This window comes from Choloepus didactylus (assembly GCF_015220235.1).
Source record: "Choloepus didactylus isolate mChoDid1 chromosome Y unlocalized genomic scaffold, mChoDid1.pri SUPER_Y_unloc1, whole genome shotgun sequence".
In the NCBI taxonomy this organism is placed as follows: domain Eukaryota; kingdom Metazoa; phylum Chordata; class Mammalia; order Pilosa; family Megalonychidae; genus Choloepus; species Choloepus didactylus.
The window spans coordinates 143,270-215,358 of NW_023637624.1; the positions used below are offsets into that span (position 1 = coordinate 143,270).

The window sequence follows — 72,089 nt, forward strand, 5'->3', positions numbered from 1 at the left end:
ATTTTTTATTTTTATTGATTCTTTCTGATGTAAGGAAAATGTTCAGAGATAGATTGTGGTGATGAACGCATAACTATATGATCATACTGTGAACAGTTGACTGTATACCATGGATGATCGTATGGTATGTGAATGTATTTCAATAAAACTGAACTTAAAAAAAAACCCTTTGCTAAGAATGGCAGTGTCTGCTGAGGATTTACTTGCTTGCCATAAAGGGCAGTGACTGCAAATAAAAGGATATTGTTAATTCTTGTATAATATTGACTCCATGAGCCTTAAGAAGGCTTTAAAGACTTAGTTTAATTTGATGCTGTATGGACTTTAAGATATTTTAATTATTTGAGTTCACAAGCATAAAACACATCCACACAGCAACACCCTCTACTGTGAGCAGACTTGAAGTCACATCAGCCTCCCGATGCAGCCCAAGTACTGAAGTGAAAGCTCCTGGAACAATGTAAAATGGGTATCAGAGAGCCTTGCCTCTGTGTTTCATAGAAGAGATGCAGACACCCTAGTCATTTTCCTTTGAAATGTGATATTTAGAAATATCTGATTTAGCAAGAATATTCATCTTCCCCAGGGATACTTGGCTCTTAGTTTTGGCAGTGAGGAAAGGTAGGTAGCGACTGGAACATCAGAGAAGACACCTGTAACATCAACTAAAAAGTTATCTGAGGACATTTAGGGGAAGGGTAAAAATGAAACAAGCACCAGAAACCTCAGCTGCCCGGAAAAATTAGTATTTTAGACCAGTGCTTTGCAAACCATGAAGTCCATTCCAAATCACCTAGAAGTCTTTTGCAGACAGGCAGATTCTGATCTTGCATGTCTGGGGCACAGCCTGAAGCTCTGCATTTCTAAAAATCTCCCAGGGGATGCTGATGATGCTGGTTCTCAGGCCACATTCTGCATAGCAAGATACAATATCTATGGTGTGATGAAATATGTTCCTATTTGAGCTTTTTATGAAGCTTACATGTTTTTATGCATCATTTATCTTGTTGGCTAACCCCTAGGCATGCAATACTTAGAAATTTTCCAGTAAACATAGTTACAAATATTTTGACATTTAAAGGAATAAGACTTCAGTTACTGTATAATTTACCAAAGCAAAACATTTTGCTCCTTGATGATTCCATGAAAATAAGGTATTACTATATTCTTATAGTCTGTATAAGATCTTACACATTTAGGTTGTTTTTAAATGCAGTAAGATTATCCTGTAAAATTGTTAATAGCAACCCTACTGGACTTCTATTGCCATTTTAGGCTTTTTACTTTATCTGAAACCTTTGTTTTTGTTGTGTTTATTCAGCCTTCATCAATAAGAATTTATTGCATATAGTAATAGCTAGGTCCTGATATGTTTACATCTAGGATTTTTAAGCTACTTAGAAACATTTAACAAGTTTCTCTTCCTCCAGCAAACCTTATGAAAAAAGTTTTTCCCTCTAGGAGTATCTCAGCAGTTGCCAGTCATCATCGTCTCTGAACCCAAACTAAGTTGTGAATGACAGTGGCCCAATTGGAAGTGTCGCAGCAACGGGGTCAGTTGTTCCACAGAATAAATTCTGGCTTTAAGAAAATTTGAGTTTATTGCTATAACCCAAGTAATTAGATCTGAGATAGTTTGGCTTATTCACCCTTGTGAATCCCAAACTATGAACAGAAGAGTAATGCTTGAACTTGTAACCCCAATCTCTTGTTGACTATACCTTTGTTGGAGGACCACAGGCTAATCAATCAGTAAGGGGCCAAGAGTATGAATATGTACATTTTTCTTATTTTAAGTGTCTTAATTCTATGACCCTTTGAAATAAAGTCTCCTTGAAAAACAGGAAAGTTTCAAATGGAAGCAAATGTCAAAGTTTTCTGACATTAAGCCACCTTGCTTTTTTAAGATAATCAGATTCCACGAGTATGTGCCTGCTGGTGCAGCCGAGTACAAGTAGGATTAATCCATAAAGTTCTATTAGCTGTATTCAGAAAAATAAAGACTGACAGTTTAATTAAGACAAAGCTAAAACATTTATACATGGTGACAATTTAAACAAGAACAAGAGACTTTAAAGAGACTTCAGGCTTCTGAAGGTCACTAATACAAAAAGGATGAACGACCCCACTTTGTACAAATACCATGATGTGAAGTTTAGGAAAACAACATTAAATATGGTATAGTAAAAAAAGAGAAAAGAAAGAAAAGGAAAGGAAAACGAAAGCCATAAAGAAAAGCAAATATTTTTGCACAGTATTTTGGAAAGTCAAATGTGTGCCGTTTATATCATTATGATCAACAAATATTATTTTATCTTTTGGCTTCCAGATGGAATTTTAGAAAATACTTAGCAACAAAATCATCCTGAAAGTGCTTTCTTTCAAATTCTTTGGTATAATTTGGTCAGTTTGAGAGTCATTGATTCATTTAAGGACTTCAATATACACATATTAAAGAAAATGCAATGAGGGATACAAATGGTTAGAAAACCACGATTGAAGAATAAATTATGTTTTGACCCCAAAGAAAACAAAACCCTAAAATTTTATATGAGTATCTGTAACAGAAAGATATCTATACCAACTACAAGAACAAGTCTAACTAGATTTATATTAAATAAATACTACATAAAACTTTCCTTCTTGATTATTAGAATAGCTGTTCTGTATACTTTTTTTAAAAAGGTAGAAGCAAGTTTCAGCTTGATGAAAGCATAATGAAGCAATTTTGAGTTTCAATAAAGTTATACTCTTCTGTGCCTTCTAATTCATTGAGTCTGAACATCTAGAGTTTACTGTCAGTTTGCAGAGTGTTAAGGATTATTCTTTTATTTCAGGAAACAGCAAATTTTCCTCTTTGAGCATTTTCTCTATTTCCTTATCCCAGTTTTCATCTCGTTTCTCTGATTCTGTCACCACTTCATATTCTTGAAGTTCCTGCTGTAGTTCTTCTTCCCAATCTGCAGAATCCTCTGAAAAAAAGAAATGAGAAGGAAAAGATTCTCTCTGAACTCATAGTGTTGGTTTTGGTTTCAACAATTCAGTCAACTTTAAGTACCTATGTAAGTCCTGGCCACGATCATTTTTTAAATGTTATCAGGTTTCACCACTATGCGTGCTCAGAAAAACTGAAGAAATCTTAACAGCGACCAAAGAGAAATATAATTAGCAAGATAAATTTGTTAATGTAGAAGAAAGGCATCATATGTCGTCATAAACTTGGGGTGTTATTTTGCTTTATCCAGGTCTCAGAGTTAATTGATAATATTTGGTTTCAAATTAATTCTTACCACTACTAATGATGATGACGATGATGGTAGCAAAAGCAGCTAATGTGTGTCAAGAACTTACTGAGACAGGCACTGGGCTAAGTGTTTTCTATATCACTCTTTTCATCCTTAGAATAACCCAAGACAACATTTCACTACTACACACACTTTACAGAGGGGGAAATGAAGGTTTAGAGGTAAAGGGACTTGTCCAAGATCATGCAGCTTGACAGTGACAAATGTGGATGGAATCAGACCTAGTGGTTCCACATCCCATGCTTCTCCACTACACTGCCAAGATCCTGTCTCCCTATAGTGGCAGAGAACCCAGGATCTGAAGTCCCAGTCTCTTGCCGAAGCCTGGCTTCTTATGTGTTCCTCCATTTTAGGTTCTCAAACTAGCCTTCCACGTTGAGATTTAAAACAACAACTTTCAGCTTGGACGTATATCATAATATACCTTTCTACATACATAACTATATACAGGATAAGGCATCTGTTATGTAGTATTATAAAACAATCAGAAAACACGCACACAAGGGCTATTTAGAAAGTAAATATAAACTTCATTTTTATCTTTTAAAAACTTAGTAGCTAAAGAAAACAAAAACCAAATGCTTGTAATTTTTCTGTAGCAGTGACCTCTAGGAAAAAAATGCTGCGTGTTGTGTAGGAAACCACCAATTTTACACAAGTTTATTAGGTGCTTACTGAGTGCTAAGCTCTATCTATCTTAGGTACGTTAGGGAGATTAAAAAGAAAAGATGAGATGTAACTGCCCTTGAGGAACTTATAATTTAGCTGGGGAGCCAAGACATATAGTATATATAAAAAATATTAAGTGGCTCAAATTAGAAATACAGTAGGAATTTAGAGACAAAACAGCTTGCCTAGAGCAGAAAGGTGAGCTGGCCCAGGCTCTTTAGAGTCTCCTGTGGGGCCACTGCTACCAGCTTCATCGCTAGAAAAAAAAGGGGAGAAGTCTGCTGCAGCTATGGCCTACAGTCAATGGGGCGAGTCCTCTTCCTTCTTCAGGAGCAGGCAGCCATCTTTCATTGGAAAACAGAGGGAAGTAGGAGGGATCTGAGCCAGGGACAAAGGCCTAGAAAGCCCAAGTTTTCACTTTCCCACTGGCTTTCCTTTTCCCTGCCAGCTCTTCCCCATCTTCCTTCCCAATTCTCTCCTCCAGAGTCCCTTCAAAGCATGAACACGGTTTTCAGGCTCAACTCTGGGAGGCTAACTTCCTCATTTGGAATATTCAGCTTATGGAATCATAGAATGAGCCATTGCTCTTTACACAACCTGAAAGCACCATATGTCTGGGAAGGCTTCATGAAACACACGGCATTTGACGATTAACTCAATTCTTTGCTTTCCATCCAGTAGAAAGCCAGTAATTTGTCCTGGCATGTCAAAGAAAGCAGCCCCACCTCTTGCTCTAGTTCTTATTGTTGTTGTTGTCCCAATTACTTATTTTTTTTTAAAAGGCAGCCTGCTCCTTTCCAGAAGTGATGCTTCTACTGCACATACCAGTTGGGAAAAGAATCTCCTATATACAAGCATAAACTTGGGCAAATGCCAGGGTTTAAAGTGGAAGGCTGGAGAGCAGTGTCTCCATGTAGCAGGAGCACATACCTTCTTGTCCTGTTCCTATACTTGTCTTTGGGGCTGAGGTCCTTGGATCAATCACTTAACCTCCCGGGGCCTCAGTTTCTACTCCCTCTAATGGGTGTGTATGTGTGTGTGTGTGGGGGGGGTTTCATCAGATGGGTTCTAAGGTCCAACCAGACTCAAAACCTTCAGATCCTCTTCGTGCTTAGGGTGGAGGCCTGGTCATGTTTATCAGAATCCACCAAAAAGTGAATCAATTTGAGGCAAACTTTACAACATATTTTTATATATCTGCTTTAGAATAATAATTTTCTACAATCAACTAAGGAAATATTTTTTTTTTATCTTCCAATATAGTCGTCTCCTCTTCTTTTTTGTCAAGTACTAGCTGCTCCATTTCTTTCCTCAGATCCTCCTGATTTAAGTTACAGGCTTCAAAGTCATCACTGACAAACTCAGAAACACCTGGGCTAGTAGAAACCTCTTCCTCATCCTGAAATTCAACAAATGAAGCTCTTGAAATGGGTTTCTACATGACGTTTATGTGGTAGAGCTCTTGTTTATAGTCATCACATAGTATAATGCAGCATAATTTTCATTTCCTTTCTCTGCTAGTTATAAGCTAGATCACTGCCCTTCAACTTTCTAACTTGCAAAGTTGCTCAGAAACTAAATGAGTTAACATCTTAGTCTATTATTCTCACTCAGTTTGGATCACTCAAGCATTCTAGCTAATCCCCAATGCACATATCTAGAATTATTTATGACAGTAAATGTCTCATGTCTCAGCCGTACCATATGCCTTTACTTCAAAACAGATAAAACCTGTATTCATAAGTAGTTTTAAATGGCATCTGAGTTAGATACAGATTTATTTCATTTCAGACATCCAACTACTAGGTACAATGCAAAACTGTATTACCTCTTGAGGTTTAAGCTGAGATTTGATTATGACAGTTGGCGTTTTGGGCCGAACTGCCTCTAAGAAGTGAGAATAAGAGAGACAATAATTGCTTGATTCAATTCTGAATACATATTATAATAACAGGTAAAATATCCACCAGCATGATGATACTAGGTAATTTCCAGAAATGAGCTTTTAAGTTATGTTTTCAGCTTTTCTGACGTAATTACAAGAGCCATGTGAAACCATCAACACCTTTCTTTGGGGGCTATTGTTTAATATATCATCATATTCAATGCCTCTTATATAAGATTTCAAGCAGGAAATAACGTTTGCCTTCAGAGCTAGCAAAAGTCATTGAAGAATTGTTTGTTGTTTCTTTTAGGGTAATGTGAATTAAGTTTTCATCCAGTCTCCCTTTCCATGAATGCTGGAAAATGCAAAGTAAAATTTAACGCTCAATCACAGCATCCACTTCACTGGATCTGCCCTCTGCTTCCTCATGGGACCCATTTTTTTTATTTTGTTGACCTTACCAGATATACCATCTTTACTGAATATGCCCCCTAAGCCCATTTTGTTACACAGGCAATATTTGGTCAAATGGCATTTTTCAATAAATTTAATAGAAGGAAATGCTAAATAATGATATAGCCAGTTGGGATTCGTGTTAACATCCAGATCCGAATGTGTAGAGCAACTTCATTACATTTCCCTGTCCCTAAATGCAGTGTTAGATCATTTCTTAGAACAGTCTGTACAACCCATACCTTAGGTTTTGCTTAGTCATTTACAATTCCATGAGCAAGAAATTACCCCAACTCATGCGAGGTAAACCTACAGGAATAATTAGCACCTATACACAGCGAGGGCTCATTAAGCATTAAAATATAGCATTAAAAAAGTACACTGTGAATATAACTAAGGCCATTGAAATGTACACATAAAAACACTTAAAATGGCAATTTTTGTTATATATATGTTATCCCAATAAAAATATGGCATAAAATAAATCTTACTTTAATTACTATTATAGATATTAACAGTCACTGATATTATGAAACATTGTTCCAAACAACAAGGGGTAAAGTGTCACAATAAGGAAGAATCAAATGTTAAACAGCGTCTGAGAGCTGGATCCTCATAACTTGGAATGGAATGGAGTGTAATTCTGCTCTAATGGCTATACTTATTCAGGAAACATCATCAGGCTTAATGGAAGACTGAGAAAGAAACAAAGGAAAGGAGGTGGAATGGATCAGAGGGGAGACCAGGAAGCATGGAATGTCACATGCAGTGAAGGGCAAGAAAACAGGGGAAGATGACTGGTGATCAAGGGACAACTAAGGAAAAATAACCAGAAATGAGAAGAGCAGACTGAAGTCAAGGAAAGCCTGGGGAAGATGCGGATGAGCTAGGGCAGAGAGAGAGCAGAAAGAGAAGGACACTTCCTTTGGAAAGAAAATAATTTTTCCACACGATGACATTTATGGTATATGGAAGATGATAAGTTCACTGGAGTCTCTAAGTTAAGATAAAGTTGTTTTTGTTAAAGTAATTCTTTTGACAGATTGAAGCATTTTTTTCTGAATGTACCTGTCAGTGGCAAATCATCTTCTCTGCTGTTGTTCTCTTTCCCCATGGCCTGCTGCTGGGCGGCCAGGGCAGTAACCTGTGCTGACTGCTTTATCAGGGAGACGCAGTAAAAGCAGTTCCTCCAAAACACTTCTTCCTTCAACGATACATTTGAGAAAGCATGTGTACAATACATACAGGGGTTATTTGTTGTAGAGGAGATCAGAATAGATGACACTTAGGAGCATGTTCAAATCCCAAGTGAGGTACAAAGGAGATTCTCATTTGCTTTCAAATAAAAAGAAGAGTCTTCTTCTTGATATTTTAATGATAACAACACTCTGCCCAAAGCATGGGGAAAACAGAGTACTGCTGAGAGAGCAATACCGCCAACTGGGGAGACTGGCTGGGGAGCCAGGACTCCTCCAATTACTTGCTGTTTAGGAATTAAATGCTTTGAACAGTGAGAAGAAAGGATTGTGGGTATTGTTGCTTATGAAAGGAAATATTTTGGCAGTTTGCTGATAACTAGCAATCAATAAGAGTTAACAATGAGGTGGGGGGTGTTGATAAAAAGATCTAACTGCAGTTCAACCTGAGAAAGCTACAATGGTTCTCAAACTTGGCTGCATATTAAAATCCTCTTGGGTGGGGTGTTGACACACAAGTGGGGTTAAGTGTGTGTGTGGGTGGACTGGAATGGGGAGTCAGAGCCTGAGGAGGCGAGAAAAGCCTGAGGAGGTGGCAGAAAAGGGAGACTGGTTTCAGACAGAGGGGCTGATCAATTAGGTCCACATATTAAGGATAGTGGAAACCAGGGGAAAGAAGTTACAAATACAGAAAAGGAAACAACTAGAATGATCCCTGTTAAGAGATACCACTGTGGACACATGGTTTTCATTCAATACAGGTGCAAATGAGTGTATGTGTGCATATACAAGCACATACATATTCCCAGCTCTGTCCTTCTGGGAGGGCCAAGGAGCAGTGATACCCCAATAGCACTGAGCACATCTTGCACCCAGATCTTGGTTTCTAAATACCATTTTCCACAAAAAGGAACCAGGGCTCATTGGCTGATTCCAGGGTCAAGGGCAGGCAAAGTACAAGATGAGCCTGGAATATCTTGTTCCAAAAAGCAAGGATGTGCGCAAAGATCGATGGGAAAGCAGAAGCCAGCTTGAAAGAACTCCCAATGGCTAAATCAGTGACAATTTGAACATTAAAATAAACAACAATAGAGTCCAGCCAAGATGGTGGACTGGTGAGCTGTATGTTTTAGTTACTCCTCCAGGAAAGTAGGTAGAAAGCCAGGAACTGAGTGGACTGGACACCACAGAGCAATCTGACTTTGGGCATACTTCATACAACACTCACGAAAACGTGGAACTGCTGAGATCAGCGAAATCTGTAAGTTTTTGAGGCCAGGGGACCCGCGCCCCCTCCCTGCCAGGCTCAGTCCCGTGGGAGGAGGGGCTGTCAGCTCCGGGAAGGGGAAGGGAGAACTGCAGTGGCTGCTCTTATCGGAAACTCATTCTACTGATCCAGACTCCAACCATAGATAGACTGAGACCAGACACCAGAAAATCTGAGAGCAGCCAGCCCAGCAGAGAGGAGACAGGCATAGAAAAAAAAAAAACAACACGAAAAACTCCAAAATAAAAGCAGAGGATTTTTGGAGTTCTGGTAAACACAGAAAGGGGAAGGACGAAGCTCAGGCCTTGAGGCGCATATGCAAATCCCGAAGAAAAGCTGATCTCTCTGCCCTGTGGACCTTTCCTTAATGGCCCTAATTGCTTTGTCTCTTAGCATTTCAATAACCCATTAGATCTGTGAGAAAGGCCCTTTTTTTTAAATCCTTTTTTCTTTCTCTAAAACAATTACTCTAAGAAGCCCAATACAGAAAGCCTCAAAGACATGCAATTTGGGCAGGTCAAGACAAGAGCAGAACTAAGAGAGCTCTGAGACAAAAGGCAATAATCCAGTGGCTGAGAAAATTCACTAAACACCACAACTTCCCAAGAAAAGGGGGGTGTCCGCTCACAGCCATCATCCTGGTGGACGGGAAACACTCCTGCCCATCACCAGCCCCATAGCCCAGAACTGCCCCAGGCAACCCAGTGAGATGGAATTGCTTCAAATAACAGGCACACACCACAAAACTGGGCGTGGACATTAGCCTTCCCTGCAACCTCAGCTGATTGTCCCAGAGTTGGGAAGGTGGAGCAGTGTGAATTAACAAAGCCCCATTCAGCCATCATTTCAGCAGACTGGGAGCCTCCCTACACAGCCCGGGGTGCACGGCCTGGAAGAGGGGCCCACTTGCAAGTCATAAATATCTATGCACCCAATCAAGGAGCCACAAAATACATGAAACACTGGCAAAACTAAAGGAAGCAATTGATGTTTCCACAAATAATTGTGGGAGACTTCAACACATCACTCTCTCCTATAGATAGATCAACCAGACAGAAGACCAATAAGGAAATTGAAAATCTGAACAATCTGATAAATGAATTAGATTTAACAGACACATACAGAACATTACATCCCAAATCACCAGGATACACATATTTCTCTAGTGCTCACAGAACTTTTTCCAGAATAGATCATATGCTGGAACATAAAACAAGCCTTAATAAATTTAAAAAGATTGAAATTCTTCAAAGCACATTCTCTGACCACAATGGAATACAATTGGAAGTCAATAACCATCAGAGACTTAGAAAATTCACAAATAACTGGAGGTTAAACAACACACTCCTAAACAATCAGTGGGTTAAAGAAGAAATAGCAAGAGAAACTGCTAAATATATAGAGACGAATGAAAATGAGAACACAACATACCAAAACGTATGGGATGCAGCAAAAGCAGTACTGAGGGGGAATTTTACAGCACTAAATGATATATTAAAAAGGAAGAAAGAGCCAAAATCAAAGAACTAATGGATCAACTGAAGAAGCTAGAAAATGAACAGCAAACCAGTCCTAAACCAAGTAGAAGAAAAGAAATAACAAGGATTAAAGCAGAAATAAATGACATAGAGAAGAAAAAAACAATAGAGAGGATAAATATCACCAAAAGTTGGTTCTTTGAGAAGATCAACAAGATTGACAAGCCCCTAGCTAGACTGACAAAATCAAAAAGACAGAAGACCCATATAAACAAAATAATGAATGAAACAGGTGATATAACTGCAGATCCTGAAGAAATTAAAATAATTATAAGAGGATACTATGAACAACTGTATGGCAACAAACTGGATAATGTACAGGAAACAGACGATTTCCTGGAAACATATGAACAACCTAGACTGACCAGAGAAGAAACAGAAGACCTCAATCAACCCATCACAAACAAAGAGATCCAATCAGTCATCAAAAATCTCTCCACAAATAAATGCCCAGGGCCAGACGGCTTCACAGGGGAATTCTACTAAACTTTCCAGAAAGAACTGACACCAATCTTACTCAAACTCTTTCAAAACATTGAAGAAAATGGAACACTACCTAACTCATTTTATGAAGCTAACATCAATCTAATACCAAAACCAGGCAAAGATGCTACAAAAAAGGAAAACCACTGGCCAATCTCCCTAATAAATATAGATGCAAACATCCTCAAAAAAATACTTGCAAATAGAATCCAAAGACACATTAAAAAAATCATACACCATGACCAAGTGGGGTTCATTCCAGGCATGCAAGGATGGTTCAACATAAGAAAATCAATCAATGTATTACAACACATTAAAAATTCAAAAGGGAAAAATCAAATGATCATCTCAATAGATGCTGAAAAAGCATCTGACAAAATCCAACATCCGTTTTTGATAAAAACAATTCAAAAGGTAGGAATTGAAGGAAACTTCCTCAACATGATAAAGAGCATATATGAAAAACCCACAGCCAGCATAGTACTCAATGGCGAGAGACTGAAAGCCTTCCCTCTAAGATCAGGAACAAGACAAGGATGCCCGCTGTCACCACTGTTATTCAACATTGTGCTGGAAGTGCTAGCCAGGGCAATCTGGCAAGACAAAGAAATAAAAGGCATCCAAATTGGAAAAGAAGAAGTAAAACTGTCATTGTTTGCAGATGATATGATCTTGTATCTGGAAAACCCTGAGAAATCGACGATACAGCTAGTAGACCTAATAAACAAATTTAGCAAAGTAGCAGGATACAAGATTAATGCACATAAGTCAGTAATGTTTCTATATGCTAGAAATGAACAAACTGAAGAGACACTCAAGAAAAAGATACCATTTTCAATAGCAACTAAAAAAATCAAGTACCTAGGAATAAACTTAACCAAAGATGTAAAAGACCTATACAAAGAAAACTACATAACTCTACTAAAAGAAATAGAAGGGGACCTTAAAAGATGGAAAAATATTCCATGTTCATGGATAGGAAGGCTAAATATCATTAAGATGCCATTCTACCCAAACTCATCTACAGATTCAATGCAATCCCAATCAAAATTCCAACAACCTACTTTGCAGACTTGGAAAAGCTAGTTATCAAATTTATTTGGAAAGGGAAGATGCCTCAAATTACTAAAGACATTCTAAAAAAGAAAAATGAAGTGGGAAGACTTACACTCCCTGACTTTGAATCTTAGTATAAAGTCACAGTTGTCAAAACAGCATGGTACTGGCACAAAGATAGACATATAAATCAATGGAATCAAATTGAGAATTCGGTGATAGACCCTCAGATCTATGGCCGACTGATCTTTGATAAGGCCCCCAAAGTCACTGAACTGAGTCATAATGGTCTTTTCAGCAAATGGGGCTGGGAGAGTTGGATTTCCATATCCAAAAGAATGAAAGAGGACCCCTACCTCACCCCCTACACAAAAATTAACTCAAAATGGATGAAAGATCTCAATATAAAAGAAAGTACCATAAAACTCCTAGAAGATAATGTAGGAAAACATCTTCAAGACCTTGTATTAGGTGGCCACTTCCTAGACTTTACACCCAAAGCACAATCAACAAAAGAAAAAATAGATAAATTGGAACTCCTCAAGCTTACAACTTTCTGCACCTGAAAGGAATTTCTCAAAAAATAAACAGGCAGCCAACTCAATGGGAACAAATTTTTCTTGCATATATAAAGAAATCCTACAACTGAATGACAATAGTACAGACAGCCCAATTATAAAATGGGCAAAAGATATGAAAAGACAGTTCTCTGAAGAGGAAATACAAATGGCCAAGAAACACATGAAAAAATGTTCAGCTTCACTAGCTGTTAGAGAGATGCAAATTAAGACCACAATGAGATACCATCTAACACCGATTAGAATGGCTGCCATTAAACAAACAGGAAACTACAAATGCTGGAGGGGATGTGGAGAAACTGGAACTCTTATTCATTGTTGGTGGGACTGTATAATGGTTCAGCCACTCTGGAAGTCAGTCTGGCAGTTCCTTAGAAAACTAGATATAGAATTACCTTTCGATCCAGCGATTGCACTTCTTGGTATATATCCGGAAGATTGGAAAGCAGTGACACGAACAGATATCTGCAAGCCAATGTTCATAGCAGCATTATTCACAATTGCCAAGAGATGGAAACAACCCAAATGTCCTTCAACAGATGAGTGGATAAATAAAATGTGGTATATACATGCGATGGAATACTACATGGCAATAAGAAGGACCAATATTGTGAAACATATGACAACATGGATGAACCCTGAAGACATAATGCTGATCGAAATAAGCCAGGCACAAAAAGAGAAATATTATATGCTACCACTAATGTGAACTTTGGAAAATGTAAAACAAATGGTTTATAATGTAGAATGCAGGGGAACTAGCAATAGAGAGCAATTAAGGAAGGGGGAACAATAATCCAAGAAGAACAGATAAGCTAATTAACGTTCTGGGGATGCCCAGGAATGAGTATGGTCTTTTAATTTCTGATGGATATAGGAGGAACAAGTTCACAGAAATGTTGCTATATTAGGTAACTTTCTTGGGGTAAAGTAGGCACATGTTGGAAGTAAAGCAGTTATCTTAGGTTAGTTGTCTTTTTCTTATTTCTTGTTATGGTCTGTTTGAAATGTTCTTTTATTGTATGTTTTTAAAAAAAATTTTTTTTTCATACAGTTGATTTAAAAAAAGAAAAGGAAAGTTAAAAAAAAAAAAAAGGAAGAAAATATGTAGAGCCCCCTTGAGGAGCCTGTGGAGAATGCAGGGGTATTGGCCTACCCCACTTCCATAGTTGCTAACATGACCACAGACATAGGGGACTGGTGGTTTGATGGGTTGAGCCCTCTACCATAGGTTTTACCCTTGGGAAGACGGTTGCTGCAAAGGAGAGGCTAGGCCTCCCTATAATTGTGCCTAAGAGCCTCCTCCCGAATGCCTCTTTGTTGCTCAGATGTGGCCCTCTGTCTCTACGTAAGCCAACTTGAAAAGTAAAATCACTGCCCTTCCCCCACATGGGATCAGACACCCAGGGAAGTGAATCTCCCTGGCAACGTGGAATATGACTCCCTGGGAGGAATGGAGACCTGGCATTGTGGGATGGAGAACATCTTCTGGACCAAAAGGGGGATGTGAAAGGAAATGAATTAAGCTTCAGTGGCAGAGAGTTTCCAAAAGGAGCCGAGAGGTCACTTTGGTGGGCACTCTTACGCACAATTTAGACAACCCTTTTTAGGTTCTAAAGAATTGGGGTAGCTGGTGGTGGATACCTGAAACTATCAAACTACAACCCAGAACCCATGAATCTCGAAGACAGTTGTATAAAAATGTAGCTTATGAGGGGTGACAATGGGATTGGGAAAGCCGTAAGGACCACACTCCACTTTGTCTAGTTTATGGATGGATGAGTAGAAAAATAGGGGAAGGAAACAAACAAAGGTATCCAGTGTTCTTTTTTCTTCAATTGCTCTTTTTCACTTTAATTATTCTTGTTATTTTTGTGTGTGTGCTAATGAAGGTGTCAGGGATTGATTTAGGTGATGAATGTACAACTGTGTAATGGTACTGTGAACAAGTGAATGTATGATTTGTTTTGTATTACTGCATGGTATGTGAATATATCTCAATAAAATTAAGATTTAAAAAAAATAAAATAAATAACAATAGCAATGGATTATAGTCCATGGCATAAAACAGGACCACAAGTCCATACAGATATGAATACAAGACTACAGTGAAAATCTGATGAGCAGTGGAATATTTACACAATTTCAAAGCACCTCCCCACAACATATTTATTAGTTGAAAAGGGGGAAATTAATTTTACAGACAAGAAGCCTGGCAGATACCATCTTAATCAAGGGATTAAAGTAAACAGCAATGGGACAAAAGGACAGGTGTGCCACCTGATAGGACAAAGGAGACTAAAGAGACACGACAACTAAATGCAATGTGCTGAGCCTGAACTGCATTCTTTTCTAAAATGGACATCATTGGGACAAATGGCAAAACTTGAATCGGGTCTGATGAGTAAATGATTATTTCCTGATTTGGATGGCAGTACTGTGGTTATATCAGAGAATTCCTTGTTTGTAGGGAAATACACATGAACGCTTTCAGGGCGATGGGGCATCAGGTCAGCAACTCGCTCTCAGAAGATTCAGGAAAAAAGTTGTTATACTGTACTTCCAACTTTTCTGTGACTGTTTCACTATAATAATTAAAAAACCACTGATAACTGTGCTTGCCTCAGAGTAATTAAATGAAATCTCCAAGGCAGAACACAACAAGACTAAACGAAATCATGAACATATACATGCACACAAAAATGTACTCCCCTTCAAACCAGGGACAGGCAAGAAACGGGTTTGGTGACCTACAGGGTATATACAATTTTGTTTTTGTTCTTTGCTGGAGTGTTGCTACTTTTATGTTCTAAAAATATTTTGCTAGAAATGACAAAAGGGTGGGAGAATGCCTTTCTACAGCCTGGCTGATTAGAAAAGATTCAGGACTCCTAGAATGGGCCAAGTTGTGCAGGGGGAGTTAGGAAGAAAGCATAATAGAAAAAAAGACTGATGGTGCGGAAGAAAATCAATGAGAAGTACTAGAAAATACTGAGACTCAAGCTTGTGAATCAGGACAGGGCCTGCCTTAGATGAAGACATTATAAGACATAGTTACCACATTTGTGATGGCAAAGCTGGGCCAGGAAGCTAGCTTTTTATGTGAAAGTGACTGTAAGAGAAGAGCTGCTTAAGGGTAGCAGAGTCTATAAAGCTTACGATTAGATAGTCTGAGATGATTCTGGCCCCATCCTGATGATTCTTCCATGATACTACACGCATAAGCAAGGCCATTAGGAAATGTAAATATACACTGTGTGAATGTGGCACTCTAGCTTGAGACCACACTGCTTACAGTTTAGGAACAAGAGCGAATCTCATCCTGCTCAGCAGCTCATCTTCTTGGAGCATGACCAGGGCAACAGGGTACATCCGGTCAAAGTCAAAATTAAACTGCACACCGGCCGGGGGGTCACGGAGGAAATTCCTTTTGTCTTTTGATGAAAAGGAAACACATGGAGTAAAAATTACAAAATGCAATTAATATGCAACAATGGATCATTCATTTGACATATGTTTAATTCTTCCTAACGACTTCAGCCACCAAGCCCACTGAGCTACCATTACTCTGTTTTTGTTGCTGTTTTTTTGTTGTTGTTTTTGAGGCCTGAGAACAACTGATCCTTTGGTATGATATTTTCTAACAATCTCAATTGGAAAGTGACTCTTAGGAGGCCAGGAAATTGAATCGTAGAAATCATACAAACATGTGTTTGTTTTAATGGGCACCTTTAAGTATGTGAAAAGTAGTATAAATACTCCTAAAAACATTTTAACGTGAAGTTGAAGAATCAACCAACCATAGAGGTCACATCAGGTAAAGTGAAATCCATAATCTAACTCATTTCATAGATGTGTACAGACTGTGCTTTCTGTACCAGCCCTCTGGGACAGAACATGCAGGCAAGGCTGTGCCCAGGCACTGCCACTGAGCTCGGCCAGATCAACCCCTGGACCAAATGCCTGGGAACACTCTGGTGACTGGGAGAGAAAGTTCTCCTCAGAGAGCGTCCAGCCTGGGAAAGGCCCGATTCTTCCCTCATCAGACTCTGGCTGGGCAACAGCATCGGGACCGGGTGCTCTGCCCTGTCCAGCTTGTTGGTAATGATTCTGTGAAGTAAGCTCCTCCATCCTTATTTTACAGATAAGGGAACAGACTTAGGAAGGAAAAACAGGACTTGTGCAAGGTCAGATGGATAGCAGAGTGGCAGAGTGGGACTCCAAATCTTCCCCCTGCCAGGGGGAAGGCCCAGTCTATCACAGTTGTACATTCAGTGAGCCGTCTACCCTGCTCTCAGCTCTGTCCATTTTAGCCATGGACAGTCACTTGACTTTGCAAGAGAACACCACCCCATGGTGTGGCAACACTGCAGGGACACTGAGATCCCGGCATGCTTCCAACCTCCTCAGGCAATCTGCACAACTCCTGCGGACTGTGTCTCATGCAAACTTTTGCTGCAAAAGGCCTGGTGCAGGAATGTCTGCTGTGGTAGAGTAGTGGAGCAAAACATCTATATCCACTCCCCCTGCCCTGCCATCAGCCAGCCTGCCTTTGAAAGTACCGTATAAATAAAAGCTTCAAATGAATTTTTCATGCTGCTGAATGAGGGCTCAGAGCACTTGAAAGTAAGGGCCACAGAATCCATGATCCATCAAAAGGTACAGTGGTTGACTTCAAGATAAAACTCTAAACTTATTCTAGTACTATAAAAAGGTCCTTCATGATCTGGATCATTATCAACTTCCCAATTGTATGTTACAGTCCAATCACACCAAACAACTTGCAATACCCTGGACCTGGAATGTCAAACCCTGCCCCATCCCCCAACGTCCCATACCATCAGCCCCAGTGTCATAGTTTCTGAGAAGTTCCTTGGGACCATCCTTTTCCATCTTCAAATACATGAAATACCCCTCTCTTCTGTTCTTCCTCAGCATCCTGTATTACAGCACTTATTACAGGGAATAATATTATATGTGCATTTATTTAGCAGCTCTCTAGTAAGCCAATAGGCTCTTTGAGGGTAGTCACTGTGTCTAATTTATCTCAAGTCTAGCACAAGGCTTGGACCAGTGTAGTAAGTAAAAAAAAAAATTGCTGAATTGAATTCTCACAAGCACCTAATAAAAACAGTACTGGCAACTTCTTTTGACATATTATGTGGCCTTAAAGACTCCCTGATTTGGGTAGATTAAAGAGTTACTCTATTTTACTCTGAATTCTCTCAAACTAGCCTGGCTAAGTCAAAGAATTTAAGGCAATGATGGCAGAGACTGCCTGTTGTCTACCAGTTTGCCACTGTTCTTCCTTCCTTCCTTTCAAGAACAAAACTCTTGAGTTCTAGCTGGGGGGTGTGATACCCAGCCAGAGACCATATTTCCCAGGCTCCCTTGCTTCTAAAGCTAGCCATGTGTCTAAGCTGCCAAAGGGATGTGAGACTCAGTGACAGGTGCAGTTTCTGGGACTTGTCCTTAAAATGGTTTTGCATGCCCACCTCCTTCCCTCTTCCCACCTGCTGAAACAATCACAGTATTAGGGAGTTGGCTTCAACCATACAGAAGACAACATCCTAGGGACTAGTAAAGGAAAAGACAGAAGGAACATGGGTCTCTGGATGCCTCATGGAGCAAAGCCCCCCTATTTGCCTTGGACCATCTACCTCTGGACTGACAGACAAGACAGACAGAAAGGGGAGAGACAGAGAGAGAAATAAACTCATGGCTTATTTAAGCTTGTTTATTTTTTTCTCTCTATTATAGCAATTTAGTTGCTCTCTTAACAAATCTAGCAGCCGTTATAAAAGAGGCACTGAAGAGGGTTCGAAGCCTCTGGGTCATGCCAAAATCTCAGAACTCCCTTCAGGCGTGTAATGTGTGCATACATCATCTGTTCAGCAGATGTGCGTGCAGTACTTGCTGGGCTCCCTGCACTGAGCTGTGAACAGGAAGGATCAGGTCTGTGCCTTCATGGAACTTACATTTGAGTTGGGGGGCGGGGAAAGGCAGAGGTAAGGATGAGGTTTAGGTTGCTATGGCTATGAGATGGGATAAGAGAGTGGAAGGATGAAAGAGTGGTGAGGGAAAGGCTCTATGAGGTCACATCTGAGCTGATATCTGAGGAAAGATGTGGGGTGGGGGGTTCAGGAAGAGGGGACGGCAGGTACCATGGCCCCATAGTCAGACAGGGCTTGGCCTAGATGTGGAACAGAAAGAAACAGTGGCTGGAATGCTGGAAGCTGGAGGAGCAGGATCCGAGGAAGGAGGCGGAGACGCTGGCAGAGGTCAAAGGCCTCAGAAGGCAGGGGAGGGAGCTTAGGTTTTAGTCTAAGAACAATGAGACACCACTAGAAGGTTCTCTGTAACAGAGTGATACACAGTGATTTCTGCCATAAATGGATCCTTCTGGGTGCTGAAAGGAGACTGTACCAGAAAGGGGCAAGAATGGGAGAGCAATCTGGATGCCTCAGGTGGGTGATGAGGGGACCAGGACCTGGTGGTGGCAGTAGAGAGGTAGACTGGAACCACATTCTGCGAATAGAACTGACAGGAGACAGTAATGAGTGGGGGATGGCAGGGGAGATGACTCAAAGGAGACTCCTAGGTTTGTGCTAGAGAAATGGTAAGTAACCAGAATCTTCTGTGCTGGAGGAGATGAGAGGAGCAGGTCTGGGGGGCAGAGGAGCCGTGGGGACTTAATCAGTATTTCATGCTTGTCCTCAAATGACACTGACTCTCAGGATCCCACTTGTCACCTTGGGATAAGAAGGTATGTGACCTCAGTGTAATCAGTAAACAAAATACATAATATTCACACTGAAGTAGTAATGGATGTTCAATCCTTTAAACATTTTACTAAATGTAAATCCTTTAAAGACAATGGGGGAGAGAATAAAACATGGGACTAGATAACATAGTGAACCCTCTTCAGGGTGAAATGTTCTAGAATTGATTGTGGGGACGAATGTGCAACTCTGTGAATATACTAGAAGACAACGATTATACTCTTATGATGGATTGTATGGAATGTGAATTTATCTCGGTAAAGCTGCTTAAAAAAAAAAGACCATGAGGGATGGCAAAGGAAAGGAGGTAAAGACCAGTTCTATATATTTGTTTTATGTATTGAGGTTCCATTTATGATCTTGTCCGGTTAAAAAAAATTAAAGGTGGGTTAAAAATAAAAGCTTAACAACATTGATACAGTAGTAAGAGCTATTCATTGAGTCATTTGCCATGCTAGGTGCTGAGGATAAGGAGATAAAAGCTAGCGTCTGTCCTGTAAGAGTTCACAGTTAGGTGGACAGCACAGATAAGCAAATAATAGTTGTGACATTTGTGAGTCTCCTTCCCTTACCTGTAAAATGAGGATAGACATTCCTACCTATCTGGACCTGCTGGGAGGCTCAAAAAAGATAAGGTGTGAGAAAGGACTTTCTCCAACCATCAATGGCTACCCAATTGTTAGCTGCTTTTGCTACATTTTCTCTGAAGTCCTGAGAAAAGATTTTGTGGGACAGCATGTGGAATTTTACTCCTAACAATTTCCAATAGTTTCAAACAAATACATTAGAGAGTTACAGAGAAAATTTGGAATACAACCATTTCATATGGAAGAATTAGAATTCTGCTTAAAAACTTTATATTAGAGCATATCTCAAAAGATTATCTTAATATACTAGAATCCTTTTAAGGCTGAAATAATTATTGTACATGATAGGCTATACTTTTACATTAAGGAAAAAATAACTTAAGGATAAGCAAATTAAAAATCAGTGAAAAAAATAGTGAAAGTTGATGTGTACAGTCCCAACAGCTCAAATTATTGAAAATTTGTGTACAAGAAAAGATTTCTACTAAGGATAAAGTCATGTTAACATAGACACGGCATGACAGGAAGAAAGTATGTTCAATACCCGGTCTCATAACCAGAAACTTACAGCTGATAAGGCCAAGATTTGTTGTTGAATTGTTTCCTCATCATGACTGTCAACCCATGGGGGCACTGCTGCTTCTGTAAGGTTTTAATGGCAAATAGGAAAACAGAAAAACAGGTTTCAATGGTGACATTGCAATCCATGCTTTGAAAGAGGAGCAAGTTGTTACATAATTTACCACTGCATTTCAAATACGAACATTCCCCACAATACCCAGACTTAATTTATGAATCTTGCACATGTATATATTTGGTTAAAAGAAAAAAAATCACATGCTATCTTATGACACAGCAATTCTGCTACTAGGCATATAACTGTTTTAGTTTCCTAGGCTGCTGAAAGCAGATACCATGAAAAGGGCTGGTTTAAACAATGGGAATTTATTAGCTTAGAGTTTAAAGGCAGAGAAAAAATGTCCAAATCAAGGCATCAGCAAGGCAATTCTTACCCAAGACTGGCTGCCAGAGATCCTCAGCTCCTCTGCCACATGGCAAGGCACATGGCGGTGTCTGCTGGTCTCTCCCTTCTCTTCCCAGTTTCCTCTTTCTGTATTCATTCCATTTATAAAGGACTCCAGTAAGAGTGATTAAGACACATCTTCAATGAGGTGGGTCACACCTTAACCGAAGCAGCCTCATTAAAGTCCTTACAATGGGTCCACACCCACAGGAATGAATCAGATTTAAGAACATGCCTTTCTGGGAGAACCTAAGATGGCGGCTAGGTGAGACAGGGCAAAAAAACACCTCGGTGAAAAATACTAGATAAAAACCAGAAGGTGACCCAGAATACTGGTTTCAGCGATGCACCAGCTCGACGGGGTGATATCCTGAGAAGGACACATCACCTATGCAGTATTATGGCCAAGATGTGTGTATAACCTGAATATAATCATGAGGAAATATCAGACAAAGCCCCAACGAGGAACGGTCTATTAAAAATGGGGGGGGGGACCACAGTATTCTTCAAAAACATTAAGGTCATAAAAGACAAAGAAAGGCTGTGGAAATGTTCCAGATTAAAGGGGGTTAAGAGACATGACAAAAATGTAGTATCTGACAGACTGGATCCTGTATGGAGGGGAACTGTGAATGGTTGTGTCCCTTCAAAACAGATAAGTTGAAAGTACCTCAGAAAGTGACAGTACCTCAGAAAGTAACCTTATTTGGAAATAGGGTCTTTCTGAAAGGAATTAGGCAAGTTAAAATGAGGTCCTACTGGAGTACGGTGGGCTCTTAATCCAATGTGACCAGTGTCCTTATAAGAAGGGGAGAGGAGACGCAGACTCAAGCCCACGACTGAGGCAGAGACTGAAGCCCAAGGATCGCCAGCAAACCACAGAAACTAGGAAGAGGTAAGGAAGGATTCTCCCCTACAGATTTTGGATTTCTAGCCTCCAGAACCACAAGATAAGAAATTCCAATTGTTTTAAGCCACCTAGTTTGTGGCTTAAACCACTGGTTCCACTTAATTGCTCTTTTTAAGGTAACCAATAACCTCTTGGTTGTGCAAACATATAGACACTTCATAGTTCTTTTCTCTCTAAGTCAGTTTCCTTTAATGGAGATAATAATTACTTCATGGAGTTGCTGTGACCATTTAGTGAATAAATACACACAGAGTACTCAGCACAGTATCTGCTTCATGGTGGTGATAATTGGACCTCTCTGCTATATGTGACATGGTGGCCCACCCTTCCTTGAAATGCTCCCCTCTCTGGGCCCCCAAAGTTTCTCTCTTCTAGTTATTCCTTAACCTTGCTGACTGCATCTGCCTCCTTTTAGTAAATGACATATTACGTTTGAACTGCCCACCCCTTAGCAGGTACTTGACAACTGTAAAGCCCCTTCCCTTCTTCCCTCCCCTAATCACTGTGGATCTTCTGCCCATTCTCTACACTTTTCATGGATAATTTCACCTACTTTCATGGTTTTGATGTGACTTGATGAATGATCAGTATCACTAGACTGAATTCTCCTCCATGCTTTAGACAGCAACAAACTGCTGCTGGACGACATGACATGCATTTAATTTAGAGCAGCACTGACCAAAAGAACTTTCTGCAATGATGGAATGCTCTAGCTCTCCACTGTCCAATATGGAAGCCACATGTTCTCATATATGGCTACTGAGAATGTGAAATATAGCTAGTTTGTCTGAGGAATGGCATTTTTAATTTATTTAAATTTAAGTAGCCATGTGTAGCTAGTAGCTATTTTATTGGACAGCGCAGATCTATATGATCTGTGGGTATCTTGAACACTGTGCAGTCCCCGATGTACCGTAACCTGCTTTCCCTTCCTGCCTTTGCACATGCTCCTGTCACCTAGATGCCTAATTTATACCTCAAAAATGAAATTGCCTCCTAACCTTTCACCCTCTCCCCCATACTTCCTATCTCAGAGGAGCCAGCTTCTACACCAGGTCCCCAAGCCAGGATCAACTTTACCGCTTCTAGTTAATCACTAGTCATGCTAACTTGTATAATTTACTTGTCCAAAAGAGTTTCTTCACTCTTTTGAGTCTACCTAGGTACAATGCCTGATGGTCATTTGCCATAGGACCAACCACAGTGCTTTGTGGCACAGCTCAAACTGATTGGATTACTTTTTTCTATTTTTGCCATATTTAAAGTCATGAGGCTCATTTTGTGTTTGAATGCCACCAAACGTCAAAATTAGGCATTTTGAGACCTTATAACTGCAAACGTTTAAACGAGCATTTGTCAGCAAATAAATCTGTTGAATAAGTTCCTTGAAAACTCCTGATTCTTCATGTCTCTCTGTCATTGCAGGTTCCAGTCACTCCCTTGGAATGCTCTCCTGCTTTTTCTCCTGAGGAGAAGAAGTGCCTATTATGTGTATATATAGCTTATCTTCCCCTCTTTCAGAGCCAGCTCCCCAGCTGACTTTACCCAACATCCCAGCTGCAGGGGACAGTTTACTCCCTTGCTTTAAACCTTGGAGGTTTATGGGTTTCTCTCCCTGACTAGCTTCTGTGCTACCCAAGGATGGGGACAGTTTTTTTCCCTCCATTTTTGTATTATGACAGCCTCACCATAGTGTCTGGCACATAACAGATGCTCGAAAAAATTTGACAGATTAAATAAGTCATGTAAAACAAACCTATACCATACCTGACTTTTCTGTATGTTGCTCCTGAACAAATTTTTTCTGTTCCTTCTGAAAATCTCCTATAATTGTCTGCTGGAAGAATACATAAAGAACCAAATTACTATGAAAAATTTACTATTAGATAAGAATTAAATTCAAGATTTTAGAAGTCTCTTTGAGACATTTTACTCATTCGCTGTGACTAAGAAGGTTAAAAAAGTAACACTCCCTCAGTTTCCTAACACAAGGGGATCTTCTATATTTTGGAATTTTAAGCATATCACTCCCCCCTTACGAAGGACTATCTTTTCAAAAGCAAAATAAAATGGTTAATCATTTAATTTTTGTACTCCATAAAAAATTCTTAAAAGAGGTAAAAACTCATTTTAACAAGGAGTACATGCAACAAAAATATCTAGATGACAATATATCTAAGGTTTAACTGATGGCCTCCTTAGTGCATTACCAATTAAATTAGGTGATTACCAACTAAATGACCTTCCTGAAGCTCAGACCCCACCACCACTGCAAAAATCAAACAAACTCACTCCTGAGGCTCTTAAAAGAGTTTTTTTTCTAATGGGCTAGGACTTTCAAAACCTAACCTAATGATGCACAAGTGGAAATATGTTCTGAAATAGTTATATTTTCAAATTAAATTCATGATTTGCGAAGTTGAATATTTTCCAAAAGTTAGGAAAAATTTATATCATAGCCACTTCTTACGCAAAAGGAAAGATAAAGCCAAAAATCTCAATTAATATTTTTATCAGAATAATATGAAATTCTGCTTGGGTAAATAAATTCATAGGAAGAAGGGATGATTATTTTAGTTGCTACTAAGTTTCATAAATTTCTACCCCCAAAAGATATTTAAATGTACCTTATCAATGATGCCATCTATTTTTCCTTCTACCGATTTCTTTATCGTTTCTGCTGTTTCTGCAACTGATTCAGTTATCTTTTTTGCAGCAGCAGATGCAAAGTTAAATAGATAGTCTGCAAAGAATAAAAAGAAATCTATTTCCGTTCAGGCACAATAGTTATTGTAGTTGTGACTTTTATCTTTTAGAGATCTTGTAAGAGTCTAATATTACAGAACACGTTCCCTATTAATTAGGACTTGAGAGGAATGGAAATCACTGACAGTAGTCTACTTTCTTGGTGGACTGGCTATCCATACCCGGCCTTTAACTCATGTCATTCAAAGACAGTATGCTACCCCTGTTTTCAACTTTTCTTGCCCTTCTCAAGTCTCTAGTTCTAACTTATCTCAGTAAGCAATCTCCCCTTCAACTTCACTCCTCCTCTCTTGCTTAAAGAAAAAAAATTGTCCCTCTTTCCCAGAGTAGCCCATCTGGTGGCATATCTGGGGAAACTTAAAAAAATTTTTTTATTGTAGAATATAACATATATACATAAAAGTGATAACTTTCTAAGCGCAATTTAACAAGTAGTTAAGAGAGCAAATTTCAAAGAATGTTATGGATCACAGTTCCAGTGTCAGCTATCTCCCTATTGTGAAACGTAACACATATGCAAAAGGTAACATCCTTCAAAGCATGCTCCAACAAGTAGTTATATAGGAAACTTCCAAAAATGCCATGAGTTACAGTACCATAGTTTCAGTTATTTCCCCATTGTGAAATATAACACATTTACAAAAAGGTGACAACTTTCAAACTACAACTTAACAAGGAGCTACTGAACAAATTTTGAAGGATGCTCTGGGTTACTGTTTCATCATTTCAGTTCTTTCCCTCTAGCCATTCTAATACCCTAGCAACCAAGAAGAAAATTACACAGAGATCCAGTATTCATAATCCTTTGTAAATTCCATTTTGTCTGTAACTATGCCTTCCTCTAGTTTAATCACTTTTCTGATCTTCAGGGATGTCTAGGCAGTGACCACCCTAACTTGGTCATGTTGAAAAGGGGAGTTGACATTATGGGAAAAGGGGACACATCTGGTTAATGTTCTTGAACAGGCTATTGCCTCTTGGGGAAATTTTTAATAAATAGAAATTGGCAAGCCCTAATAGAAACACATACATAAATCTTTCTTAACTAATAAGGAGCTAATATGTAGAACAAGATTAAAATTGGAACAAACTTCATCTTTACAAAACAAAACCAAAACACAAAATTAACATCCCCAAAGACCTGAAATAATGTATGTATAGAGGCTCTACTGCCCTGTAATAATAAAGGCTTATTGGTGGACAAACGTCACTTCAAAGCATAACACTCTTTACAGAATCTGGCCTGTAGGAAGGGACCTAAGGCAGGTCCTTGGGGGATGGCTCCTGGGCACCTGGCCTGTGAATTCCCTCTCGCAGTAAATATTTGGTCTGTACTAAGGAAGTTTTCCATCTGTTACTTGCTGTTGTTGAGGGAGAGGCATGTCGACTCTCACAATAGGCAGGCAGGTAGAAAATCCTGATAAGAATGGCAAAGGGAGCCTCACAGTCCTGTTTAAATCCTTACTGTTGGCAGCATCACTGCCTGGGAATCAGGCAACTTGCACCAGTATCTGGGAGCGTGCAGTATTCTCTCCTTATCTGAATGACCATCTCCCCAACTCACCATATCCCTGGCCATTAAACAAAGTCTACTTTCTCCGGTTGTCTGTTGGCATCTGTCAGTCAAACCAACATCCCATTGTGACTGTGCCACTGGATGCTACTTATCTCTGGTCTCATTCTTGCCACCCCCCCCCCCATTCTACATTCATTCAACCACACAGAAAGTCTTTTCGTATCTCCAAGGAAGATTCAAATGTGTTATCCCTTCTCTTTATCTGCCTTCTCTTTATCTGGTTGACTCTTACACATCTTCTGGGTCTCCACTTGAATATCACTTCCTCTGGGAAATATTCCCAGGCTCTTTGACTAGAGTAAGTGGGCCTACGACATGTTCCCTCAGCACCCTGCCTTGCCCGATGGACAATATCCTTGACACTCTATCAAAGACTTGCTTAATGTTTGTCTTCTCGGCTAGACCCTTAAGCCCCATCAGGGCAGGGATTGACTGTCCAGTACACCGTTGTAACTCCAGTGGGTGATCAATAAGTACTTGTTGAATGGATGAATGGGGAGTGACAAAATAAGGCTGAGCTTTAGGGAGATCACTTATTTCTCTTTGATTATGACTAGTCTATTTACCCAGAGTGATATGAAAAATTGGTAGATTGCCACAAGACTTTCTAAAAATAGTCTCTGCAGATAGACAAATCTAAAGAAGGGTTCCCTTTATTAAGGTTTTTCTCAGGAATGGAAAAATTAATTAGAACAGTCTTTTTTTATTCTGAGGGAGGACTGTCATTTAAAAACTGGAATTTGAGCATAATAATCTCAGTTATCACTTAGATTTTAAGTACTCCGTGGATGGAATACACTGAACACATTGAATGTTAGAGAAAGCACAATCTAGCCCTCAAGGAATATTTGTTTCTAAAGAAAAAAAATATGTATGTGAAAGAACAAAGACAACAAGAGGAAGAAGATTACTCATTAAACAAGGAGGAGTCATGGAGAGAAGGGAGGGAGAACAGTTTCCCAGGAGGAACTGGAGAGTGACCTGGGTTCTGAGGTGAGTGGGAGTGAGAAGTAGGAGAGAACAACAGGTTTTCAGGACAGAAAACTGAGAAAGACAAGAAGTGCTTTATTAATTTTGTAACGAGATCATCTGAAATCAGGTTAAGACAATTTTTATTAAGTGGTTAGGAACAAATTGAGACTAAGGAAAAATCTGATAAGTTAATAGGAAGTAACAGGAGAATAAAATGTCCACTTCAGGGACTCAGGCAAAAAGAGAGGATCTGAAATGAAGTAGCCACCAAAGGAGAACATGAAGTCAAATGAAAAGTTTTGAGAACGGCTACAACTCAGCAACCTTATGGAAGGAGGGGGCAGATATCTAACATATAAAGTAGGTATTTCACCTTCATTTTCATTATGTCATTTTCTTGTCACAACTTTCCTGGGAAGAAGATACAATCTGCCCAGTTTACAGATAAGGGGACTGAGGCTCAGAGAAGATAAATAAGTCGCCCAATATGACAGTGGCAGACTCTGCTGACTGCTCATCCAATAGCTTACCTCTTTCCTCCTTGCCCAAACCACCCCAATTTTGTTTGGGTGCCAATGTGCCTGGCCCCAGAGAATGAATCATGGTAAGTCTATACCAACCAAGGAAACAGCATCCCTTTGCCAGATACTTGCTTTCCTAGACTCCTTTGAAGCTTAGAAAAGCCATGTGACAGCTCTGGCCAAAAACTTAAAGGGAAACCTGCAAGGCAGCAGCTGGGAAAGATTTACTATCCTAATGAAAACGGAGATGCAGGAAGACAGAGCCCCGGTCTATTGCTTTCTGCTTCCGTTGCTGCCTTGTGTGACTGAGGCCGGAAATCCCACCCTATGAATGGAGGAGAGGAAGCATTCAAACAGCCTGGTTCCTTTATATCCTTGAACCATGGAGCCAACCCTCAGGCCTCCCATCTGCAGACTTCTTGTAAACTGTGCAGAAATGAGTGAACACAGCAGGCTCGAGAATGCTACCCTTGGAAAGTCCTGTTTGCAAGGTTGGCCCTTGGCTGGTGTCTGAGAATTTAGAATTTGGGAGGGTTGTCACCATTCCCTAACAGGTAAGAATGGTTCACCTGTATCTAAACTATTCATACAAAGAATATGGTTTATGCTGAACACCTGCTTTCCTTCTGGGAGCTGGGAGTTTTGGTACTTGCTAGGCAGAGGGTATGTATGTGACCAGCTCTCAATAAAATCCTTGGGCACTGAGTCTCTAATGAGCTTCCCTGGTAGGTATTTCACCCGTTGTCACCACTCACTGCTGGAGGAATTAAGTGCATCCTGTGCAACTCCACTGGGAAAGGACTCTTGGAAGCTTGAGCCTTGTTTCCTCTGGACTTTGCCCCATGCACCTTTTCCCTTTGCTGATTTTGCTCTCTATCCTTTTCCTGTAATAAATCATAGCTGTTAAGTATGACTATATGCTGAGTCCTTGAGCCCTCCCAGCAAATCACCAAACCTGGGGGTGGTCTTGGGGATTCCCCACATGTAAATAATAAACATCCTCCAGTTAAGCCTGTTCATTGGAATTCCTTTCTAATTCTCAGCCAAATTTTCTGCAAATTTGCAAACGATATAATAAAGACAGTAAATAGTATAGGGAACCCAAACAGGATATATGTCTCAAAATTCCAAACTTGTGCCCCAATGCCATGCTCCCTCATGTCAGATGAGCAAGTGACAGAGCTTGCGAAAAGGGATGGAATAAAGGTAAAAGGTGTGAAGGTTGTCAAGGGCTAGAAAAAGCTTATATTTAACAGAGTAAACAGAGAGAAAGCGCGAGTATATGTCCTGCTGCTAGAATAGGAAAATAATAAGCAGAGGCAGAACCTTAGAAAATTAATATTGTTACAGAGAGATACTATATTTTATACAATTTTAGAATCGTAAGTGCTGGAAGGGACCTTTGAAGTACCTACCTCAACCTCCTATTCAGTAGCCCCACTCCAGGGATAGGACCACTTGACTTTGAAGAGTGTTAGTTATTAATGTTAGAAATCTCTTCATCTCTAATTAGAAAATTCTCTTCACCTCCCTTGTCCTTTCTACCTCTTGAGTAACATAAAACAACTTCCTTTCTACCAGAATGCTGAGCAATGTTCCTAAGTTTCTTCTTCAAGTTAAAATCCCCAGTTCTTTTAAGTATTGTTCATAAGCTATGGGATCCAAGCTCCTTGCCATTCTCATTGGCCTCCTTGTGGTACACCTGGGTTACTGTAAAAAGCAAACATACTTTGCAACATACATTACTTTTCCAGCCCTCTTAAGTTTGCAGGCAAGGCATCTGGAACTTGAAATGCACTTTCCCCACAGGAAAAAAAGGAAGATGGCCTAATTAACACAGTTCCACTGCAATACTCATCTCTTCAAAGGAGAAGGAAGAGGAGGTGGCCTTTCCTCCTTTCCTGGGCATGGACTGGTATTAGGAACAGTTTTGAAATAGTCAAAGCTCATCTTTGGCCACCCTCCCACTGACTTAAATTGTATGAATGATTCAGATATTTAATTCTCCCAGAGGTATGGGGAATTTTTAGAAAGAGTGCAGATAAAGCTCTAATTTGGTCAACTTTCACAAAAATAAAAAACAAAACAAACTAGTTCATGCTAAACAAGAAAAGTTACTGTAGGGCAGGGAGTCCTTCAGGGAGGTAGGGACAAGCCCCTTAAGTGAGTGCCCCTATAAACTGTTCCCTCTTTTTGAAGCAGGTCATCACAGGAGATAATAAGTGTATTAGGAGGGAGAGCCAAGGATCAGAAGGTTTAGTTCTGGGTGAGGGAGTGGAAGGTAGGCCGAGGTGTCCACCACAGGTAACTGGCAAGTTGCCTAAATTTACAAATAGGTCACTAAGGGCCAGGAAATATTTATCTCGCAGGCAGGCACTCAGCAAATGTTTGCAAAACACCTGGGGCTCCCAGGGGATTCCGTGCAGATTTAAAAAGACTAAAGAAACTAATACAAAGGGTTGGCCAGTAAGCACATGAAAAGATGCTCAAAGTTATTAATCATTATGGAAATGCAAATAAAATCCAGTGAGAAAATTTTGACTTAAGTAGGGAAGGCACTCCAAGGAAGTAAAAAGTGAGCTGGGGGTCCTGTGCAGGAGAGGGTTAACTCAATGGGCCTAGAGTGCTCAATTCCTGCACATTCCCAAGAAAGACTTGCCTTCTGGATTGGCTGTAGGTGGGCTCTTGGGACAGGAGCTTTAAGCCTCTGGAATATTCCACCTGTTAAGAGTGTTTTCCTATGCCTGAGGCCTTGGACCACACAGTACCAATCTGATCAGACAGTTTATGTTAACAATGTGATTTATGGTGAATACTTGTTTCTGCTTTAGGGGGCTGGAGTCTGAGTAGTTGAGGTCAATCATGTAGGTGCTGCATGACTATGTGACTGATCCCCAATAGAAACCATGGAAACCAAGGCTTAAGTGAGCTACCCTGGTTGGCAACACTTCGCACATATTATCCCACGTCATTGCCGGGCGAGTGTGTTAACTCCACTGGAGAGGATAACTGGAAGCTTGAGCCTGGTTTCTCCTGGACTTCACCCCATGTGCCTTTTCCTCACACCCATCAGGGTGCTATTATTGGAAAAAAAAAGGAAATAAAATAAGTGTTGGCAAGCATGTGAAGAAACTGGAAACCTCTACATAGCTGGTAGGAATGTAAAATGGTGCAGCCACTGTGGAAAAGTTTGGTAGTTCCTAAGAAAGTCTGGAATTACAACATGACTCAGCAATCCCACTTTCATGTATATGCCCAAAAGAATTTCAAACAGGTATTTGCACATAGATGTTCACAGCAGTATTATTCACAACTGCCAAAAGGTGGAAGCAACCCAAGTGTCCATCAAAGGATGAACAGATAAACAAAACGTGGTATACAACAGAATACTATTCAGCTGTAAAAAAGGAATGAAGTTCTGATAAACACCTCAACATGGATGAGTCTTGAAGACCACTCATGTTGAGTGAAATAAACCAGAAACAAAAGGACAAATATTGTACGATTTCACTGTATGAAAGAATTGGGATATGTAAATTCATGAAGTCAGAAATTAGAATACAGGTTGATTATCAAGGGTGGGGGTGGAGAATGGGAAGTTATTGTCTGATGGGTAAAGTTTCTGTTTTGGGTGACAAAAATGTGTAGGAAATGGGGAGTGGTGATCGTAGCACAACACTGTGAATGTAATTAATGCAAGTGGATTGTACACTTAAAAATTGTTAAAATGGCAAATTTTATGGAATATATACGTTATCACAATAAAAAAATTAAAAATTAAAAAGGTATGTACAAATTATCTATGCGAATGTGGTTAAAAGGGGGACATTTGAGGTTGCATATACATTACCAGGTAAAAATTTTAAAAAGCTATAGAACTGGACAATACAGTGAACCCTAATGTAAGTTATGGACTATAGTTAATAGTATAATTATAATAATATTCTTTCATCAGTTATAACAAAGGTATCACATTAATACAAAGTATTAATAATAGGGAAAACTGTGTGTGAGAGGGAATATGGGAACTTTGTACTCTCTGCATGATTTTTCTATAAACCTACAACTGCTCTAATTAAAAAAAAAGATATGCATAATATAAACCAATTTTGTTAGGAAAAACATATTTTTGTGTGTACATAAAGAAATATCTGGAAGAATATATACCAAGATGATAACTGTGGTGTGCAATTAAAATAAAAAAGACTAAAGAAACTAATCTACTCACTGAGAGTCAGGGTCCGTGGTGCTTAATTTCATTTTTTCAAAACATAAATGAGTCTTTTCAAAGATAATACACCTCTTAGGATCAATGTGTAGAATAAAAAAAATCTGATTATCTTTCTTGTCTCTGAAAGTTTGCATATAAACTAGAATCTTTACCTCTTTCTCAAATTACATAAATTTCACAAACAAAATAACTCTCATGTATTTTGAAACTTTAAGTCCTCAAACAATGTGTGTGCATACTTCCATCTAACCTCAGCCTCCCTAAATATCAGAATAGTCTGCTGAGGAAAGAGATGACAACATTTTACAAAGACACAAGTAAGTGCATTAGCTCCAAAGTAGATACCCATATCAAAAACATATTTATTAACAAACCCTAACAAAACCTAAAATATTGGAAGCAATACAGCTATGTTAGGTTACTTGGTTTTTCTTATTTGTTTTGTTTGAATTGGTTTTTTTTTTTTTAATTTTTTGACAAAGTAAAAAAAAGCTATTGTATTAAATAATTAGTGTCAATGTAGTTATTTTAGGCTATTTGGTTTTTCTTATACCTTTGTTTGATTATGGTTGGTTGATTTTCTTGGGGTATGGTAGGAACATGTTTGAAGCAAAGTAGTTATTTTAGGTTGTTATTCTTAATCCTTTGTTTTGTTTGAAATGTGTTGTTTGTTCGTTTTAATTTTTCGATAAAGCAAAAAATTAAAAAAATTATTAAAAAATTTTCAAAGGTTTTTATCACGAAGTACAAACCCGAGGTTTCAAGTGGACAATAAAAACCCAAGTTTTAAGAAGCCAGTTTTGGTACTCCCTTGATGACAAATGGAAATGTCTCTATTTTCTATGAAAACATCCATACCCTGCTTTTCCTCAGTGGGTCCCATTTTTATCTATCCCAAGTACCTAATAAGGCCTCTCTCCTCAAATCAAATTCATCTACTCACATCTCAAAAAGGTCCCGTTGCAACTAAAAATAAGCCAAGCAAGACTGAAACACTCAGTAACTTCGGACAGCACGCTCTGCCCTAAGGGCAAAAAAGGCACTTTGCAACCAACTCAAGCTCGCCCACGTTCAGGCCCGGGGTGGGTGGGGGCATGGTCAGGTGAACAAAATGATTCCTTGTCAAACTGTAGAAGTCGGGCTTCACCGCTTTCCTGTGGCGCTGATCCCAGTGTTTACAAACTTTGCAACGACTGCAACGTCACCACGAACTTCAGGCATAGGACTCGGCGCTCGATGAAGTTCCAGCCTTTAAGGTCCTCACCAATCCCTCTTGTCCCGGCTCACCTTCCTCAACTCTTCTCCCCTTCCCCCGCCCTGTCCGGCCCATGCCCCTGGGCGCACTAAGGAAGGATGCGGGCACTCCCCCACACTCTCCAGTCCTAGGGGCCGGGGAGACTCACTGCCGAGGCCTTTGGCCTGGTGGAAGAGCTCCTGGTCCCCCGCTGGCTGTGGCTCCTCCTCCGCCGACTCCACCACCTCCTCGGAGTGCTGCTCGGGTGGAGCGTCTCCCTCCAGCTGTCTGTTTCTCTCCGGCTGCCTGCAGCCCGCCGCCGGCTGCTCCAAGCCCAACCAACTGCTCAGACCCCGGAACATCCCGCCCGCGGGGCCGCCGCCGTGGACACGGTCACTGGAGATCCCAGCGCTGGTCGCCTGCCCCGGACTCTACCCCGCGCGTCACTCAGACAGGTGGCCGGAAGCCGGAGCGACGTGGGAACAGCCCATCTGTCCGTCTCCGTGCCTCTATGGCACCTTCGTCGCTGGCAGCTCATGCATCACTTCCCTGACTTAGTGAGTGAGTGATCCCTGATCTAGGCGTCTGCACCGCGTCGTCTTCGCCACAGCCCCACCTAGTCTCATTTTATGATTGCCTATAAGCAGCTTGCTGGTGTCTTAGTCTTCCCCTTTCAGATCCGGCTGGACCAGGCCCCCACAGAAATGGGCGGCCGTCTCCTGAACCGAAATAAAAACTGGCCCGAGATCTCTAGGTCCAACTGCCAATTTACAGGGAATAGAGAGGACGGAAGAACGTGTTAAAGGACATCATGGGATACAGTCAGCAGAATCCAGACCCAGAAACTCCAGGACAAACGACCTTGTTTCTTTAAATAAATTGGAAGGAATAGGGCTAGAGAGATGGAGGGGGCAACCTATGGATTAAAGAGACAAAACTCATGGCAACATGTAGACTTTATTTGGTTCCTAATTCAAGCAAACAAATTGAAAAAAAGGAAAAGAAACAAAACATGACATTTGTAAGAATTGGAAATTCGGACACTGGATGGTGGTGAAACTAAGGAATCAATTTTTAAGAGGGTGGCAATGCTATTGTCTGTGTGTTTGTTTTTAAAGATGTACTTATCTTTTAGCGAGTCATGTTGAAATATTTACCAACAAAATCAGACAATATGTGGAATTTGCTTGAAATTAATACAGGATAAGGGGACCTGGGTGGGGATATAGTGAAACAAGCCTGACTATGGGTTGATATTTGTTGAAGCTGGGCGATTATACTATTATACCTACTTTTCTATGTGTTTAACTCTTCCATAATGAAATGTAAAACAAACAAACAAACAAACAGAAACTGGCCACATGAACAACCCTTCAGAGCAGGAAGCTCAGGAACATATTTCCCAAACATAATCTCCAGCAATGTGTTGGCGAAGGACCCCTCCCCCCACCATTTTGAGAAGCATAGGATAGTTCCAGTGATCTGTGTGAGGAGGAGAGGGGCTGATTACAATTGATTTCCCTGCCACCCAGTTTTCCAGCCTGACCTATATTTACATTCTATTCAGGATTTTAGCTTAACAAGTCCAACTAGTTTTTAGAACCCAGAAATATTCAGCATTGAAAGTCAGGAGACATTTTAGGACCAATGTCTTTCTAGGATTTATTAAGTCAGTGAGAACGTGCAGTGGTTGACACTTGCCAGAAAAGGATAGTTATCTCAAGTATGACTGGAAAGAGCCTAGGGTTTGAGTCAGAAGCCTACAATGGGGGTGCTAACTACATCATCTACTAGGTGAATAACCCTGACTTGTTACTTGTCCTTTCTTACCTTCAAGTTAATCATCTGCAAAAAGGAATACAGTGTCGGCCCTTCTTGCAGCAGAGGTGGGGCCTGTCCCATTCAGCCTTACTTTTACTTTACCTCCACTAGAACCCAAACCCATGGTGAAGGCTGTACTCCCCAGGGGACAGACCGTTTTACAATCATCCTTAAAGGTAAAATTCACCCGAATAGGAGACTATAAAAGATGATGAGCAGTTGACTTAATAAGGGGTTTCCTTTTCATTTCTTTTTGATTGAGGGTCCAACACAATGCTATGTCTATAGCAGGCCATGAGTAAACACTTGTTCAATGAAGATAACCCCTGCCACAACTCAGTCCATGCCTTGTTATTAAATTTGATTTTCTGTTCATTTTTTTTTTCATTTTGGATTAATGATACAATAGTTATCATAATAACCCTCTTGCATTTAGGACATATCCTTTAGCTGTCTGCCTTGTAGAGTAATAGAGTAATATAACCAGATGAGGCCCTATATCCTATTGGGAAGAGTCTTGCTTTGGGGACAGACATCTTGGGTTGAAGGCCTGCCTTTGCCACTCATATTAACTCAGGTGCCCTGGGCCAAGACCCCTCGCAACTCTGAGCCTCAGGTTCCTCATTATAACTGCCCTGGTTATAAAGAGGAAATGAAGTACTAAAATGTGGGTGGGAGGAAATCCTTACATACATGGCAGTTCTGAAGTCTTTACCATGGATATCAACATGTTTCACAAACAGCCTTTCCACTACGTCTCCTGGAAGACTTGTTAACAAACTTCTCTCTATCCCCAACCTTTTTACAAGGTGTCTCCTCCTTTATTTTATTTTGTTATTATTTCGGGGGGCCTTCATGGAGACCTAGGTCTCCCTTAAGGGTGCCTGGCTGAGTGAAGCCTCTGCTCACTTTCCCAGAAGTTAACATTAGTATTCCCCAGTTCCTTACCGCTTCTTCCACAACACTGCTCTTTCACCCATGGTGGGGAGAAACTCCTTTTTGTTTTGCATTCGTTTAATTTTGCTATACAACCCTCTACACTTCTCTGTTGCTGTCATCTATTAGCTTCAGGGTCACTCCCCCACATTCACTGAAGACTTGCTTGCTTTGGCCTCAATTTATTCCTCTTCTTGAACTCCCACCACCCTCCTAGAGCCTTGCAGGCTCTAGACCCAATTCCAATGATCTCCAGCTTACTTTCTGATTCCATCTCAGTGGCCATACACTAAACTGTATCATGTCTGGGAACTGCTTCCCCTTTGAAGCCTTCAACTACAACATCACTGGTGACAACATCCCAGTTCTCTCATTCTCATGGTCTCTCGTTGACTTGAGACTTCTTTTTTGACTCTTCTTTCTCCAAGACTCCTAGCTCTCTGCTGTGTTTTAACTCCTTTCCTCTACAAACTAGACTTCTGGTCCATTACTACAATTGCATTCTTTCTGCACCCTCAACTTCCTCACCTTCTTGTCCTTCTATGCTACCCAGCCAGCAAACTCTGGTTTTATCATAAATATCTATATTTATATAGCTCTATATAAATATCTTCTAAAATTATAGCTGGACATCACCACACAAACATGGTTTCTAAACTCCACTAGGTCGTCAATGACACGTGGCTAACATGTCACTCTGGTGTCTCCCACTAAAATGTTCACACTTTCCTCAACTTTACACCTTCCTCCAGATTCTTCTAATGTCCATAGATAGCCCTGACTCCTGTACTGTAGAGAAAGCAGAAGCCTCTTGGAGCAAACTCCCTTAACTTTCCATCCTTAAACTGACAAGTTTTCCGTGTATGCCCCCTTCCTTACCGCTTTCCCTCCAATCTCAAAGCAAGAGATATTCGTCCTCTGGCTCAAAGCTAATCCCATCCATCTGTACTCTGTAGCTCTTCCCTGGGACTCTCAGGGACCTCCCCTCTCTCCTGGATTTCCAACCTCTCCCTCCTTCCCTTTGACCCAAAAACGTATTCAACTTAAAATAATCTCTCCTTTGCCCCTCCATTGCCCTTTAGCTTTGACCCCTCTTCTACTCAGGCTTTGCAGAAGGGCAGTCTTGACTCACCATCTCCATTTTCCCTACTCTTCAATCCTTGGGCAATATGGTTTCTGATCCCACTGCACTGCTAAAGGAGTTCCCATAAAACCACCCTCTTATCCCTAAATCTGAAGCACTTTTCAGTCCTTACCTTCCTCGGTGTTCTCTGAAGCACCTGGCAGCACAGAGTATCCACCTTTCAAAACACCATCTTCTCTCACTTCTTTCCTTTCTGTCTGCAGTTGCTGCTCCTCCTCAATGCATTTTAAAAAATTATTGTGGTGACATATGTAGAAATTTTCTATATTAAAAATTATTAACAAATATAGAAACATATATATGAAATTTCCCATTTTAACCATTCTTATGTGTACAATTCAGGGGCACTGATTACACTCATAATGTTGAGCAACCATCACTACCATCACTACCAAAACTTTTTCATCACCTCAAACAGAAACTCTGGACCCATTTAACAATAATTCCATCTGGCCCCTCTAACCTCTAACCTACTTTCTGCCTCTATGGATTTGCATATTCTAAAGATCTTATGTAAGTAGGACCATACAATATTTTTCTTTTGTATCTGGCTTCTTTCACTTAGCATAATGTCTTCAAGGTTCATCCATGTAGCATACATAAGAATGTCATTCCTTTTAGGACTGAATAATATTCCATTGTGTTTATGCATCATATTTTGTTTATCCATTCATCTGTTGATGGACACTGCTGTTTCCACCTTTTGCCCATTGTGAATAATGCTGCTGTGCACCTTGTTGTACAAGTATTTTGAGTCGCTGTTCTTAATTGTTTTTGCTGGTTCTCCTTAGGGAGTAGCTTTGAGGACCAGAGAAGGCCAGCATCTTCCTTTGAGATCACAGGGAACCAAGTACAGATAGATAAATTAGATCACTAGCCTTAATGGCCTGTGGTGTTTAAACAGATTCCCCCCTTAAATGACGTTGGTGCTCCACAGCCCTCTTTTCTTTCTCTCCACTGCCTCTTTGCATTAGTTCAACAACTTCGATGACCTCCTCTACCTACCTCCCGTACACCATTCACTCCCTGCCTAGACCCCTCTCCTCAATTCCAATCCTGTAAGCCCAATTGCCCACCGACCTCTCTGCCTGCTCCCTGCCTCCTTGGACCACTCCAAGGAAAGCAAAACCTTTAAGTCCCGCGGAAGGTAATTTCTAGAATATGCATTTTTGTTTACAGGGGGTAGGAAGGTGTAGTGTTAACAGCATGGACATCCCAGGGTGAAAGGACTGACCCCAAGCAAGTTACTTACCCATTTCAGCCTAATTTTCCTTATTTGTAAAATGAGGGTAACCATGAAAATAAAAGAAACAAAAACGAAACGAAGCGAAACGAAACAAAAACTTTTGTAAGGGAGAGATTTCCTAGCAGATGCTCAAATGTTTGATTCTTGGTCCGTCAGTGGTTTGTTATGTTCTTCTCATTGCCTTCCTAACCACCTGTGTCCTTTCCCAACACCAGCCGGCCTCCACACCCTTTGAAAAAAAGTCCCTCTGTGAAGCTCTAAAAGTTCTCACCCCCCCCACCCCCCCAGCAGCTTCTCTTTGCTATGCCGGTAACGTTACACTGAACCTTATGGTTCCAGTAGATAGGTAGTTCTACCAGACTTCAAAGGGCGAGAACCTCGTTTTGTTTCGTTGTTTCCCGAGCACTTCTGCTACTTTCTGGCGCGTAGTAGGGGATCAGCAAACATTCGTAAAAGCAAAGCTCTTCACAATAGTGAGGAAGGGTGGGAACCGGGCGGGAGGTCTGCAGCCCGGCTCTGGGCCTGCAGAGGGGCTGGGGCCCGGCGGCAAGCGCGGAGGTGCTCCGCATCCCCGAAGTGCCTGTGCAAAGTGAGCCACGGCCAGGGAGGAGCGGCTCCCGGCTTGAGACCACTCCACAAAGCCGGGTGCCAGCCCTAAATTCACCAGCGTGAGTCAGCGGGGTCGACTGCAGGGCCGAGCACAAGAGGTGGGCAAGGCGGGCGCCGCAGGAAGGCCCGGGTGGGGACTTCGGACACCCCTGGGGGCCGCCCCTTCACCAGGCCAACAGGTGAGCCTCGGGCAGGCCGCGGGGCAGACCCGCTGTCGCCACCGGCCACCCGCCCCGGCGCCGCCACCACCGCGCAGGTAAATCCCCGCCAGTGCCTCTCCCGCGCCTTGGGCCCCTCCCCGGAGCCCGGGTCCTCGGCGCGCGTCTTTCCCGCATCCGCCCTGTGGTGCGCGCCTTTGTCCTCTTTGCCGCTGGCGCCCGAGGCGGAGTCCGAGACCCGCCTGCAGCCAGGCCCGGCCCGGAAGCCCGTGCACGCAAAGCCCGGGAGCACGGCCGGCGAGCGGGGCGCCAGCCGGGGACGCCCGGGCGCGGGGACTCGGGGCGCCGTCCCGCCTGTGCCCACTGCCCTTCGAAGCCCGCCCTTCGGCGGCCCTGTGACCCGAGTCGGGAACGCTCGGTCCCCAGGCTACGGCCCTCCCGGAAGCCGCCGCGTAACGGAGCGCCCGGGCCGGCCGCGCTCCAGCCCCCTTTCTGCCAGCTCCCGGGAGCCCAGAGAGCCCGCTCTCACGTTTGCGGAAGTGGAGCCCCGCGCGGAGGTCGCGAGGCTTGTGCTCCGCGCGGGTGGCGCGGTCTTTCCGTCCCCTCCCTCGCCCCCTGGGCGCGCCTTCAGCACCGACCCCTGTATCTGGGTATGGCGCGCTGAGCTTGGCTGCAAAAACAGCTTGTTGTTGTTTGCATCCATTCAGCAACACTGATGCATAATTTACAAACAATATAATGCACACATTTTTAAGTATGCAGATTGATGAGATTCGTCAGATTTTACCCCGGTGTAACCACTGCCCCAACGAAGCCGTAAATCGTTTCCTCTATGTGAGCCGTAGGATGTTTCGATCACCCCGGAAAGTTCCCTCGTGCCCCTTTTCAGTCAATCCCGACTCACCTCTGTTCTGATTTCTCTCCTGGCTTAGTTTTGCCTGTCCTAGAACTTCATAAAAAGGGTATCATTCAGTAAGTCCTATTCTGTGTCTGCCTAAAAGTGCTCTTTAAATGGTCATCCTTAAGAAAGCAGCGCTCGGTGCTTCCGATGCAGTTAGTTGCTCTAGACCTGCGCTGCCCAGTATGGTCGCCACTCGCCACAGGTGGCTTTTGAGCTCTGGAATTGTGGCCAGTCCGAATTGGATTGAAACGTGCTGGAAATATACGCACTTATTTCCGAGACTTGGTTTAAAAAAAGAGGGAGAATGTAAAAGTTCACGATAATTTTTATGTTGATTGTATTTGAAATAATATTTTGGATATATTGGTATATATATAATATATATTATATATATATATGTTGTATATATATAATATATTATATATATATATATGTTATATATATATATATATATATATGTATACACACACACAGACACCACCTGTTTCTTTTTACTTTTTTAATGGGGCTCCTAGAAAATTTAAAATTACACATGTGGGCCGCATAATATTTTTATTGGATTGCACAGCTCTGCACGCCCATTTTGCAAACAATTGGTTCTGCCCATCACATATAAAAGTAAATTAAAAACCTCAGGCTTCCCAAGGGAAACCATCCCAATTTCAATCTAAAACAGCCGGGCTTTTCTTGCAGTTGTTAAACTTGGTTTTGTTAAACTTTGTTTCAAACTTGCTTGCTTAAAAGAGGTAGGAAGAGGAGGCGGGGCAAGATGGCAGACTGGTGAGCTGTATGTTTTAGTTACTCCTCCAGGAAAGTAGGTAGAAAGCCAGGAACTGCGTGGACTGGACACCACAGAGCAATCGGACTTTGGGCATACTTCATACAACACTCATGAAAACGTGGAACTGCTGAGATCAGCGAAATCTGTAAGTTTTTGAGGCCAGGGGACCCGCGCCCCTCCCTGCCAGGCTCAGTCCCGTGGGAGGAGGGGCTGTCAGCTCCGGGAAGGAGAAGGGAGAACTGCAGTGGCAGCCCTTCTCGGAATCTCATTCTACTGATTCAAACTCCAACCATAGATAGACTGAGACCAGACACCAGAGAATCTGAGAGCAGCCAGCCCAGCAGAGAGGAGACAGGCATAGAAAAAAACAACATGAAAAACTCCAAAATAAAAGCGGAGGATATTTGGAGTTCTGGTGAACATAGAAAGGGGAAGGGCCCTGAGGCGCATATGCAAATCCCGAAGAAAAGCTGATCTCTCTGCCCTGTGGACCTTTCCTTAATGGCCCTGGTTGCTTTGTCTCTTAGCATTTCAATAACCCATTAGATCTCTGAGGAGGCCCCCCCTTTTTTTTTTTAAATCCTTTTTTCTTTTTCTAAAACAATTACTCTAAGAAGCCCAATACAGAAAGCTTCAAAGACTTGCAATTTGGGCAGGTCAAGTCAAGAGCAGAACTAGGAGAGCTCTGAGACAAAACGCAATAATCCAGTGGCTGAGAAAATTCACTAAACACCACAACTTCCCAAGAAAAGGGGGGTGTCCGCTCACAGCCATCATCCTGGTGGACAGGAAACATTCCTGCCCATCGCCAGCCCCATAGCCCAGAACTGCCCCAGACAACCCAGTGTGATGGAAGTGCTTCAAATAACAGGCACACACCACAAAACTGGGCGTGTACATTAGCCTCCCCTGCAACCTCAGCTAATTGTCCCAGAGTTGGGAAGGTGGAGCAGTGTGAATTAACAAAGCCCCATTCAGCCATCATTTGAGCAGACTGGGAGCCTCCCTACACAGCCCAGCAGCCCAGAACTGCCCTGGGGGGACGGCCCTCACCTGTGACATAGCACAGTCATCCCTCAACAGAGGACCCGGGGTGCACGGCCTGGAAGAGGGGCCCACTTGCAAGTCTCAGGAGCCATACGCCAATACCAAGCACTTGTGGGTCAGTGGCAGAGACAAACTGTGGCAGGACTGAACTGAAGGATTAGACTATTGCAGCAGCCTTAAAACTCTAGGATCACCAGGGAGATTTGATTGTTAGAGCCACCCCCCTCCCTGACTGCCCAGAAACACGCCCCACATACAGGGCGGGCAACACCAACTACACACGCAAGCTTGGTACACCAATTGGACCCCACAAGACTCACTCCCCCACTCACCAAAAAGGCTAAGCAGGGGAGAACTGGCTTGTGGAGAACAGGTGGCTCATGGATGCCACCTGCTGGTTAGTTAGAGAAAGTGTACTCCACGAAGCTGTAGATCTGATAAATTAGAGATAAGGACTTCAATTGGTCTACAAAACCTAAAAGAACCCAATGAAGTTCAGCAAATGCCACGAGGCCAAAAACAACAGAAAATTATAAAGCTTTTGAAAAAACCAGATGATATGGATAACCCAAGCCCAAGCACCCAAATCAAAAGACCAGAAGAGACACAGCACCTAGAGCAGCTACTCAAAGAACTAAAGATGAACAATGAGGCCATAGTACGGGAGACAAAGGAAATCAAGAAGACCCTAGAAGAGCATAAAGAAAACATTGCAAGACTAAATAAAAAAATGGATGATCTTATGGAAATTAAAGAAACTGTTGACCAAATTAAAAAGATTCTGGACACTCATAGTACAAGACTAGAGGAAGTTGAACAACGAATCTGTGACTTCGAAGATGACAGAATGGAAAATGAAAGCATAAAAGAAAGAATGGGGAAAAAATTGAAAAAATCGAAATGGACCTCAGGGATATGATAGATAATATGAAACATCCAAATATAAGACTCATTGGTGTCCCAGAAGGGGAAGAAAAGGGTAAAGGTCTAGGAAGAGTATTCAAAGAAATTGTTGGGGAAAACTTCCCAAATCTTCTAAACAACATAAATACACAAATCATAAATGCTCAGCGAACCCCAAATAGAATAAATCCAAATAAACCCACTCCGAGACATATACTGATCACACTGTCAAACACAGAAGAGAAGGAGCAATTTCTGAAAGCAGCAAGAGAAAAGCAATTCACCACATACAAAGGAAACAGCATAACACTAAGTAGTGACTACTCAGCCACCACCATGGAGGCAAGAAGGCAGTGGCACGATATATTTAAAATTCTGAGTGAGAAAAATTTCCAGCCAAGAATACTTTATCCAGCAAAGCTCTCCTTCAAATTTGAGGGAGAGCTTAAATTTTTCACAGACAAACAAATGCTGAGAGAATTTGCTAACAAGAGACCTGCCCTACTGGAGATACTCAAGGGAGCCCTACAGACAGAGAAACAAAGAAAGGACAGAGAGACTTGGAGAAAGGTTCATTACTAAAGAGATTCGGTATGGGTACAATAAAGGATATTAATAGACAGAGGGGAAAAATATGACAAACATAAACCAAAGGATAAGATGGCTGATTCAAGAAATGCCTTCACGGTTATAACATTGAATGTAAATGGATTAAACTCCCCAATTAAAAGATATAGATTCGCAGAATGGATCAAAAAAAATGAACCATCAATATGTTGCATACAAGAGACTCATCTTAGACACAGGGACACAAAGAAACTGAAAGTGAAAGGATGGAAAAAATATTTCATGCAAGCTACAGCCAAAAGAAAGCAGGTGTTGCAATATTAATCTCAGATAAAATAGACTTCAAATGCAGGGATGTTTTGAGAGACAAAGAAGGCCACTACGTACTAATCAAAGGGGCAATTCAGCAAGAAGAAATAACAATCGTAGATGTCTATGCACCCAAGCAAGGTGCCACAAAATACATGAGAGAAACATTGGCAAAACTAAAGGAAGCAATTGATGTTTCCACAATAATTGTGGGAGACTTCAACACATCACTCTCTCCTATAGATAGATCAACCAGACAGAAGACCAATAAGGAAATTGAAAACCTAAACAATCTGATAAATGAATTAGATTTAACAGACATATACAGGACATTACATCCCAAATCACCAGGATACACATACTTTTCTAGTGCTCATGGAACTTTCTCCAGAATGATCATATGCTGGGACATAAAACAAGCCTCAATAAATTTAAAAAGATTGAAATTATTCAAAGCACATTCTCTGACCACAATGGAATACAATTAGAAGTCAATAACCATCAGAGACTTAGAAAATTCACAAATACCTGGAGGTTAAACAACACACTCCTAAACAATCAGTGGGTTAAAGAAGAAATAGCAAGAGAAATTTCTAAATATATAGAGACGAATGGAAATGAGAACACAACATACCAAAACCTATGGGATGCAGCAAAAGCAGTGCTAAGGGGGAAACTTATAGCACTAAACGCATATATTAAAAAGGAAGAAAGAGCCAAAATCAAAGAACTAATGGATCAACTGAAGAAGCTAGAAAATGAACAGCAAACCAATCCGAAACCAAGTAGAAGAAAAGAAATAACAAGGAATAAAGCAGAAATAAATGACATAGAGAAGAAAAAAACAATAGAGAGGATAAATATCACCAAAAGTTGGTTCTTTGAGAAGATCAACAAGATTGACAAGCCCCTAGCTAGACTGACAAAATCAAAAAGAGAGAAGACCCATATAAACAAAATAATGAATCAAAAAGGTGACATAACGGCAGATCCTGAAGAAATTAAAATAATTATAAGAGGATACTATGAACAACTGTATGGCAACAAACTGGATAATGTAGAGGAAATGGACAATTTCCTGGAAACATATGAACAACCTAGACTGACCAGAGAAGAAATAGAAGACCTCAACCAACCCATCACAAGCAAAGAGATCCAATCAGTCATCAAAAATCTTCCCACAAATAAATGCCCAGGGCCAGATGGCTTCACAGGGGAATTCTACCAAACTTTCCAGAAAGAACTGACACCAATCTTACTCAAACTCTTTCAAAACATCGAAGAAAATGGAACACTACCTAACTCATTTTATGAAGCTAACATCAATCTAATACCAAAACCAGGCAAAGATGCTACAAAAAAGGAAAACTACCGGCCAATCTCCCTAATGAATATAGATGCAAAAATCCTCTACAGAATACTTGCAAATCGAATCCAAAGACACATTAAAAAAATCATACACCATGACCAAGTGGGGTTCATTCCAGGCATGCAAGGATGGTTCAACATAAGAAAATCAATCAATGTATTACAACACATTAACAAGTCAAAAGGGAAAAATCAATTGATCATCTCAATAGATGCTGAAAAAGCGTTTGACAAAATCCAACATCCCTTTTTGATAAAAACACTTCAAAAGGTAGGAATTGAAGGAAACTTCCTCAACATGATAAAGAGCATATATGAAAAACCCACAGCCAGAATAGTACTCAATGGTGAGAGACTGAAAGCCTTCCCTCTAAGATCAGGAACAAGACAAGGATGCCCGCTGTCACCACTGTTATTGAACATTGTGCTGGAAGTGCTAGCCAGGGCAATTCGGCAAGACAACGAAATAAAAAGCATCCAAATTGGAAAAGAAGAGGTAAAACTGTCACTGTTTGCAGACGATATGATCTTATATCTAGAAAACCCTGAGAAATCGACGATACAGCTACTAGAGCTAATAAACAAATTTAGCAAAGTAGCGGGATACAAGGTTAATGCACAGAAGTCAGTAATGTTTCTATATGCTAGAAATGAACAAACTGAAGAGACACTCAAGAAAAAGATACCATTTTCAATAGCAACTAAAAAAATCAAGTGCCTAGGAATAAACTTAACCAAAGATGTAAAAGACCTATACAAAGAAAACTACATAACTCTACTAAAAGAAATAGAAGGGGACCTTAAAAGATGGAAAAATATTCCATGTTCATGGATAGTAAGACTAAATGTCATTAAGATGTCAGTTCTACCCAAACTCATCTACAGATTCAATGCAATCCCAATCAAAATTCCAACAACCTACTTTGCAGACTTGGAAAAGCTAGTTATCAAATTTATTTGGAAAGGGAAGATGCCTCAAATTGCTAAAGACACTCTAAAAAAGAAAAACGAAGTGGGAGGAGTTACACTCCCTGACTTTGAAGCTTATTATAAAGCCACAGTTGCCAAAACAGCATGGTAGTGGCACAAAGATAGACATATAGATCAATGGAATTAAATTGAGAATTCGGAGATAGACCCTCAGACCTATGGCCGACTGATCTTTGATAAGGCCCCCAAAGTCACTGAACTGAGTCATAATGGTCTTTTCAACAAATGGGGCTGGGAGAGTTGGATATCCATATCCAAAAGAATGAAAGAGGACCCCTACCTCACCCCCTACATAAAAATTAACTCAAAATGGATGAAAGATCTCAATATAAAAGAAAGTACCATAAAAGTCCTAGAAGATAATGTAGGAAAACATCTTCAAGACCTTGTATTAGGCGGCCACTTCCTAGACTTTACACCCAAAGCACAAGCAACAAAAGAGAAAATAGATAAATGGGAACTCCTCAAGCTTACAAGTTTCTGCACCTCAAAGGAATTTCTCAAAAAGGTAAAGAGGCAGCCGACTCAATGGGAAAAATTTTTGGAAACCATGTATCTGACAAAAGACTGATATCTTGCATATATAAAGAAATCCTACAACTCAATGACAATAGTACAGTCGGCCCAATTATAAAATGGGCAAAAATATGAAAAGACATTTTTCTGAAGAGGAAATACAAATGGCCAAGAAACACATGAAAAAATGTTGAGCTTCACTGGCTATTAGAGAGATGCAAATTAAGACCACAATGAGATACCATCTAACACCGGTTAGAATGGCTGCCATTAAACAAACAGGAAACTACAAATGCTGGAGGGGATGTGGAGAAATTGGAACTCTTATTCACTGTTGGTGGGACTGTATAATGGTTCAGCCACTCTGGAAGTCAGTCTGGCAGTTCCTTAGAAAACTAGATATAGAGCTACCATTCGATCCAGCGATTGCAGTTCTCGGTATATACCCGGAAGATCGGAAAGCAGTGACACGAACAGATATCTGCACGCAATGTTCAAAGCAGCATTATTCACAATTGCCAAGAGATGCAAACAACCCAAATGTCCTTCAACAGATGAGTGGATAAATAAAATGTGGTATATACACACGATGGAATACTACGCGGCAGTAAGAAGGAACGATCTCGTGAAACATATGACAACATGGATGAACCTTGAAGACATAATGCTGAGTGAAATAAGCCAGGCACAAAAAGAGAAATATTGTATGGTACCACTAATGTGAACTTTGAAAAATGTAAAACAAATGGCTTATAATGTAGAATGTAGGGGAACTAGCAATAGAGAGCAATTAAGGAAGGGGGAACAATAATCCAAGAAGAACAGATAAGCTATTTAACGTTCTGGGGATGCCCAGGAATGACTATGGTCTGTTAATTTCTGATGGATATAGTAGGAGCAAGTTCACAGAAATGTTGCTATATTAGGTAACTTTCTTGGGGTAAAGTAGGAACATGTTGGAAGTTAAGCAGTTATCTTAGGTTAGTTGTCTTTTCCTTACTCCCTTGTTATGGTCTCTTTGAAATGTTCTTTTATTGTATGTTTGTTTTCTTTTTAACTTTTTTTTCATACGTTTGATTTAAAAAAGAAGGGAAATTAAAAAAAAAAAAAAGAAAAACAAGGAAAAAAAAAGATGTAGTGCCCCCTTGAGGAGCCTGTGGAGAATGCAGGGGTATTCGCCTACCCCACCTCCATGGTTGCTAACGTGACCACAGACATAGGGGACTGGTGGTTTGATGGGTTGAGCCCTGTACCACAGGTTTTACCCTTGGGAAGACGGTTGCTGCAAAGGAGAGGCTAGACCTCCCTATGGTTGTGCCTAAGAGCCTCCTCCCGAATGCCTCTTTGTTGCTCAGATGTGGCCCTGTCTCTCTAGCTAAGCCAACTTGAAAGGTGAAATCACTGCCCTCCCCCCTATGTGGGATCAGACACCCAGGGGAGTGAATCTCCCTGGCAACGTGGAATATGACTCCCGGGGAGGAATGTAGACCTGGCATCGTGGGACGGAGAACATCTTCTTGACCAAAAAGGGGATGTGAAAGGAAATGAAATAAGCTTCAGTGGCAGAGAGAATCCAAAAGGAGCCGAGAGGTCACTCTGGTGGGCACTCTTATGCACACTTTAGACAACCCTTTTTAGGTTCTAAAGAATTGGGGTAGCTGGTGGTGGATACCTGAAACTATCAAACTACAACCCAGAACCCATGAATCTCGAAGACAGTTGTATAAAAATGTAGCTTATGAGGGGTGCAATGGGATTGGGAAAGCCATAAGGACCACACTCCACTTTGTCTAGTTTATGGATGGATGAGTAGAAAAATAGGGGAAGGAAACAAACAGACAAAGGTACCCAGTGTTCTTTTTTACTGCAATTGCTCTTTTTCACTCTAGTTATTATTCTTGTTATTTTTGTGTGTGTGCTAATGAAGGTGTCAGGGATTGATTTGGGTGATGAATGTACCACTATGTAATGGTACTGTAAACAATCAAAAGTACGATTTGTTTTGTATGACTGCGTGGTATGTGAATATATCTGAATAAAATGAAGATTAAAAAAAAAAAAAGAAGAAGGGAAAGTTAAAAAAAAAAAAAGAAGAAAAACAAGGAAAAAAAGATGTAGTGCCCCCTTGAGGAGCCTGTGGAGAATGCAGGGGTATTGGCCTACCCCACCTCGATGGTTGCTAACGTGACCACAGACATAGGGGACTAGTGGTTTGATGGGTTGAGCCCTCTACCACAGGTTTTACCTTTGGGAAGACGGTTGCTGCAAAGGAGAGGCTAGGCCTCCCTATGGTTGTGCCGAAGAGCCTCCTCCCGAATGCCTCTTTGTTGCTCAGATGTGGCCCTCTCTCTCTGGCTAAGCCAACTTGAAAGGTGAAATCACTGCCCTGCCCCCTACGTGGGATCAGACACCCAGGGGAGTGAATCTCCCTGGCAACGTGGAATATGACTCCCGGGGAGGAATGCAGACCTGGCATCGTGGGACGGAGAACAGCTTCTTGACCAAAAGGGGGATGTGACAGGAAATGAAATAAGCTTCAGTGGCAGAGAGATTCCCAAACGAGCCGAGAGGTCACTCTGGTGGGCACTCTTATGCACACTTTAGACAACCCTTTTTAGGTTCTAAAGAATTGGGGTAGCTGGTGGTGGATACCTGTAACTATCAAACTACAACCCAGAACCCATGAATCTCGAAGACAGGTGTATAAAAATTTAGCTTATGAGGGGTGACAATGGGATTGGGAAAGCCATAAGGACCACACTCCAGTTTGTCTAGTTTATGGATGGATGAGTAGAAAAATACGGGAAGGAAACAAACAAACAGACAAAGGTACCCAGTGTTCTTTTTTACTTCAATTTCTCTTTTTCACTCTAATTATTTTTCTTGTTATTTTTGTGTGTGCTAATGAAGGTGTCATGGATTGATTTTGGTGATGAATGTACAACTATGTAATGGTACTGTGAACAATCGAAAGTACGATTTGTTTTGTATGACTGCGTGGTATATGAATATATCTCAATAAAATGAAGATAAAAAAAATAAAAGAGGTAGGAAGAATTGTGTCACTTGACAGTGTTACATTTTCAAGAGGTACTTTCTAAAATGCTTAAAGTGCCTTTAAAAAGTATCTTGTGTGTTCGCTGAATGCACAACTATATGTTGGTACTATGAACAGTTGGTTGTACATCACAGATGATTGTATGGTATGTGAATATGTCTCAATAAAACCGAATTTATTTTAAAAAAATAAAAAAGTATCGTGTGTGTTTGAAAATACAGATAATAATTGCCTACAATGCAACCACCTGGATATATTAAGTTTTAAAATTTTTGTGTATTTTTGACCAGTCTTAATTTAAAAAAAGCAGAATTGAGATAGTTTTGTCTTCAATTTATATCATGCATTATTCATGGCACATAAGCATTTTCTTATATGCTTATTTCTTATATTTATAGACTTTTTTTAAAAAAAAACTTTTTTTATGTTGAAATGATGTCAAACTTACCAAACAGTTGCAAAAATAATACAACACCCCCTAGGGGTGGCAGGGGGAGAAACAATGGCATTGAACAGAGTCAACTGCATTTTGCAGAGAAAAGCAGGCCCATGCACTCAGGGAAGTCATTTTGGATGGCAAGCAGAGGAAACTACAAAATCGAAATGGGCATTACTCTGAGGAGGGCAGACATATGAGTAACTGAAAATCATTGCTATCTGATGGCATTTCATGCTTAATTTCCAAGTATTTAAAAAAATCTGTGAATTACAAAAGACAGTGAGATTTATAGTTTTATTAGTTTTTATGAGTTAATTTTATTTTTTCTCCAGTTGTGATTTTATAATCGTGGTCTTACTCAGTTGGCCCTTTGCTTGCCGTGATGACACAAATAATGATATGAAGGACGACTTTCATGGGCTTGGAGAATGGCAAGATCTGGAGGTCCCTGCACACACTCAAGGGAAAAACAATCATGATGAACATAAAGAAAGCCAAAGTCGCTATCTTTATGGGGCTTCCCATCTGCCACTAAAACAAAGGGTCTTGAATCAGACAGCAACAGGAAAATCAAAATTTCCTTATGATATGACTTGATGTTTTCTATTGTTTTTTTTTCAGCTCAGATATTCCTGAATGGTAAAATTGATGGGCAATGAAAAAATTCATTCAGCACTTGTAGTTGAGGAGTGTGCATTTATTATTATTAATAGCAACATAAATAGCTAACTTTTATTAGTCTTTCTATATGCCACAGTTTATGCCAAATGTCAGCAAACATTTTCTATAAAGGGCATCCAGAGATAACATGTACACAAATAGGTGTGGCTGTATGCTTTATACATATATAAAAAAAACTTTATTTTTGGATACAGAAATTTGAATTGCATGCAGTTTTCACATTTCATGAAACGCTTTTCTTTTGATTTTTTTTTCAATCATTTAATAACATGAAAAGAATTCTTAGCTTGGGGACCATAGAAAAAAAGATAGTGGGTCAGTTTTGGCCTATGGGCCATGGTTTGCTGACCCCTTCCTAGTCTGAAACTTAGTTCATTTAATCCTCACAACTACATATGAGATTGGTATTTTTGTTCCATTTTACAAATAAAGAAATGGGTGTAGAAAGGGTAAGAAATTTGCCCATACACAGCTTGTACAAAGCTATCTGATTCCAGAGCCTAAAGTCTTAAATGTTTCATGCCTCCAAATCCCAGAGACATCTGGGTTCTGATGATGAAGTTTTGTCATATGACAGAGTTGGGGCAAATGGAAAGTCAGGAGAATAAAGCCAGTTATATTGCATGCAGAAAGTATTTCTTTCTTCTCAACAAAAATGAAAAGCCTGGAAGATAAGACTTTGTTTCAAATGTTTAAAAAATGTTTCAAATGTTTAAAAAATGCTAAAATTCTGGTTCAAAATGTTTAAAAATGTTTCAAATGTTTAAAAAATGTTAAAATTCTGGTTTAAGGCACTCTCTCTGCTTTATTGATTTGAGAAAATGTTTCTCTCACCTTTCAGATTATATCTGGGTCTGATACCCAGCCCCTCTTCTTTCAGTGAAGTACATCCTAGTCACCGGTGGGGTCATCTCAGGCATTGGTAAAGGGATCATCGCGAGCAGTATTGGAAAGATTCTAAAATCATGTGGACTCCGAGTTACAGCCATCAAAATCGACCCCTATGTTAATATCAGCATGGGCACTTTTTCACCTTATGAGCACAGTAGGAAAGAGAAGCACTTTCCCTCCCTTTTTAAAGCATTAGGTTACATTGCAGTTCTTTTTTGTATTGGGGGTAATCTCTTTAAGAATTCCAGAAATAGTGTTGCTGAACCATAGGTTATGAACCTGTGCATGCTCCTATGGACGTTGATACGGTTTTCAGATTGTTGACGACCTTCCAAATCAGTCAGCCCTTTTGGACAACAGTTTGTGAAAATACCATCTTCATTGTACCTTTTCCAGTGTAGATTATCTTTTATTTTATCACAAAAGTAATATACTTCTTCTAACATTTCAGTGTTAAGAGAAAAATTCAGACAATACAGAACAATGTGAAGAAAAGAAAAATCATCCATTTTCCACTGCCAGGAGTAACTATTATGAATGTTGACAATTTGGTTTATGTACTAAAGATTTTTAAAAATGGCATTAACCTTTACAGACTGTTTTTAAAAAAAACTTTTTTTACTTGCAAGAAGAAATGTGCATAAATCATAAGTGTACAGCAGTTCAATGTATTTTCACTGAGTGAATATGCTGTGTAACTGGCCATGGATCAAGAAACAGAACTTTCCATGCATCCCAGAAAGCCCCCTTTGGGCCTGTCCAATCTCCCCCCAACCCTAACCCCAAGAGTAATGGCTATTGTGTCTCCTAACACCATGGATTACTTTTGCTCATTTTTGAATTTTAAATGAATGCATTCTTACAGTTACACTATTTTTAAATCTTATTTTAAAACTTAATATACTGTGGATGTATGTATGTATTTATTTTTTAAGGGTGGAAGCTTTTTAATAAAGAAATTGCATATATTAATGATTTGTATTAGATTATAATCTCCAGTTATAGACAATTACTACCCATGTTGTGCAACAGATACCTTCTATTTTAGTTGCTAATAAAGGGCTATACAACTCAAAAACATGAATCTCTAAACAAAAAGTAACAATAAACTCGGAATTTGTAAACAGTAAGCCTTCAGGATTTAGTGAGCTGAGAGAAGACTGGAGGCAGAAAGGACAGGTGATAGGGATGTGAGACTGGAAGCTATGATGGAACCACGTGGTCAGTGTATCATCCTGATCTCCCAGATGCAAATAAACACCATTGTCCAGTATTTGGCAGGCCTGGAGAACAGAGCAATGCAGCCAATTCAGTGGAGACGGAAAGAGTGAATTGGAAAGTGGAGACCAAGATTATCAGTCATAAGTCAATTTGAAGAAACTCATTGATTTTGTTAATTCAAACATTTCCTAAAAAAGAAAAAATGAAAAGAAACATGGAAGAGAAAAACAAGGATTATTTCAAATGTTATGTGAAGAAAATTAAGTGAAAGTAGTACTTATAGTATAAATCAAAATCTCAAACTACAGGAAGCATGTTTATAGTGTGAAAATGCCCAACATGAACTTGAGACACTAAAGCTTCAGCTGAAAGTCTATATACAGCTTGAGCAGTCTCAAGAACATGAAAGGAAGCTTTGCAGAAATTCCGTGGAGGGAAATTACTGCTTAGAAATAAAAGAGAAACTACCAGTGAGTATGCAAACATGAGGACTCTACATCAAAAGCTGGATGTTATAGGAAAAGGATCAAAGACCTTTAGGGAAAACTGGAAAGCCCATTTCCATCGATCATCATTGGTTTACCCTCCGTGAGAAAAGAGTTCAAGAAAGTTGATAGGCAGTACTGTCGACCAAGAGAAAGCACAACGATCTAAGAAAAGAAAATGGTCACATTTTCTTTTTCTAAACGATATAAGAAATGGTCACATTTTCTTTTTCTAAACAATCTAAGAAAAGAAAACGGTCACATTAGGCAAAAACTGGCAAATGAGAATTTGAAATTCATCATTTTCCATTGGCCCCTTTGCACCTACTACCATCTTCCACCCAGGAAGTGGCTCGAGAGGTTCAGGGTGTCTTTGGGATTGTCAGGTCCACAGGATACTAGGATGGATAAGCCGTGAAGGCAGGAGGATCTGGGGAGAGGTGCAGGTGTGATTCAGGTTTGCAGCTGCCAGTTCAGAAACGTCCAAACGCCCAGCACAACATCTGATGTGTTTTCTCTCTTTAAAACAATTCTCATCAATGACTTTTCTTCATTTAACTTGTTAATTAATTAATTAATGCTGATTTTTTCCTTTTGAGGTTTTATATAATTACAGTTCCTAAATACTGTTTTCATAATTGATATGGTTTTAAGATAATTTTTGAGAATATATCATTTCTACTTCTCAGGACCCTCTAGAATTAGGTGGTATAAGTGACGCATTTTAATTTAATTGATTGAGCCACTATTACTAAATCCATAACTGAACTCTGACAAGACCAGGTGGAGATAGCTGCTACATTAAGGGTCACTTCTGTATGCTATGAGGTGTGATAAGAAATCTGTAACAGGATCATCGTATTGATTTGTGATTCTGTTTTTTGTGTGATGCTTTTAAAGCCAAGGGAACATAGGTGGGATTCTATTTCTGCCCGATTGACCCGGCACGCTTCCATCATATGCCCTGGTATTTTCAGCCTCAGATGTGGTTACATGGCTCCCAAAGTGGCCCTGGGGACAGACTCCAAACCACTTGGCTGTTTTTCAGAATGGGGAGGCCTCTGCAGGGAGCAGTTCCTAGTATCTCTATGGCAGCCTCAGAGCCCAAATCTCCTAGACCATCAACTGAGATTTTCTCATGGGCAACTCCATTCACAGAACCTTTGTCAACCAGGTAGCTCTAAGCAAGTTGGTTCTCTGTGTTTCTATTTCTCCATCTGGGGGACAGCTGAAAACTGTGTTATCTGGGGGAGTCCTCTGCCACAGAGAGAGTGGGGGACACAGCCCCATATTGAGTCAGACTTTATCCAGCAAAGTGAGGGCACAGGAAACCCACAGCTTCAGCCTTGCGCAGTCAGATAGTGGAACCAGGAGGCAATTCAGACCCCGTAGATATATTTATATACTCTCCACTTTAAAGGACTGCACAGAATCTGTACAATAATAGGAAATCATTTCCCACAGCCCTGTCCAGTCAGATGGTGAAACCAGGAGGCAGTTCAGACCCTGTGGATATATTTATATACTCTCTACCTTTAAGGACTGCAGAGACTCTATACAATAATAAGAAATCATTTCCAATTAAACAGAAATTCCTAGGTGCAGTCCGATTTGAAGGTTATACCTATTTTTAAGGCTTCAATATGTAATGATATTGCCAAAGGTTTTTTGGTCCATCATTCCTTATCTGAAAATTGAAAACTCTTTATATGTTCATTGCTATTCATAGTCTTTATTCTACTGGGAAATATTAATGTATTTGAGTATGGAGTGCTTTGGGGTTGTCTTCTTATTTATGGAAAATATTCTATAATCTGAAAAATTCCATCTGTCTGCTAGGGTTTTCTGATAAGGATTGTGAATCAGTGCCAATTTATATCTTCATCAACAGTGTATGAGAAGACCTCTTTCTTTAAGCCCTTGCTGAATATTATTCTTTTTAAACTTTACTAACCCTAGAGTAAAAACATCAAATGCGGCATCTTGTTTTAGTTTAGATTTCTTGGATTTTCATTTTATTTGTGAATGACTCATTCAAATCTGTGATAGACTGTATTTTTGTTAGAAAATATCACCCAACTGCCTTCTGTGGAGTAAATTTCCTGCCCCATTGACATTGGGCATTGGAGGGTGATCAACTTGTCTTGGTTTGCCTGGGACTTTCCCAGTTTTGAAATGAAAAGTTCTGTGTTCAGGGACCCCTCTAAGTCCTGGACAAACTGAGGCTGCTGGTCACCATATTTGGCCATGTGATTTGTTTTGCCCTATGGGATATTAGTGAATATGACATATGCCACGCTGAATCAAACTTTAAGTGCATCTACCTGGTTTGACTCAGTTTGTCTTGTGCTTTTGCTCTCTGACATCAGAACAGCCTGCCTGATGTAGAGATTTCTTGTTCAGCCTGGGTCCTGGAATAAGAAGACACGAAGAGTAGACTCACAGCCGACCCACAGTCCCCATGGAACTTAAGAGAGATATAAATAAATGCTTTCTAAGTTGCTGAGGTGTTGGGGTCATTTGTTATGAAGCAGTGTTGATTAATGCAATGTGTTATGCCAATTTTTCTTCTTATGATTTTTAAGAATACTTTATTCTTAAATATTTAAATATCAAATAAATATTTTTTATGTTAAAGTGTATTAACCTATGTTTCTCACGTGTTTATTGTTACCCTGTTTGAAATTTGTCTTAACTCTACCTCTGTTATATTTTGATAAATTTCAGTTTACCATTTGTGTAATTAAATAAATCAACTAATTCCTTTGTGGTTTTGTCTTTGATGTCCCCTTTAGGCATCTCCACCCCAGGAATATTTAAATACTCACTTATATTTTCTTCCAGTACTTTTATGGTTTTATTTCCTTTTCCTTTTACATTGTTATCATGTCTGGGATTTAATTTGGTATGAGTTAAAGGTGAAACTTAATTTTTTTCTTAATGATTAGCCAACTACTCCTAATAGAGTTTATCAAGGATTTCATTCTTTCCCCACTAACTTGAAATACCACTTTTTATTATTGTTTACTAAATTTCTTTATACACTTCGGTTTGTTTTTGTACTCAGCCCTGTTCTGTTGACCTCTTTGTCCATGCCTACCATTTTATTAGCTGCAGCTTTTTTTATTATCAGGTAGGTCAGGACTTGCCTTATTATTCCTTTTCCTCTTTTATTTATTTATTTTTAACCTCAAAGTGTTCTTTGCCTTCAAACTTAACTGAAGAAGATTCATTTTGTCAAATTTTACAAGAAATCCCATCAGGATTTTGACAGAAATGGCTTTAAATGTATGAATTACTCTGGGGAAGAATTAAACGCTGAAAATATTGACTGGCCCATTCAGAAAAAGTTTTAAATGGCTTTCATTTTATTGTTACCTTCTCTAATATCTCTAAAGTAAGGTTTTAAAGTTTTCTTCTTATAGGTGCTACAGATGTCTTTGAAGTTTATTTCTGAGTATTTTACCTGCTTTGACTTGTGATGATACCTTTGTGTGTGCACTTTTTTAAAGCTATATGTTGAATTCCTTTATGTAATAGGAACCTTTTTGGGTATTTTGGTTTTGCTGCTTTGTTGATGTTATATTGTATCTATCTATCTATCTATCTATATCTATATATATATCTATATAGATATATAGATATATATATAGTTATATATATATATATAGTTATATATATATCTATAGTTACATTTATATGTGTGTGTATACATATATACAGGCACATGTATTTCAATCTTCCTTTATTCATTATTATTCTTTATAAGGGCTTTTATTTTATAATTTAATTTTTTCATTTTTGTTTTGGTAGTCTCACCTTTTTTCCTTCAAATTGTCATTGTCAGGTTAAAACAAAAAATCTATTGGAGTTTTTACTATAATTGCATTAAATCTATAAAACTGTTTTGAAGGCTTGACATCTACAATATATACCACTGTTCTAGGAACATAATGTGTACTTACTTTTAAAATTTTGGAATTTAAAATGTGAGACTCTGCCATATACCTGGGGTGTTTCCAAACTGGATTTGGCCTGAATTAATTTAAGAAATTTCACAGTGCCCCCGCATACTAAAAAAAAGGGGTGTCAGAAGTTAAGAAGATAAAAGTAAAAAAGAAATTTCCATAGATTGGCTGTACCTGATTAACACGAGAAAGTGGGATTTGAATTGGAAATTGAATTTGGGAAGCAAAAATATTGCAATTTCGTCAATTTGCCCTTCTGCCCTTATGGTTACAGATCTTCCCAGACCACGTTTATGTATGTTATAATGGAGATAAAAATAAAAGGCTTCTGATCAGGTGTATATGCCAGCCAGCCTTTAGAATTTTGCTGTGAAGATCTAGGGGTAGCAGTAAATGACAGAGTCTCCTTAACCAGGAAGAGGTTTAGTTCTTACAAGGTGGCTTGAGAACTTATGACTTCCACTCAAGGGGTTGTTTAATGAAGACTCAGAGACCTCAATAGTTAGTGAAGGTGCTTCTGCTGTGATAAGGTCTACATTTATATTCTTTTTCACAGGTGACATGTGCAGTTGCTTATCACATTTTTGCCAAGTCTAGCTGCAGCCCTGCTTTGTCATCTACTGCCTGTTCAGTTGTGAATTTAACCAAAATGAAAATCAATTAACGCTTTCCTATATCAATGTCAGAGTCCAGTATACTGATACTTTGAAGTAAATTGCCATTTTTTTCAGTTATTTCTTTACTGTGAAATATATATACAAAAAGGTGATAACTTTCAAATTACAATTTAACAAGTAGCTATAGAACAAATTTCAAAGGGTGCTTTGGGTTTCAGTTCCACCATTTCAGTTCTTTCCTTCTAGCTCTTCTAATACCCAACCAACTAAGAAAAAGAAAATTATTTGGAGATTCCATATTCATAATCCTTTGTTAAATTCCATCTTGTCTGTTGCTACCCCTTCCCCTAGTTTAATCACTTTCCCGATCTTCAGGGATGTCTAGGCAGTGACCTCCCTAACCTTTTCATGTTGAAAAGAGGTATCAGCTTTATGAGCAAAGGGGACACATCTAGTTGATGTTCCTGAAGAGGCTATTGCCTCTGGGTTTGGGGACTTAGCTGGCATAGGAATTCTCTAAGGAATTTTAGTTTCTGAAGAATGAACTTAGTGAGTGAAAGTTTTATAGACTCTCAGAAAGGGATCTGGGTATTCTTTAGGGTTTTTGGGACCACTGTTGACTTGGGCTTATACTGTGGTCATTTGGCAAATCTAGCTGAAGCTTGTGTAGGAGTAATTTTTTCTTTAAGGGCCAAATAGTATCTTTAGGCTTGTGGGCTATAGAACCTCTGTCATAACCACGCAGCTCTGTCACTGTACTGATAAAACAGCCAAAGACAACATGTAAATGAATAGGCATGACTGCTCTAAGAATACTTTATTTATAAAAAGAGGCTGCTGGTGGGCCATAGTTTAGCAACCCCTGGTTTAGATGACTGGTTCTCAGACTTTGGAGAGCCTAAGAATCACATGGAAGGCTTGTTAAAACACAGATTGTTAAAATACAATTTCTGACTCAGCAGGTCTGGGCCAGGCCCAAGAATTGGCACTTCTACCCACCTCTCAGGGAACATACTTTGCGAACTCCTGGTTTACGCTCACCATTGCTTTCTGAGGCATTTGCACTTGGGTTCTAATTGATGTTTCTGGCCCAACCAGGATTGTCTTCTTCCTGTTCAGCCTTCACATTGCACAGGTTGAAATTTTTACAGTGCAAACCTGAGCCATCCTTCTTAAACCCCTTCAGGGCTTGCCATTGCTCACAGGGAAAAATGCTAACTCCTTGTTGTGGGACACATGGTCTAGTGCTGGTGAGTCTCTCCAAGTTCTGGACCACTTGTGTGCCAGCCATCCCCAAGTTTTTGAATAGTTTTTGATCATGCTACATGGTGTCAAGTTTTCCTGCCTTTGCATCTGCTATTTCCCCTGCCTGGAATGCTTTATTGGCACTAACCACCCACCATTTATTTTTAAAGTTGCTGTTTTGAAGTCCTTAATCTTGAAGACAGAATTTCAGTAAGCATTTAAAAGATATCATAATAGGATGCCTGAATGTTTTTTTGGATGCATTATCATGGGTAGAACTGTTAAATGTCCCCCATCAACATAAGGAGATGGTGATAAATATGGCATATAAATGCCCTTCATGGCTCTCTAATAATATGTGTCCATTTTTGAAATATAATCTATTAAAAGCAAGGTTTTCATTTTTATATTGTCATTTTATTTTAGGCGAAGTATTTGTCTTAAATAATGGCGGAGAAGTTGATTTAGACCCTGGAAACTACGGAAGGGTCTTGGACATTAATATTTATAAGGACAGCAATATTGCCACTGGGAAGATATATCATCATGTGATCAATAAAGAGAGGCGTGGTGATTACCTGGGGAAAACAGTACAAGGTAGTATGTTCCAGAAACATTTATGTAGCCCGATGCCCTGAGCAGGTGCATCCTGCTCAAAATAGATATGAAAATGATAGGGTCTCTGTGCTCTTCAAGTTCTAATAATTTAAAAATCCCTGCATTCTTTTCATTTTCCTTAAAAAATGTCAAGCTCATCCTCCATGTTTTTGATTGTATTTTCATCAGGGTCTTTTCTCTTTATTACTGTTATCTGCCCCCCCTTAGTCCATATATGTTTCTCTCTCCCCCCCATCTCCCTTTAGCTTTTATTTTAGAATATGCACAGAGAACTGTTTTGTTTTGTTTTGTTTTTAAACAATTTTTACCTGTTTGGGGGGCAAGGATTTTTGGAACTTTTTTGGGGGGTTATTGTCTTTTATTCAACAAGTTCTTTTTCTCCCTTTTAATCTCATCTTTGCATAGATGATTCTTGATCATCTTTTGAAGGACAGTATTGGAGAGTGTTCTAGTTTGCTAATGCTGCTGGAATGCAAAACACCAGAAATGGATTGGCTTTTATAAAAGGGGTTTATTTGGTTACACAGTTACAGCCTTAAGGCCATAAAGTGTCCAAAGTAACACATCAGCAATCGGGTACCTTCACTGGAGGATGGCCAATGGTGTCCAGAAAACCTCTGCTAGCTGTGAAGGCATGTGGCTGGCATCTGCTCCAAAGTTCTGGTTTCAAAATGGCTTTCTCCCAGGACATTCCTCTTCAGGCTGCAGTTCCTCAAAAATGTAACTCTCAGTTGCTCTTGGGTCATTTGTCCTCTCTTAGCTTCTCCAGAGCAAAAGTCTGCTTTCAACGGCCATCTTCAAACTGTCTCTCATCTGCAGCTCCTGTGCGTTCTTCAACATGTCCCTCTTGGCTGTAGCAAGCTCACTCCTTCTGTCAGATCTTATATAGTGCACCAGTAATTTAATTCAGACCCACCCTGAATGGGCGGGCCAACACCTCTGTGGAAATTATCCAGTCAGAGTCATCACCTACAGTTGGGTGGGGCGCATCTCCATGGAAACACTCAAAGAATTACAATCTAATTAACACTGATAGGTCTGCCCACACAAGATTACATCAAAGATGATGGCGTTTGGGGGGATGTAATACATTCAACTGGGGACTGAGTTGGAGTGTGAGTAGCACAGTCTGCTAATTCCTGACACTTTTTTCACCAACCCATGGTGATGGTTAGTGGGGCAGTTTTGACTCTCTTTTGTCTTGGAAGAAATCCCCCAGGCACCCTCTGAAGCCTTGTATTCATCTGTTCCTATATTCCTTATCCCCTTTAAATCCCTTTCAAGTTGGGTCCAGTTGACAAGTAGATAAAGCAGTGTGACAGATGGAGATAAAAAAATCAGCTCTGTTCCTGCTGAAACTGGACAGTGTGGCTTAGATCTGTGACTGCCACTGTGCTTTCCTGCAAGTGTAGGTATTGGGAAGAAGCACCAGAGGGAGACCTGCTATATCCCACCAACCCCAACCCAACAATGGGGAGAGGACAAAGTCTCAGACCATGACCCTGACCCCTGATCCCAGGGTGTACCATGGGGAGGCAGAGCCCTGCAGATACCCACCCTCTCAGAAAGGGGCTGGACTGGGCATGTGCAGTGAGTCATTCCAAATTCAATCGGAAAGGACACTCTCATCCTTGTCCCTCTCCCCCCAACCCCAGGCAGGTGTGAGGTAAAGCAGGAGGGGGATGTTCCTTAGCCCCAGCTTCCCAATGGCCAACATTTCTACTTAGTGTATCAAGTTAGGAGCCTGGTGCTGCGTCCCTATGGACAAGTGGGGATGTTGCCTTTGGGACTCAGGGACCTTGGTCCATGCCCTCAGCTGCGGTCACCCCCAGATGCGCTCTGTGTGTGTAGAGCTTGGGCAGGGCTGGCCACGTCCTTCCGCCTGAAGCCCAGGGCCCAGCCCTCGCAGCAGCACTCCTTGCATGGTTTAAGTTGGCCTCATAGGTGTTTCCTAGTTTCAGCATAGGTGGCCTTTTTGGTTTCTGTTTCTTGTCCTCCGTGATTGGTTGGTTTCTCAAGAAGAGGGAGGAGCTATTTTAAGGGCCTGCTATTTCAGTGACTAATCCTATACTGCCCGATGACCTATTAATTTCAATGATGGATGGAAGCGTGAGGACCACAGCTTGTCTGTTTGCTTTCAGGCTGTTTGGGAAAGACACTGATACATTCCTTCTTCACAAGCATGAAAGTCGCTTTTGTGTTAATTATTCCTTCTTTCCGCAGTCGTCCCTCACATTACCGATGCTGTCCAGGAGTGGGTGATGAATCAAGCCATTGTACCTGTGGATGGCAATAAGGAAGAGCCCCAGATATGCGTTATTGAGGCAAGCATGCAACTTTTCTTTATGAGTGTGTTTCCTGCTGGGTTTCTCAGTTTATCTGATTGTCAGTCATTCAACACAACACGTACCTGTTGATGGTCCTGTGTGTGCACACTGTGCTGGGGGGTGGGAGGGCAGTTTACATCAGGGAGCAAGACAGAGGGTCCCTGCCTGTGGTCATGGTGGGTCAGCAGGCAAGATTAGCATCAAATAATTAATCACATGAAGCCATGGTTGTGGGTGTGCAGTGATCTGGACTGTGGTCACAGAGAAGTCACTCAAAGTCATTGTTAAGGTAAACGCCTGGAATGGGCACCATCTCTGCCCTTGAGGAGCTGGCAGCAAGTCCTGTACACAAACAACAGAATGCAGCCTAGTAACTGCTACTGGAGAAGTATTTGCAAAGTGGTTCCAAAGTCCAGAGAGACCGGGTTAGGGAAGCCAGTTGGTGGAGGGGATTTGGAACTTCTTCAAGAAAGAACTTAGGATGTGAATATGCCACTCATTCGCTGCTTTCACCTTCCTTCCTTCCTCACCGTGTGCAGAATGATGAACCTCCAGGCCCTCCTTATTGAAAAGTCGGTTTGCCTAGTTGCCAGGTGAAAGAGCAGAATCACGGATTCTAGAGTCAGACTTCAGGGTTCAGTTTTCTGCCATGACCTAAGTGGTGTATAGCTCAGTGGTTAAGGGTCTGGAGCCAGATGGCTTGAGTGTCACTTACCAGGTGGGGGACCTTGGGCAAGTTCCCTTAAGGTCTGTGCCTCAGTTTACTCATCTGCAGAATGGGATTAAATAAGTCAACATGTGAAGTGCTACGAATGATGTCTGCTTTATAAGAAGTGCTCAAAAATGCTTAGCCCTTCTGATTATGACCTTGTGACTTTGGGCAAATTACTTCTCAAAGCTTCAAAGTACTCATCTGTAAATTGGTGATAATGACAGGGTTGTTGTGAGGATGAAATGAGATACCAAGCACATGGTTGTGTTTGGCATTTAGGAAGTGCTTATAAATATATATTAGTTATTATCATCATTGTCAGTGTTAGCAGATAGTGTGCTATCCAGAAGATCCATTTCGTTAATAGCAGAGCTGATAAACTCAATATAAATGTGCTATACTATCATATATTATCATAATAGTAGAGCTGATAATATAAATGTGTAAGCATGGTATACAAAATTTCCTCTCCCTTGGTGTTTCTTCTTTCATAATTTACCCTGAGGAAAGAAGGAATGGTGCCTTCATAATTTTTTTAATTGGAGTACAACATAAATGCAGAGAAGTGCACCTGTCATAGATGGACAGTTTGATGAAGTTTTACAAACTTGACACATCTGTGTAACTGGGCTTGCTTCCTTTAAAAATATTTAACATCTAATACAGCAAATAGTTTGAAAGAAAAAAAAAAGGAAAAAAATCGAGGCAATGATAAAGACAAATAGTGCGAGAAAAGAGAAAGGAGGTAAAGCTCCAGGAAGAATAAATCAGATCTGAGATAGAACGTGTCAACCTGGGGCTAAGAGAAGGAGACTTACATGGCCGTTCTGTTTATTGATTTTCAGTTTTTAGAATCGATCCCCAAGACACAGAAGGCTTAAAAGCAGGGACCAGATGGAAGTGTCATGTGCTTTGAAAATAGGATTTGGGCCATGTAAGGGGTGGAGAAGTGCTTGGGATGGGGTGTGCAAAGAGGGAAAATAAGAAACTCCTTTTGCACTAGGAGGCATCAACAGATGTTAGTAGTTAACAGGCTAAGAGGTTAAAGTATCTCAGAGTTACAGAAGTAACCCATAGAGGACCTGACCATTGTGACTGGATCAGGGGGTAGGGAGACTAGATAGTTAAATCCTCATCTGTCAGAGCAGGAAGTCAACTTGCATTCTTTAGAGGATGTCTCAAACGGCCAAGCCAAGAAAGAGTTGGATAGTATTTAGAGATATGGAGGTACCAACTAGAAGAAATAAGCCAACTGAGAAGTTCAAGTGTTTGCCTTGGGGAATTTGGACTTGGGAGAGGGAAGGGGTGGGGTGGGCAATGTTTGCTTTTTATTGTAAGCTCTTTTGTACAATTAGATGTTTAACCATGTGTGAGCATTATTTTGATTTAAAAAATGCACACACTTCTTAATGTTATCTTCATGGTGCCATTGAGCAGTTTCACAATCTTCAATTTCAGCCCCAAACTGATTTCATTAAAGCTGGCAGAGGGCAGGATAAATCCTCACATCTTTGGTTTATTCTGGTTATTGATGGTATAGTACTGCATTGTCCAATACAGCAGCTACCAGCCACATGGGGACATTGAGCCCTTGAAATGTAGCCTGTATTAGTTTCCCAGCCACCAAAACAAATACTGTAGAATGGGTTGGCTTGAATAATGGGGATTTATTAGCTTACGGTTTTGAGGCTAGGAGAAGTCCAAAATCCAGGGGTCAGCAAGGCAATGATTTCTCCCTGAAGACTGGCATTCTGGGACTGGCTTCTGGTGATCCTTGGTCCTTGGCTTTTCTGTCACATGTCAGTGCCCATGGCAGCATCTTCTTCTGTCTCTTCTGGGTTCCACTGACTTCCAGCTTCTTGCTGCTCTCTATGACCAATTTCCTTTGCTTTACAGGACTTTGGCCCTACTAGATGAAGGCCCACCCTCATTGAATTTGGACACACCTTAACTAAAAACATTTTCAAAGGTCCTATTGATAAATGGGTCTCACCTACAGGACCAGAGGTTTTTGCTTTCCCCAACATGGCCTGTCCAAATTAAGATGTGCTCCAAGTTCAGAATATACACTGGGCTTCAAAGATGTAGTATGGAAAAAAAAAGCAAATGTAAAATACCTGGTCCTGTGTATGCACACTGTGCTGGGGTGTGGTGACATGTTGAAATGATAGTATTTTGGGTATTTGGGTTAAATACTATTAAAATTAATTTTACTTGTTTATCTTTACGTTTTCAATGTGGCAACTAAAAACTTTAAAGTTACTTATGTAGCTCACATTATACTTCTATTAGACCATGCTGGTCTAGTACTTTCACTCTTTTTCTTTAAACGTTGCTTTTCTAGCAACAGGAAACCAAACGATCCAAGATGTGTCCATTTCCCCAGAAAAAGAATTGGTCCTTGGCCCCAAAGCAATGATCAATTTTCTAAACATGAAAATGTTGATAACTTTTCCAGATTTTTTTTTCTTTCTCTTAGTCTTAGTAAGTGAAAGAAGAGCCCTTTCCCCAGGACTATTAACCTTAACCACAGGAAAAGTTCCAAAAGGTCACGTGTCTGGAGTGTTTTCTACATTTTATTCCCTGCTTCTGTTCTTGAATTGACTTGTTCGGCTTAACAAACAAACAATATAGCCATCAATATGCACTAGCCATGGTGGTGAGAGCTAGGGATGGCAGGCCCAGGAGAATCTGCCTCCTGCTTCCCTAGAGCTCATCGTTCAGATTTTTAATTTCACAGAAACAGAGAAACTGTGACAAGTTGTCACCAGCGAAACTTCTTCTCCATATGACACTGAGGTTTATGTTTGCTTATTGGACATTAAGTCGGGGATCCTTTTGGATTAATTTTAAGTTGTGCTCCACAGTTGTGTCTGTGCTTGCTTTAAGCCTTCAAAGAAGGACCACCAAAGCTGATTTTTAGTTTTGAGTGTGTGGAAGCTGTTGAAGTGTCTCCAATGCCTTTTTTGTGGACGAGGCCTCTGCTTCTCAGCCCTGTGGAGTTGACAGGCTTTGTTCATATTAATACAGGTCATCTAAGCACAAATCCAAATTAATCTAACCCTGGTTTAGGAATACAAGGTTTCTTTTTTTTTAAATTGTAGAAGCAACTCCTATCCTTAAAATGCAAAACGGACTTTGCTTATCGCAGAATTTGCTGCTGCTTCAAATTCAGCTTTTGATAGACCGTAAAGTTTTGTTATTGGCATTTTCCCTGTGGTGTGGGGAGAGAATTAATTTAGAACTAATATAGCAATAATTTCGAAAGATTCCCAACAAGCAGTAATGTTGAGCCAGAAACATTCCAACAGAGGAGCTCATCAGTTGTGACTTCCTAATTGGCTGAGAGAGTGCAGTACCACCGTAGGCCTTGTGAGGACAGAAGCGGCTAATGTTTAAAGTCTTGGATTCCCTGATAAAAATAGTCAAAAAACAGATGTTGCCAGTTTAGATTAAGTGCAGAGCTCTCGTTTCCTCAAAAAAAAAAAAACAAAAAAACAAAAAAAACAACAACATTAGATTCTGGTGATTGTAGTTAATGAACACTTACACCACCTCCCACCCCCAATTGCCTGATTGCATGGGATTTTTTTTAATTAATTAATTAATTTATTCTTATTGCGATTGTTCAGATACCATACAACTATCCAAAGATCCAAAGTGTACAATCAATTGCCCATGGCATCACCATACAGCTGTGCATCCATCAACACAATTTTTTTTTCAATTTTTAGAACATTTTCAGTACTCCAGAAAAGAAACGAAGACAAAAAAAGGAAACTCATATCCTCCCATACTCCATACCCCTAACGACGCCCCCTCCCCTACATTATTGATTCATAGTTTTGGTATAGTACATTTGTTACTGTTGTTGAAAGAATGTTAAAATACTACTAACTGTAGTATTTAGTTTGCAATAGGTATATATTTTTTCCCTATATGCCTCTCTATTATTAATCTCTAGTTATAGTGACATACATTTGTTCTAGTCCATGAGAGAGATTTCTAATATTTGTATAGTTAATCACAGACATTGTCCACCATAAGATTCACTGTTTTATACATTCCCATCTTTTAACCTCCAACTTTCCTCCTGCTGACATGCATGACTCTGAGCTTCCCTTTCCACCACCTTCACACACCTTTTAGCACTGTTAGTTATTCTTATTACATGCTACCATCACCCCTGTCCATTTCCGAATATTTAAGTTCACCCTAGTTGAACATTCTGCTCATAATAAACAATTGCTCCCCATTCTTTAGCCTCATTCTATATCCTGGTAACTTATATTTCATGTCTATGAGTTTACATATTATAATTAGTTCATACCAGTGAGACCCTGCAATATTTGCCTTTATGTGTCTGTCTTATTTTACTCAATATAGAGCCCTCAAGATTTCTTCATCAACCCATTTCTTATAAGATGTTTTTGTTCGAACACTGTATATTCCGTCCTAAGTAAACAATCATTGGTTCACTGTCTAGTCACGTATTTATGTATTGAGCACCATTGCCACTCTCTATATAAGGACATTTCTTCCACAAAGATGGAGGAAGAGTCAAAGAAGGCAGAGAGGCAAAAGAAAAAGGCAAGAGAAAGAGAGAAAAACAAACAAACAAACAAAACTTGATAGCTAGAAGGTGACAAAAGGAAAGATAGCATTAACCTAAAGTAGAATAAAGAGTCAGACAACATCACCAATGCCTGGAGTCCCATACCCTTCCCCTATTCCCCACCCCCCATATGCATTTAGCTTTGGTATATTGCTTTTGTTACATTAAAGGAAGCATAATACAATGTTTCTGTTAATTCTAGCCTCTAGTTTGCATTGATTCTATTTTCCCCCCAATCCCACCCTATTTTTAACACCTTGCAATGTTGACATTCATTTGTTCTACCTCATGTAAAAACATATGTGTACCTTTTGTTACAATAATTGAGCATCTTAGGTTTCCGTGAGTTACACAGTCCCAGTCTCTATCATTTGTCTTTTGTTCTGGTGTCCCACATGATCCTAGCCTTCCTCTTTCAACCATATTCACAGTCATCTTTGTTCAGTGTACTTACATTGTCATGCTACTATCTCCCAAAATTGTTTTCCAAACCTCTCACTCCTGTCTTTTCCTTTCTGTTTGCAGTGCTTCCTTTAGTGCTTCCTGTAGAGCAGGTTTCTTGTTCACAAACTCGGTCATTGTCTGTTTGTCAGAGAATATTTTAAGCTTTCCCTCATATCTGAAGGATAGTTTTGCTGGATATAGGATTCTTGGTTGGTGGTTTTTCTCTTTCAGTATCTTAAATATATCACACCACTTCCTTCTTGCCTCCATGGTTTCTATTGAGAAATCCACACATAGTCTTATCAAGCTTCCTTTGTATGTGATAGATCATTTCTCTCTTGCTGCTTTCAGGATTCTCTCTTTATCTTTGATGTTTGATAATCTGATTATTAAGTGTCTTGGCATAGGCCTATTCACCTCTATTCTGTTTGGGGTATGCTGCACTCCTTAGATCTGTAATTTTATGTCTTTCATAAGAGATGGGAAATTTTCATTGATTATTTCCTCCATTATTGCTTCTGCCCCTTTTCCCTTCTCTTCTCCTTCTGGGACACCAATGATATGTATATTATTGTACTCTGTTTCATCCTTGAGTTCCCAGAGACGTTGCTCATATTTTTTCATTCTTTTCTCCATCTGCTCCTTTGCATGTAGGCTTTCAGGTGTTTTGCTCTCCAGTTCCTGAGTGTTTTCTTCTGCCTCTTGAGATCTGCTGTTGTATGTTTCCAGTGTGTCTTTCATCTCTTGTGCTGTGCCTTTCATTTCCATAGATTCCACCAGTTGGGTTTTTGAACTTTCAATTTCTGCCTTATGTACATCCTGTGTTTTAATTATACAGTTCATCTCTTTTGCCATATCTTCCCTAAACTTTTTGAATTCAGTTATTATTAGTTTCAATTCCTGCATCACAGTTAAAGTGCAAGTTTGTTCCCCTGACTGGGCCATAACCTCATTTTTCTTGGTGTAGGTTGTAGTTTTCTGTTGTCTAGGCATGGTTTCCTTGGTTACCCCAGTCAGGCCTCCCCAGACCAGAATGGGCTAAGGTCCCAGAAGGAAGAAATATTCAGTATCTGGTTTCCCTGAGGGTGTGTCTTAGAAAATTGGTACACCCTCTGATGCCTCAGGTCACTGTGCTTTTCTGCCCAGCAGGTGGCGCCTGTTAGCCTGTACTTCTTGATTGGTGTAAGTTCTGAATGAAAGGCAGGTAGTAGAGGGGGCCCCACCCCTTTCCTCTTAGAGAAGATAGAACCCTTGGGGGAGCTCATTAGCATTTCAATGGTGTCTCTCTGCCTGTGCTATACCCTCGTCTGGGTCACAGAACTGGGAACTGAAAATGGCCGAGGCTTTCTCCACTGAGTTGAAAAAGGAACAGAGCTAGTCCGAGGCAACCCTCCGGCTCTCCAAGGTCAGTCGTCACCCAAAGCCTCTGTCTGTTTTTTGGGGATGCGTACCTGTAGTGAGCAGTTCACACTTGCTAATTAAAACCCCAGTTGGAGCTCAGCTGGGAGAGAGCTTCTCTCTGGCACCATGAGGCTTTGCAGCTCGGGCTGTCGGGGAGGGGTCTCCCGATTTGGAGCCGCAGTTTTTACTTACAGATTTTATGCTGTGATCTCAGGCAATCCTCCCATTTCAGGTTGGTGTATGATGAGTGGACGGTCACGTTTGTCCCCCTGCAAGTTATTCCGGATTATTTATTAGTTGTTTCTGGTTTTTTTAGTTGTTCCAGGGGGACTACTTAGCTTCCACTCCTCTCTATGCTGCCATCTTAGATCCTCCGGGATGTTTTTTTTTTTTTTTTTTTTTTTTTGATCGTTGGATTTTCATAATGAAGTCTGTTATTCTTTGCAATATATAATCATATATTTCTATCTGTTCCAGGAAGCTTATATTTTAATAATGTTTTGCTTTATCTGAGTTAAAGTTAGTAAAGAAGAATTTCTTCTGCAGCCAGGTAGTCCTTAGATTTCCTAGTTTGCTTCCAGTAAAATTATCATCAAAGATATTGGAACATGTTAGCTAAGGGCTTGTATTGAATTTCGAGCCCTTTCTGTCCTGTCCTGACCACTAAGCTAACCACCCCCCACCCAGTGCCGTGTGCAGGGCAGTCTCTCTAGTGGAGACCAGGACAGGCCTGTTCCTGCCCTCATGGGGTTTACCACCCAGTGGAGTGGGCACACAGAAAATAGGGACACAGATGAAATAATGGCTATTAGTGCTGAGCTCCTCTGAAGGACACAGATAGGGCCTGTGTCAGGCAGCCGTGGGGTTGAGGCTGCTTTCTGTGAGTGGCCAGGTCAGGCTTTCTGGGGAAGACACATTTCTCCCTGGGCTGAAGGCTAAAGAGGAGGTAGATGTACAAGGAGAAGGAGGGTGGGAGGGCTTAGGGGGCTGGAAGGGGGCTGAGAGGCCAGAGAACAAGGGGTAAGGGGTGCAAGATGAGATTAGAGACTTATGTGCAAGGACCACATGGTGTGGGGCCTTTTGTTAGCTGTGGAAACGAAGTTAGGTGAGTGGTTTGATCGTCGGACCAGAGAGAGTGGTTAGCTGGGAGACCCTTTAGCTCAGGGCTTGGCAAACTTTCTATAAAGGATCAGATAGTAAATATGTTCAGCTTTGCGGGCCAGAGAGTCTGTCACAACTACTCAACTCTGCTATTGTAGCGAGGACATAGCCAGGAGTAGATGACAGGGTGTGCCTACTTGCCGATGAAATGCCATTTACAAAAACAGGTGGTGGGCCATAGTTGCCGCCCTGTGGTTGTATGATTGCAACAATCCTGGCAACAGATGATGTTGCCTTGATGTCGGGATGGTAGCAGTGGACAGAGAGAGCTCTGGAGAGATTTGCAAGAGGCTGTGAATGTGGACTGGGTTGTGTGAGGAAAAGGAAGGAATTGAGGATGCTTTCCAGACTTCTGGCTTGAACCAGTTAGTGGGAGAAGATGCTATTTATGGAGATGAGGATGCCTCAGAGAGAAACAGGCTCTGGGGTGTGAGGAATCAAGAGTTCAGTTTGGGACCTACTAAGAGGCGTAACTATTCAGCCATCTAAGATGTCAAGATGGGAGGGGGGGTGGCTCCAAGGCTCAAAGCAGCTGGGAAGAGGGGTCAGGGTTGGAAGGAGATTTTAGACCTTCCAGGTAGCTGCAGCTGCCATGATCTCTTTCTCTTCAACATCCAGAACATTCCATTTAGGGCTTACGTTTTCTTTTCTTTTAAATGAATTTTTTTTTAATTTTTTATGTTTTACTTTTGATTATTGTTCATCAGATCTTTTATTTTCCTCGTTAAATTCTGAGCTCTTTAAGAGTGTGTTGTTTCAAATTCTTCCCAACACCTTGCCTCCAGTGTTGAGCCTGTAGCAGATGCTCTAAGGCTAGAGAATTCATTTAAAAATCTGTGTGATAGTCTTGAAATTTTAAAATATGGTGCGGGTGAATGGGTTATAGTGGATATTATCCCAGTCGAAAGTAAAATGCCTGTGCAACTTTATTGGAAGCACATTGGGAATTAAGTTCAAATTTATCGAAGGATTACTCTATCAGGAGTGTTTATGGGGCTTTTGGTATTTATTCCAGGGAGCCAGCATGTGTTAACAATAGTGATTTGATTCTTGTACCAATACTGCAAGACTTGTCAAGTGTGTGTGTGTGTGTGTGTGTGTGTATGTGTGTTTGTATACAGAGAGAGCAAAAATGCTTACTATTGTATCTTGAGCAGAGCTAAGTGGCTCTCTTCTTTTTCATGCTGTCACTAGCTTTGGCTTCTACCTTCCCACTGGCAAAGATTGGTAGAAATTAGTTTCTCTCTCTCCTTTGTGGCCTATGTTCTGGATCTTTCTATTTGTTTATGAATACCCTTTTCTTTTCTTAAAACTCTCCGTGACCTCACTTTCTTCCTTCTTCATGCTTTTTTTTCTTCTCCTACCTATTTACTTGGCTATGTTATACTCCACCCCTTTCTTCTTATTTCTTTCAAGTCTCCATTTTTTCTTCCTTTTGTTTCATCTCCCTGTGCAAGTATGGTATTTTTCCTCCCATTTTTTTAAACAGCTTTATTGAGGTGTAGTTTATATACTGTAAAATTCACCTGTTTTTAGCTTATAGTGCAATGACTTTTTTTTTTAATCTTCATTTTATTGAGATATATTCACATACCACGCAGTCATACAAAACAAATCATACTTTCGATTGTTTACAGTACCATTACATAGTGGTACATTCATCACCCAAATCAATCCCTGGCACCTTCATTAGCACACACACAAAAATAACACGAATAATAATTAGAGTGAAAAAGAGCAATTGAAGAAAAAAAGAATACTGGGTACCTTTGTCTGTTTGTTTCCTTTCCCTATTTTTCTGCTCATCCATCCATAAACTAGACAAAGTGGAGTGTGATCCTTATGGCTTTCCCAATCCCATTGTCACCCCTCATAAG

General features: G+C 40.4%; 2 protein-coding genes across 2 annotated transcripts in view; one reads left to right on the forward strand and one right to left on the reverse strand.

The window, feature by feature from the left end:
* Positions 1 to 2,639: 2,639 nt before the first annotated feature.
* Positions 2,640 to 33,395, reverse strand: LOC119525908 (synapse-associated protein 1-like). Its single transcript, XM_037824699.1, is given in 10 exon segments — positions 2,640 to 2,974; positions 5,228 to 5,373; positions 5,803 to 5,861; positions 7,381 to 7,516; positions 15,719 to 15,864; position 19,350; positions 20,368 to 20,441; positions 23,501 to 23,567; positions 24,361 to 24,476; positions 33,203 to 33,395. Coding segments are annotated over 10 exon segments (1,092 nt in total). The 3' UTR covers positions 2,640 to 2,820.
* Positions 33,396 to 38,483: 5,088 nt separating this feature from the next.
* Positions 38,484 to 72,089, forward strand: part of LOC119525872 (CTP synthase 2-like) — a 100,781-nt gene continuing 67,175 nt past the window's right edge. Inside the window, 7 exon segments of the mRNA XM_037824670.1 lie at positions 38,484 to 38,489; positions 38,709 to 38,769; positions 38,873 to 39,597; positions 39,710 to 39,788; positions 51,388 to 51,552; positions 59,361 to 59,531; positions 61,776 to 61,876. Of these exon segments, the coding sequence (XP_037680598.1) occupies positions 38,484 to 38,489; positions 38,709 to 38,769; positions 38,873 to 39,597; positions 39,710 to 39,788; positions 51,388 to 51,552; positions 59,361 to 59,531; positions 61,776 to 61,876 (1,308 nt within the window).